This window comes from Diabrotica undecimpunctata, chromosome 6 (genome assembly GCF_040954645.1).
Source record: "Diabrotica undecimpunctata isolate CICGRU chromosome 6, icDiaUnde3, whole genome shotgun sequence".
NCBI lineage: Eukaryota > Metazoa > Arthropoda > Insecta > Coleoptera > Chrysomelidae > Diabrotica > Diabrotica undecimpunctata.
The window spans coordinates 82,160,431-82,232,519 of NC_092808.1; the positions used below are offsets into that span (position 1 = coordinate 82,160,431).

The following is a 72,089-nucleotide window of genomic DNA, read 5'->3' on the forward strand; positions in this document are numbered from 1 at the left end:
GCATATTGTTTAAGTGGTTTCTTGCAGTGGCGTAGCTAATGAATAAAACTATGCTAAATACTTATGCTAAGGAATATTCCTACATTCGGCCATCCTGCTAGGAATCCGACTCGGATTCTTACTGGTTCTCTACCCATGCCTTCATATATTCAGCGCACGTTGATGTACTCAGGGAGCCTTCATGATATCCTGACTTTTTCACATCATATCTATCATTGGGCTTAACATCTACTACCACATATGGTCCGAGATATTTCTTCCTGAGCTTGAGTCCACCACCAAACTGCGTTCTCTTAATTGCCACTAGGTCCCCTTTTCTATACATTCTCGGCTTCTTCCTTCGTAAGTCATACCTGCGCTTATTGTCCTCCTGGACTTTGATTAACTGACGTCTACTCTCGTTTCTTAACATGTCTCTACCTTCATCATATTGTTTGATCATTTCCTGCTCTATTATTTCTTTCATCCTTAGATCCTCTTTATTCTTCATCTTTGTCTCAAAAAGTACTTCGAATGGCGTAGCATCAATGCTTCTTTGATAAGTGGAATTAAAAAACTGTTGCAACTTATAAATAGGCTTATACCACTTCGTCGGTTCCTCTATACTCAATTTGGTTAATACTGGGATTAACGTTCTATTGACACGTTCTACTTGCCCATTGCCTCTTGGTACACCTGCCGTAATCTTAATGTGCTTAATTTCTTCACTTTGGCAATACTCTTCGAACTCGTTCGCTGTAAATGCGGTACCTCTATCGGATATTATTCGGAGGGGATTTCCGAAATCCTTCTGTTGCCTCTTCATACATTCTATGACTTCTTTTGCCGTCGTTGATTTTGTAGGATAAAACCATGCAAATTTAGAAAAATCGTCGATGATCACCAAAATGTGATTATAGTTCTTGTTGGTTGTAGCTAACGGTCCTAAATGATCAACATGAAATGTTTGTAAAGGTCCATCGATTTTTACTATCGGATGTAACCAACCCTTTTTTTTGCCTTCTTTTCTACTTCCAAGTATACACTTAATACAATTTCTTACACAATGCTCGACTTTTTCCTTGAGGTTAGGAATATAACATTCTCTTTGAATTAACTACTGTGTTTTTGTTACAGCAAAATGTTCTACGTCGTGTAACAGTTTAATTACTTCTGTTTGCATTCGTTTCGGAATGACTAACAATTCCTTACCTTCGTCATATTTAAATAAAATATTGTTTCTAATCAGAAAGTCCTCGTAAGCTTCTGTAGCAAGTATTTTCTTTATTGCTTGAATGTGGTTATCAGCTTCTTGGGCCTGCATTATTCTTTCTATAAAACCTGGTTCTTGTACTACTGATGTCTCATTTATTATCATAACTATAGGGTATCGACTGAGAGCGTCTACATGAGCCATCCTTGTTCCCTTTCTGTGTTCCAGTTCGTATGGATAATCTTCCAGTAACAGAGCCCACCTCGCAACTCTGGTAGTTAAATCTTTTTTATTCATGGTCTTAGTAAATGCGGAACAATCCGTTACTATTTTAAATTTGATTCCAAGTAGATAGATACGAAATTTTTTCACTGCTTCTATTATAGCCAAAACTTCTAATTCGTAACTTGTATACTTTTCCTCGGCTGGACTTGTTTTCTTGCTCATATAATAAACTGGGTGAAACTTATTATCTTCTCTTGATCTCTGCAGAAGACAAGCTCCATATCCATGACTGCTAGCGTCTGTGTGTAACTCGGTTTCTCTATCTGGGTGATAAATTTCTAACACCGCTGACTAGTTAACAGCTCTTTAAGTTTTGAAAATGCACTCCTTTCTTTTGATCCAAACTCAAAGGTTTGATTTTTTCTGAGTAGATCACTTAATGCTTTAGCTATCGTAGCATATGACGGTACAAATTTACGAAAGTATCCAGTCAGGCCTAAAAAAGACTGAATCTGCTTAAAGTTCGTTGGTTCCTTGAATTTCTTTATGGCCATTGATTTTTCATCCGATGGCTGAATTCTGCCGTCCTCAATAATATATCCTAAAAACGTTACTCTTTTCTGTAAAAATTGGCACTTTTTCTTCTTTATCTCTAAGCCGTAGTCCCTAGCTACTTTGAGTACTTTCGTACAACTCTTTCTTCTTCGGATGTACTTAAAACTATTATGTCATCCATATAGTAAATTGCTATGTTCTTGGATGTCAGCTCTCTAAATATGTGGCTAATAAATCTTTGAAACACTGCAGGACTATTACACAATCCGAATGGACACCTTAAAAATTCGTATTGTCCGTCTGGGGTGACGAATCCAGTGTATTTAATGCTATCTTCCTCTATTGGTACATGGAAGAATCCATTCTTGAGGTCTATTGTGCTAAAATATTCTGCACCTTGTAACCGATCCAATACATCTTCTATTAAATGTAAAGGAAACCTATCTTTTATTATATTTCGATTAAGTTTTCGGTAATCACCGCAAACTCTGATCTGTCCGTCTTTCTTTTTGACGAGTACAATTGGACTTGCAAAATCGGATGTACTAGGTCGAATTATTTTTTTCTCTATCCATTCCTCAATTTGCTTACCTACTTCTTGCTTTTCTGGTATTGATAGCCTTCTTGGGTTTTGGTGTATCGGTTCTTCGTTACTTAGAATTATTTTCATTTTTATATCTGTAGTCTTGGTCTGTCGCGGTTCATAATTTTCCACTAATTCTTTTATCTCCATCTTAATATCTGGGTCTTTTATATGTTCCAGTTGTAGATTATCATCGTGTGTTGCCTCGTCAACTGCAATCCTCATTATCATATTATCTACTTCTTTTTTGCATACAATAATTCCATCATCGGTTATGGTAACCTCTGCTTGGTTTAATATATTGTTTCCAAGAATAACTTCGACGTCTAATGCTCCTTTTGGGTTTACATGAAATAAAATATGGAAATCTTCGCCTTGAATTTCCACTATTATGTTAAAATAACCTAAAGTCTTAACCTTAATACCTCCTAATCCATTTAACTCTACTATATTCTTCATAAGAATGACGTCATCAAAGTGCTTTTCAAAAATATCTTGGCTCATTGCACTTATGTCACTTCCTGTATCAAACAATGCACGTAACGATATTTTTCCCAATTTTAAGGTCACTGAGTTTTTGTATACTACGTCAATGACATTTACCTGACCAGAAGTCGAAGGTCCATCTTCTTTAGCATTGCATCGAGAAGAAACGTGTCCAAATTAGTTGCATTTGAAGCATTTCGTTCCCTTGGCTTTATCAGGACAATCTCTCGATCTGTGCCCTCGATTTCCACAATTATAACATTGTTCTTCTTTCTTAATTCTGTTTCCCGACATTCTTCTGTCATCTCCTCTAGCTTCGTTGTTTCTATAATCTCGTCGTATTTCATTGTTTCTGCCATCTCGCCGTACTTCATTGTTTGTCCACTTCTTTCTATGCGTTTCAGTTGTAGAGGATTTGTGTGCCGTCTGTTTTTTAATGAGTTCATACAATTTAATTTTTTCCTTGAAGTCTCTGAAGTTGTTTGCGCCATAAAGTACAACTTTGTTAACAGGGTCGTCTTGAATGCCTTCTATTGTATATTGTATTATGACCTCGTCTTCTATGTTACCTCTGCTACCAATTTTCCTCATCGTCAGTACATACTCCTGTACACTTTCATAATTATTCTTCTTTCTACGCATCAGCATTTTATGTATTTCAGCACTACTTATTTTATTTTCGAATTCCGAAATAAGTCTTTTCTTCAATAGTTTCCAGCTATTAATTCCTTTTTCTGACTGAATATACAGTTTCGCAATTCCTTTTAGGGATCGTTTGGCAAAAATTAGCATTTGCAAATCATTCCATCCCATTAATTCAGAAATTTCTTCGAAGTCAGTAATCCATTTTCTCACCGGATAATCGTCTTTTCCGTCGAAGGTTATGCTGTCTTCTACGTCTTTAAAAGTCAAAGCAAAAGAATCATTTACTTTACCGGCCGTCATTCTACCTGATTTTGTTTTTTTCTTCGTCTTTAAAGCCATCATCCGCCTACTTTCAATTTCTTCTTCGTATTCATTATCGTCTTCATCGTCGAAACCGTCTTTATCGTCATAAACGTCTTTATCTTCGTCATAAGCTTCTTTATCGTCGCCCGCGTCGTTATCGTCATCGTCATCTTCGTCATTCTTGTCATCTACATTTAATTCATTCAAAAACGAACAAATACGTTCAATTACGTCGTCATTTGCACCCGAATTATCCAGATCCAATACGTTACAAAAAATTTAAAAATTTATAGATTATTTTTCTGAGTGTAGTCTAAATTAGTATTACTGTGAACGAGGTTGTGGTCGCTTTTAATTCGCAAATCTTATCTCTTTATATTACAACAATATAATAAGTACAATAATATCTCAGAATAAAGCAAAATATCCTACTAAAAGATTTTGATTTTAACAGTCAAATTAAAATATTATTATAGTCAAGTATGAACTATCATTATCAGAATATCTCAGAAGTCCTCACATGAACAGAGTAAAGTTAAATCAACAAATAATTACAAATACTTTTGTTTGTTTAAAAGATCTTTCCTTAATGTTCACAGTTCATGATAAAAACATAATCTTCGCACGATCTATTGAAGGAACAAAGTCACCTGATCATTTGTCATCATCCAGTGGTTCCAAACCAAACATCCATAAACCATAAATTAATCTTATCGTCGTCTGCAAACAGCCACTTGTCGTCTGCTTCGTCGTCAATAGTCTCGTCACTTCAGCCTCCTATTTACACTTGGCATATTATGTTACAAGTCGATCGGATAGCCAAGCGGGCTGGGCGGCTGGCTTCTCCTTCGCTTCACTGCGAGAGATGTCAGTTCAATCCCCAGCTCGGTGTACAGAAAACAAAAAGGCTAACGCAGCAGTTTAAAATTCTAAATGAATCTGCGGCTTAGTCTAGAATATGCTGGTATCTGATCGGCCTATGGTGGAGCAGTACGGCAAGAGATAAGGGCTTGCGGCTTGGTGATACTCCTCCATAGATCCCTACCGGAAGGGCGTGTGTCGCCTAAATACCGGGTATATATATATATATATATATATATATATATATATATATATATATATATATATATATATATATATTATGTTACAAAAGTCACGTCGTCGAGGATTCGAATTTGTTTGGCCAAAAACTGTGCACTGTCTTTTATAATCTTGCTTCCATAATTAGCGGCACAAATAAACGTTACTGTCTCTTTCGAAATAATCTCGGTTGAGCCGCCAAAATGTAGGTCTAATTAAGTTCTTTTATTATTTGAAGAGGTTAACGTTATAGTAAAAGTCCGCGATCTATGCGAGAAGTCTTTATTACATAAAATACATTGTAATGATGTTATTTACATGTACACAAAAATACGGATAATTGTCTGCGAATTAAAATATCGAACACCCCCGTCGTTAAATGGTTTCGTCTTTCGTCTTTTTCGGCGTGCACGATAATTTTAAGTCTATTCAGTTCGGGCGAATCCTCTTTAGCTCAGGAGGAATGTGTGATCTCGTTTACATATCTCCTGTCCCCTTCACCCCTGAATCGCGTCTCTCTTATAGCGACTTAAGCATATTGTTTAAGTGGTTTCTTGCAGTGGCGTAGCTAATGAATAAAACTATGCTAAATACTTATACTAAGAAATATTCCTACATTTGTGACTCTAAGTCAAAACGGAAGGTGGGAGAGCACGTACAGGCGGTGACTCAAAGAGCTGCGTTAAGATTCGCCGCGTAGGGGGGATCATGCCCAACATCGGAGAGGCGGAGGGCCCTTCATTCTGTTGTGCAATCGATCGTTCTCTACACTGCTCCTGTCTGTGATACTTTTCATCCGGCTCGAGGAAATAAGAATACAGCCGGGGCGATTTTCCCTGCCTGTCGTAAGAGGCGACTATTGGGAAGAAATGAAGAGGTGGAGAGCCGTCGTTTGAGGTTTCGGGCTTGTAGACACGCACGCAGGGCGCTTCGGCGTTACGGTCACCGATTTACACTTCTAGTATCCGAGACGAGCCTCTTGTGGGACCACTCTACTCTCATTCCACAGAATCGGGTGAGGTTGAACGTGCCTTGTCCCTGATACACCGTTTCACCATTAAGGGCGTGGGGTTACGGCACGTACTTACCTGGGAGACTTAAGAGTGGTAGAGGAGTGCTCCTCAGCGGCGACCTGTCAAACGTACGAGGTCGAGCCCCGACCTGCGTTCACCTTTCCGCCCCGGGGGGATAACGGATGGTGTGCGTACCGCAACACAGGTACTACGGGGAGGGTGGAGCCTCGTTTTACTTTACGTAATCACGCCATCCTCAAATGGTGTCGAAATCGTAGAGGCAGCGGTTCCGCTAACGGTCGTATACCGAAAGGCCAGGTAGACCCAGCCAATGTCTTTACATTGGAGGGTACACAAATTTCTCAATGTCTGGGGTACTGCAGTTTTAACAAAGACGTACAGAAAGCAGCTTAACCGAGCAGATTGGTAAAGTCTATTGAGGGTGACATGTGCATAGAGAACAGTCTCTGCCGAGACGCTGGGAGTTATCACCGAGTGTATTCCGATGCACGTGCTAGTGGAGGAAACAGGAAGAATACACAAGAGAAGAAATTAAGACATAGCAACAGAATGTTTAAAAAAGAAGAAAGGAAGAGGTCCATAATGGTGTGGCAAAAAGAATGGGACGAGATGAGAATCGTGGTGCAGTGAGAAGATGGATGGCATCGGCGTTTGTATTACTTCCTGACGCAGATGCTCACAGAAAATGGTTGCTTTAGGGCATACCCTTACAGATTTGGCAAGAACATTTGACAGAAAGGAACGAGAGGAAAGGCGACCCGAAGGAAGACAGTGTGTCCAGGAGCAAGCAAGAAGCAGAATAAAAAGAGGCGAGATGGAACATGAACAGGGAGGACCGGAAGGAGCGAAGGATTAAGTCGTAGTGAGAAAATGCGAGAATGCGTGAGAATTGTGCGTGAATGAGAAATTGGGTGAATGCCGTGCTGATATTGCGTCCCCTCAGACCATTGCGGCTGGTAATTTACGGTTAAAGAGGGTGTTTTTTAGCAGGTATGTCTCTGGCATTGACGGCGATGGTGTCCGAAGAACCTATGCGTGCGGTCTCGAATGACATCGTGGCTACACAGGAGGAATCCTGCATAACCGAGGTTGGAAGGCGGGTTCTGCCCACCTTCTAGGAGCGAGGTATGTTTTGAACGTTTGGACCTCCCCGCCCATAAACGACAAAAATAAAACAAAAAGATAAATAAGGCGCGTTTAATAATGAACTACTACAAAATTCTCTTTATGGTGCAGCAGCATCAAAAGGGGTATTCATTACCGTGTGCAACTGTATCAAAGCAATGCTGGAAAATAGGCTGATTCTAGTAGACCTGGAAGGGGAGAAGATTGCAACCCAAAAAGGTAAGGGGTACCCACAGGGACGAGGGTTTTTTTCCCCTGCTGTGGTCACCCCTGAAGGATGGCCTGATCTTCCTCCTTGACATACAGGATGTAGAAGTGCAAGCCTATGCGGATGATCTAGTAATTATGGTAAGGGAAAAATACGGAAATATTTTATTTAGCACTTTAACATTAAAGCACAAAACATTAAATATCCTTACCATGTGGTGTCATAAGGAAAAACTCTCTTAATTCTACTTTTAACAATGTAGGAGCCATTTTTATTACTGTTTTAGTTTTACTACTCTTTCGATCGCAAAAGAAATGTGGATGGAGGATAAATGCATTTAACTGGAAGAGTTAGAATACAAAGACGACATATTCATTATATTAAAAAAAGCCAAGAAATAGCTGGCCTCTGTCATAAGAAAACTTTTCAAACAATTGTACAAGAAAAAATTGACAAGAAAAATAATGACAAACGAAGAAAAAATTGAGACTACTTGGTATATGTACATAAGTGAATTATTTAATGATGTCGACCAAACGAATTACTAAACAGAGATTAGGTGAAGACAAATGACCAGAAATACTAAAGATAAAAGTTACTCATGCTATAAAGCTGTCAAAACAGAGGAAAGCTGTTGATCGTAATAACATTCCGGCAGATCTGTTAAATCTTAATAACTAAGAAATCGTTAAAATATTGGTTAAGTTTTTCAATCATGTGTGCTCAACTGGTAAAATCCTAGACGACTGGCTGAGGTTTGACTTCATAACTAGAAATAAGACAACGTCCGAAACACTATAGCATGTATAGACTTATAAGTTTTATAAGTCACACTTTAAAGATATTCTTACTTATCATCTTCAGTAGAATAAAGAATAAGTATTAAGATGATAAAGGTGAAACGTAGTTTGGATATAGAGATATAAAGATGTCTTTGCCATTTTTATTGGCTATGAAAAGACATTTGATATATTACATCATTAAGAAATAAATGAGTTAGCAGCCACGACGTCAAAATCATTGAAAAATTATGTCGGCGTCACACAGCAACCATTCGTATTAATGGGAACTCAACGGAAGTGTATAAAGGGAGACAGGCAGAGTTTTTTGCTGTCTTCACTATTATTTAATTTATATTCAGAATATTTAAACGTAGTTTACACAAGGTGGAATATGGTGTAAAAATTAATAGAAACCTGATGAGTAGATACCATCATATACGTTGATGACACAGTTATATTGAGCGATGACTTAAATGGATTGCAATGTCTTTTAAAGTCCATTAACACAGAGAGACGGATCTGAAAACTAAGTGTTCCAAAACAAAATACATGGTATTTAGTTGCTTAGTTGTTTATCAGCATCAAGAGAAGAAAGTTGGAATATTTTGGTCATGTGATGAGAGGGAAAAAGTACCGATTGCTCCAGTTAATTATACAAGGAAAGATTCATGGCAAACGAAGAGTGGGGAGACGACGTATATCTTGGCTGCGCAATTTAAGAGACTGGTTCCAGTGCACATCTAACCAATTATTTAGAGCAACAGCTTCAAAGATACGAATAGCAATGATGATTTCCAAACTCCGTAGAGGAGAGGGCACTTGAAGAAGAAGAAGAGTTGCTTAGCTCATCGAAGGTAACATTATTAGTCGAAATACACAACTACAAATAGATGGACAACCAATACAAAGTGTATCCAATTTTAAATATATAGGTTGTTATATTACCGAACAATTAGACCCAGATAAAGAGATAAAATTTAGAAGTGAGATAGCTCGTGCAACTTTTTTAAAAATGATGTCTTGTTGTACTTTGGATAGATCCATGTTATGACATCATCAATAACTTTTTTACGTGTTTACTTCTTCTCTGCTTGAAATCTTCTAGGGGAGGTGGTATTATAGAATAGGCATCAGTTTGTGAGTCGAGTGGTTAAACTGCGTAAAGAGAATGGAATACAGCGTTACTAGGTTAACTAGAAAATAGAAATTGTCCGGTAATAAGTTTGTTCTAAATTTGTTTTTGTTGTGGTTTTGATTGTTAGTAATTTTTGAATAGTGAGTTCAGGAGAATTAGTGGTTATGGTGTTAAGCAAGTTGCGGCTGCGTGTCATTTGTTCTTACTCACACACTTGAAAAAAAGACACACATTTAAAATTAAAATCTATTTTCTTGGGTCACTAGTCTTCTGATAGACAGATATAAACAGTTTATAATATGGATGATCGTATTGTTCATTATAATATTTAGAAATATGAACATTCTGCTATTCCAGATCCGAGAGGTAAATACAATACTAAATCCTTAATTCTCCTAATGTCATCAACAGCTTTGATGTAGTCGAATAGTTTTAAATTTTCTTTAGAGTTGATAATAATTGCTTGTTTTTTTTTTAGAAATTTAGATTTTGGTTTGGAATCTGCAGGGTAATTTGGTTATTAAGTATGTGATTTATTATATCATTGCTGCTCATGTAGCCTAGGACAATACTTTGCTTCATGTTAATATTTGAACTTTAGTCAATTAAAAGGCAGATATCGAGCACAGTTTATTTATTAAATCTTGCCCAAGTACTTTCGCTCCCAAAGCATCTTCTGGAGCATCTTAAATAAGCCAAAAAACGTTTTTTCAACTAAAGAAAATTAAACAAAAAGAGAAATCAAACGATTTCTACTTAGCGAAACCGAATTCAAATCTTAACCACTGTGTATTCTAAAATTTGCGAAACAAACAGCTGGATAAATTACTCGGCAAGGGAATCTAAAATTGCATTCCACAAGCCGTTTATCCTGGTCAAAATTCGTAGTGAATTCAGTTTCTGGTACTTCAAACGAAGTAAATAACAAAACAGAACGACGGTATTAGATTTTTGTTTTGATACAGTGCAGCGACAACCGCTGATACGTATTTCGACCTCCTTAGGTCTCGTCAGAACGGTATAGTCACTGCTCTATACTGCACAGAGCAGTGACTATACCGCTCTGACGAGACCTAAGGAGGTCGAAATACGTATCAGGGGTTGTCGCTACACTGTATCAAAACAAAAATCTAATACCGTCATTCTGTAAAGAAAATTAATTAACTTCGAAAAAACGTTGATAGATGATAAAAATTTTTTATGTAATATAACGTTTTAGACTTACTTCGTCAAATTTGGCCTATCCAACAATATATTAAGAATGTCATAAACATTAAAAATTATACATTAACACAAAACGACACAAGGACAAACAGTTTAAAATTTTAAAAACGGCGAAGCTACATATTGGGTGGCATCAGAAGAGAGAATGGCTCCTGGTCTTAAGGGAAATCTTAAAGTGACATGTGACATATGACTACTTGGATTGGCAGTCACAATCATGGTGATGTGATCTGCACATTTCAAAATGCTATGAAACTGAGCATTGACCAAAGGTCCAACTGACACTACTATAGGAAATCAACTAAATTGATAAATTGTATAATCCAGATCTCACACTCAAACCTGTCTGTAATAATTAGGGAGTTAGTTTTGATGCAAGAAATACACTAGACAATCTATTAGATAGTGGGTGGCTGACTACAATAAAAGGGTCTACCAAGCACTATCAATACAAAATTGAAAGCAGAGTGTATAAATGGGGTAAAATCCAAATAGTTCAGTTAAAACCACAGCCAATGGGAGAACCATAAAATTAAAATGTCAAAGCATTACTCAAGACCAACTGACCAACAGTGGGAGATGTTGAAATATATCTACAACTGTGGAGATGGCATATCTAAATAACGAAGAGATATGGAGAGTGTAATCAACGCCAACTATAGATCAATTGAACTTGAGCAAACTAGTTTAAACAGCCGAGCTGGATCCCCCACGAGGTGAAGCTGCAATAAAGTTTTTAAAAATAGGTTTAAATTTAGTACAATTTAAATTAATTTGAGTATAAAGACAGTGAGGGTTTTCATTCATCCTCCATCCTAACATCTCTTTTACACTATAACCATAATCTGACAATACGTTGAACTACTTGGAAATGACTATATCTCGTAATAAAGATTCCCTAAAGTACAATATTGACACAAAACCTACTCAAACAGATCATGTTACACATGAAACATTTAATCATCCAACTCAACATAAAATGGCTGCTTTTAACAGTTACATTCATAGGTTACTCAAATTTCCACTTTCTAATGATAACTTAAATTTAGAACTTAATACTCTCACGCAAATTGCTTTCAATAATGGTTATGATCCCAAAATTATCCATAAGCTTCTAAATAGAGCTAAACTTGGCTAAAAATGGCAGGAAAGCTTGCTTATTTATCACAATGCTTGCTTCAACCTAATGCTTCAAATACCATCAGATATTTCTCTTTTACTTATATTAGCAACATTTCTAATAAAATATCAAAACTTTTTACTTCTACAATTGAAAACATCAAAATTTCCTTCAAGTCACACAACACTTTAGGTTCCTTTTTAATCAACACCAAACACAGGATGAATACACTTGACAAAAGTGGTATTTATAAATTAAAATGTGATGATTGTGATGCCTTTATGTAGGTAGACCCATTCTAAAGTTATCTACTAGAATTTGACGAAGTAAGTCTAAAACGTTATATTACATAAAAAATGTTATCATCCATCAACGTTTTTTCGAAGTTAATTAATTTTCTTCAGTTGAAAAAACGTTTCTTAGCTTATTTAAGATGCCCCAGAAGATGCTCTAGGAGCGAAAGTACTTGGGCAAGATTTAATAAATAAACTGTGCTCGATATCTGCCTTTTAATTGACTAAAGTTCATTTATTCGAGCATTCATCACCTTATGTTATGTTAATATTTACACTGCACCTAGCGTGTTGACAACAAGCAACATCTTGTGATGTAATATTTAGGTGTTTCCTACTTACGCGGACCGCGGCATAGAATTGCACGAATTTGCCACTATTTTGGATTACGGATGAAAGCTTTGACTTAAACGTTCCGCTGTGCTGAGAAAGTTCTAAGAATTCTCCCAATATTTGAAGCACTTTCTTAGACAAGCAAAAAGCCGGTTTTAACTGAAAATGTATTTATTTTACATTCAATTATTAGTGCAAAAATAGAGGACAATTACAAATTATATTGGTTCTAATTTGTAGGGGTAAGTATTTACTAATAAAATAATAACAACACCCAAAATTTTCTTGATGAGAAAATGAAAACATATTACCTACCTTACAGTGAAATTAAGAATTATTAGATCATAATAGAATTATATCACTCATAATCACTGTCGTCGATATCTTCATTTGGATTATAAATGATGACTGGGTTAATTGCTTTAATGTGATTTTCACGCATTCAAAAGTCTTTTATTAATTTCACATTACCGCACACTTTTTTTGCAAGTTTCAAGAGTATTTATTGCTTCTTGCCATGTTTCCAAAACTTTTTGTCATTGTAACCGTTAAGACCAATATAGTTATCATAGCAAGTTTTACATATTCGCTAAATATGTTTAATCGAACTAAATTCACAATGGTACGAGAAACTGTAGTAATTCCAGCTAACAAGAATCCTGAAGAAATAAAATATTTTCATTCGTTAACCATTTTTTTATTTTTTGCACTATCCAGGAATTTGTTGGTTGCTTATTTAAAAATTCCAAATGATACGAGGTTACGAGGCATTATCTACAACTGTACGAGATGTTTTATGTAAACCTGGTAACCGTTTATCTTTCAACCATTTCACAGACATCTCCGTATTCATGCTATCGTGATAATCAACCGATCACTAAACCATGTTTTCTACCCTCATGTAACATAATATGCCTATTTTCCTCAGTGTCAGTCTGTTTTATGGATTTTATATTCTCATCCTGCCAAATTCGTTTTATTCCATCTTGATCAAAAACCCACGTTTCGTCTAAATAAACAAATAAAGCGTGTTCTTTTTTTTAATTATTTGAGTTTTTTAAATACTTAATTCTTTTCCGAACGAAAAAAGGCTTTTCTATTGTCTTCCATTGTAAATAATGTGTTAAAAACTCTTTAGACACACACTGGAAATTTCAAATGCATTTCTGTTTTTTAATTTTTTTAACACCGTCTTTACAGAAACATGTTCTTTCTTTTTACGCATTTTGTATATATTGTCACGAATTTCAAACGTATAACCCTTAGGAAGATCTTTAGTCTTACGATGAGGTCTAGGTTTATATTATGCGACCTCTACTTGAGAGGGGAATATCTTGTAAGGGGAACCAGAAGAAGAGATAGAATATTGAGTGTCCAATTGAATAAAAGCAATACCAACGTATCATATATGCTAAGCTCCCCGGTGGGGGGTAGGTGGGGGGTAATAGAAAAAGGAAGAATCTTAGAGGGTTTTTGATTTTGAGATGCTCGAGATTTCTGTAGAGAAAAAGTGTTTTATTAAAGGGGATTTAAATATACATATTGGTAGAAAAAGGGCGGGAATAGAGTATATAGAGGTTTGGCGATGGGAATTAGCAATGATGAAGAAAACAGTTTAATTGATTTTGCAGTGGCATAGGATTTTCCTATCATTAATACGTTCTTTATGAAGACCGAAGACCAGTATCATTCCTAGACTAGCGGGGGACGGGAAGGTCAGATAGATTTTGTGCTGTGTAAAAGATGTCAGCTAAAAGAGGTTACCAACTGTAAAGTCATAACGAGTATGTGTGGCTAATCAACACCGGCCAATTGGTAACTTATCTCTTGCTATTTTGACGACACAGGTCTCCTCATTCCGCTCATGTGGTCATTACATTCTCTTTTTCTATTTTTTGTCCATTCATTTATACACTACGTTTGATCGAAGTTCACCCATTAAATTCTTGTAGCGTCACTTATATTCTTGTGAATTCATTTAATGGAGTACTGCCAACTGCCGACATAGATATTGTCTTATAATTCTAATGGGTTATTTTTGTTTTAACAATATTCACAGCGTTAATGTGTATGCACGATGGTAAAAAAAACACATAGGTACCTAAACAATTACAAGCTGAAATCCACATTTAATAGACTAAGCGGTTTTTAATACTTTTATTAAATATAATTAATAAACATTCTAAAAAAATATATTATGTCTGTTTATGCTCATATTTGAGCGCTAAGGAGTGGATCACTTTTACTGGAAGGTATATATTTCTCTCCCTTTAATAAAAATTGTATCTCTTCCAACGTTTTACCTTTGGTTTCAGGAATATAATATAAAATAAATAAGGTAATAAGAAAACTTCCTACACTAAACACGTAAAATGGTACGTGCATTCCATAGGAATGTTCGAGCCAAATATATAATTGAACACTAATTACAGCTCCTATAACGTACATAGCGTCTGCAATAGTCATACCTATTGCCTTCATTTTAGCGGGAAATATTTCTGAGGTTATTACAATGGGTACTATGCCCAAACCTATCTTAAAGGTACACGCGTATACCATTACAGAAGCAATTGGTATCCAACTGACATCTTTAACATCGTGGTTTGTTAACTTCATGTGAAAGTAAATTGCAATTGCTAGCAAACAAAACGATGTAAGTATTGTTGATACTAATAATAAAGCTTTTCTTCCGTACTTGTCAACTTGTAGAGAAGCTATGTTAGCAGATATAAGCATTATCACAGAAAATAAAATTCCAGCATGAGCAGAATCCATATAAATTGAACCAGCTGCATTTAGAATATCATGCAAATTCATTAGTATTACGCTAATAGCAACAATATGCTGTCCTGCGTTTAAAACAGTCATTATAAGTATGGCCTTTCGATTACTTTTAACTAAAATTATATCCTGAAAACGACCTTTTTCTGTTTTTTGTCGATCAATGGCTTTGGTTATTTCTTTTAGTTCCAATTCGACATCTCTCCCTGGTCTAAAATACTGTAAAGACTGTCGAGCTTCCTCAGATTTATTTTTAAAAAGTAAATAATATGGACTCTCTGGCATCCACCAGAATATTAACAATTCAGCTAGTAATACTACTCCTGCCACAATTGGCGTCGTATAAAACGGCAAATATGGTCCAACACTGTAAACTATTACAAATCCAACTAGCATTTGAAGGTAGACAATTGATGCTAAAAAGCCCCTTATTTTACTTTCAGCAATTTCCGCAATATACATGGGCATACTAACAAACGACATATTTCCAATAATTCCAAAAATAAAACGAGTAACATATAAATAAATCATATGATTAGCCAAGGCTATAACTATCCAACCAATAAGAGATGATACTGCAGCTAATAATAGAGACTTTCGTCTTCCTATTTTGTCGACTAAATAAATGGTAGTTGGTAGACCGCAAAAGGAACCCAACATTAGTATAGTTTCTAACCATTCTACTTCTCCTTTTGTGGTTTTTATATGACTTTTATCGCTTATAAGGTATGGCAACATTGGAGCAGTCCATCCATATGTCATTCCATCAGATATTGCAAATAATGAACCTAAAAAGAAAAAAAGTATTATTGTTTTGTACATAATATACAGACTGTAGACTGCACAAAAAAGAAGAATACATGTGCTGCAGTTGACCATTACTTAAAACCTGGGCATCAATTTGACTACTCAAATGTCAGCGTTCCACATCAAGGGAATAATTATAAAAAAATATTGTTTCTAGAAATGTGTCATATTAATAGAGAAAAATATGCAGTAAATTACAAGGCAGACACGCCTTGAGCAATATCTACTGTAATATTCTTAGTATGTTAAAATAATTTTTCTGTTTACAATTATATTTTAAATCACCCTGTATATTTTCAATGTGTAATTTTATTTGTTTTAATTGTTTCTTGGTTGTTTTTGTTTGCTTTTTATATTTAATTACTAGTGACCTAGGTGCTTTTAACCCTAATATTTTTGGTACTGTTTTGAACATTATGTATAAGAACATCTTTAAATATTTTAAACTCTAAATCTGTAAGTAATTCATTGTTTATTCTCACCATATATTTATACAAATTTTAACCATATTTTAGTTGTCTCCTGATGAAGCTGACAAAAAATCAGCGAAATATAGAGAAATAAAAGAAAAAAGAGTTTTTTTCAAATAACAGACAGCATACCCGATACACCACTACAATAAATTGTTATTTAATTGCCTGTCAATAATCCTACCAGTTTTGCTATATATATATATATATATATATATATATATATATATATATATATATATATATATATACAGGAGCAATGCGACCCATTTGTGGCAATAATGTTAGAAGACTCTGAGGTTTCCAGAGCAACAACCAACACATCCACGGAGGAAGCTGAGCTACCTGAGGAAAGGAATGCCAAACGTTTAGAGCGTTTCAAACGCTCTACCAATACCATAAAGGTAAAAGATATGTAGTGAACCTTTCCCAAGTTAATATGCTCCTTTTCTAACTTGGCTGCACCGTACTGAAGACGACCAATAGTCAGAAATGCGTATATACGGTTGCCTTCCATCTTATATACATGTTTTATTATATATTTTCTATTTTGTTGCGAGCTATCCCGATATCTTTTACCTTTATTTTACTATTAACTCGCATTAACCTTTTTCTTGTTATATATATATATATATATATATATATATATTTATAGCTATATTTATATATATATATATATATATATATATATATATATATATATATATATATATATATATATATATATATATATATATGTGTGTGTTTACTTTTCAAGAGCTACAAGAAAAAGTACCCGATAAAGGGGAAACAAAAATAATTCATAAAATAAAAAACAACTCTCCAGATAAATCTAGATGGGTTAATTGAAACTGCTAACTTAACTAACTTCATTAACATTAAGTTATTAAATGTTAAAAACAATACTAAGAGCGAAACTTTTAAGACGAAAATGAATGTTTCACTGACTACATTTTACAAATTAATGGTCAGATAGATTTGAATTTTCTCCAAACAACTAAAAGAAGAAAAAATTGTACAAAACCCCTTATATGTCAACGAAAACCAGCCTAAATCAAAAAGTAGTAGAGTTTGATTTATTTTCGACTATATTGCCAAAATAATAATTTCAAAAAAATTTAAATAATAAAATTCGAAAAACATTTTTACGGTTTGCAGAAGCCGCAAAAGATGGATATAGAAAAAACAAAAAAGAAAGCAACTAATGTGAAGTACTTTGTGCTATAAATGTGCTTCTTCTTCTTAAAGTTCCATCTCCTATCGGAGGTTGGATATCATAACGGCTATGGTCACTTTGTTGGCTGCTGCTCTGAAAAGTTGTAGTGAACTACAGTTAAACCATTCTCTAAGGTTCCTCAGCCAGGAGATGCGTCTTCTTCCTATGCTTCTTCTTCCTTGGATCCTTCCTTGCATAATAATTTTTAGCAGCTCATATTTTTCTCCTCTGGTTATGTGACCCAAATACTCTAGTTTCCTTATTTTTATGCTGTTCATAATTTCTAACTCCTTATTTAGACGTCGTAGTACCTCAGCATTGGTAATCCTTTGAACCCACTGAATTTTTAATATCCTTCCATAACACCCCATTTCGAACGCTTCTATTTTTCTTATGTGTTGTTTCTTTAATGTCCAAGCTTCCATTCCGTATAGTAAGATAGAAAATATGTAACATCTTAGAGCCCTCAATCTGAGATGCAACTGAAGGTCTCTGTTGGTAAGCATTGTCTTCATTTTCACAAATGCTTGCCTTGCAGTTTCAATTCGGACTTTGATTTCTCTGCTTTGGTCATTTTTGTCATCAACCCAGGTTCCCAGATATTTGTATGTCTCTACTTTTTCTATTTGGGTTTGCTCTATCATTAATCTTTCATTTCCATGTTGCGTTTTTGAGACAATCATAAATTTAGTTTTTCTCTTATTTATTTTTAGTCCGTATCTAATGTAATAATCGTTAATTCTATTTACCAATTCTTGTAGCGATTCCAAGGTGTCTGCCATTATAACGGTGTCATCAGCGAATCTTGTTATTTACTATTCTACCGTTTACAGAGATTCCATCACCCAGATCCGCTATCGCTTCCTGGAATATGACTTCACTGTACACGTTAAACAGTAATGGTGACAGAACACAGCCTTCTCCTACTCCTCTCTTTATGGCTATATTTTCGGACTTTTTTTCTTCTATCTTTATATTGGCCTTTTGATTCCAATACAGATTGATAATGATTCGTAAGTCTCGTCTGTCTATATCTTTGTTTCTCAGTATTTCTATTAGTTTTTCATGTCGGACCCTGTCAAATGCCTTCTCGAAGTCGATGAAACAGGAATAAATATCTAGGTTCATATCTAAGCATCTTTGAGAGAGGACATTAAAAGCAAACAATGCCTCTCTCGTTCCCAGTCCTTTGCGGAACCCAAACTGAGTATCATTCACATCATCTTCTAGTTTTCTATATAATCTTCCATGAATCACCTTTAGAAATATTTTGAGGGTATGGCTTATTAGTAATATTGTCCTATAGTCTGAACAATCTTTGGCATATACTGTTTTTGGTATTGCTACAAAGGTGGACACCAACCATTCCTGTGGGATTTTTCCAGTTTTATATACTTCATTAAATAGGTCCAGAAGTACAGGTAGAGTTTCATCGTCTAGACATTTCAGTAGTTCCGCAGGTATTTCGTGTGGACCTACAGTTTTTCCGTTTTTTGCGTTTCGTATTGCTTGTTTGATTTCCTCTATTATGATCTCTGACCCCGTTTCGCTGTCGATTTCTTCCGGTTCTTGTCGATTATCCTCAAAGAGATCTGTTATGTATGTCTTCCATTTTTTTAATTTCTCTTTAATTTCTGTAATGATTTTTCCTCAAACAGATCTGTTATGTATGTCTTCCATTTTTTTAATTTCTCTTTAATTTCTGTAATGATTTTTTAATCTCTGTAGTTTCTTGTATTTTGCCTTACTCCTGCCTTTATGTTTCGTTCTTTCCTCCATTAGATCTAAGATTTCTGAAGTCATCCATCTCTGTTTTGTTCTTATTTTTGTCTGCAATAGCTATTCTCCTGCCTTTATTAAAGTTTCCTGTACCATATTCCATTTGTCATTAACGTCTTGTTTGATTTTCTTTAAGTTATCATTTATTTCTTGTTTTAAGCTCTGACGTATAGGTTCTTCTTTTATCTTTAAGACATCAAACCGTGGTATATTTGTTTGTTTTTGGATCTTCTTTAATTTTATCAGCATTACGCCTACTAATGGATTATGGTCTGAATTTATGTCAGCTCCGAGGTATGTTCTCAGAGACTTTATAGCGTTTTTATATCTAGATTTTATTAAAATGTAATCTATCTGGTTTCGAACAATGTTGTCGTCTGAATCCGCAGGTGATTTCCAAGTATAAAGTCTTCTTTTAGGTAATTTAAAATTTGTATTCATTATTACCATCTCCTCGCTTTGGCAGAATTCGACAAGTCTGTCCCCTCTTTCATTTCTTTCTCCCAAGCCAAATTCCCCCACACATCCGCCCACTTTTCCTTTTCCAACCTTGGCGTTGAAATCTCCCATCACCAACAATATATCATCTTTTTTTGTGGATCTTATGATTTCGTTTAATTGCATGTAGAATCTCTCTATCTCGGTCTCATCTTTGTCGGCAGTTGGTGCATATATTTGTACAATGTTTATCTTTTTAGAGAATGTCTGCAATTGAATCATCATCAATCTCTCTGAGTAGGGAGTAAAACCAACTACTGATTTATTTGTCGCTTTGACTACAAGAATGGCAACTCCATATCGATGTCTTAGATCATTGTTACCAACGTAATACATCATGCCGTTGTTTGTGGCTAGTTTTCCTGAATCGGGCCATTGAACATCACTGATACCGAATATATTTATCTTAAGGCGATCCATTTCAGCTATTAGGTTGTCCAGCTTACCTGGTTGATATAAACTCTTCACGTTCCATGTGGCCAGTCTTAGGGTTCGTCCTTTTTCTATTTTCTCTAAACCAATGTTTTTCTTGGTTTTCTTCTGATTATGAGGGTTTCGCTTGCTGACGACCTGAGAGGCCTCATATTCTTCAAGTGTACCTCTCCTGCCGGATCTTAGTTTCCGACTGCCATGATCAGTAAGGTGTCTTTGGGTTTTTGCAAACGTAATTATGATTTTCTAGGAATGTCATTGGAGACCTTTAATACAGTGGTTTTTCGTTCCCTTCCGTATCCTTATGCCGTTGACTACTTAATAGTTCCTTCGCCTTCGAAGCCGATTTCTCAACTCCAGGACAAAAGGTGCCCTACCACTTACCCTACTTATAAATGTGCTAATTAAAAAATAATGTAGTTATAAATTTTACTTTTGAATTTCTGATCTTTTATTTAAATGATAATATTGATGAATAATGATTGCTTATAAAAATCATTTATAAAAAGGTTCTTTTAAATTAATTACCTTCATTGCATAAAATATCAATGTTATCAAAATCCACGTCAATTTGTAATTTGTCAATCACATTCTCTGCCAAAGCACAAGATGGTTTCTTGATTGTACAATCACTGGGAAATAATACGATTAAACAAACCAGTCTTACCAATATAAACAACCTCATACTGAGTTCAATTGATGCTGTACACTACAGTGGTTTTCTCTAATTTATCTGTAGGATATTTGTTCTTCCAATATAGATATGCAATAGTTTTTTGTTGCTATTTTTACATTTAAAATAACCTTTAATATTTGTACTAACTTAGGCGTTAACGAGGATATATAGGGTAATAAGTAGTAATTTATGTTCTGATTATTAGAAGCAATGTTTGAGATCCAACAAAAAATTGTGTCAAATTATTCACATTAACCGTATTGGAAAAAAGCATACTATGTAGTATATGTGAAGGATAAGAGTTCCCAATCAAAATGTTTTTTAATAACTGAAGATCTTACTGTAGGTAGTTTAGATTAGATAGTCCATGACACGTTTTTCTAATCCTGTTATAAGGTTCATTTTCATCCTGTTAGGATGTTGTATCAAGGAATGGTAGAGAATCACCTACCTCTTTCTTAACTGTGAATTGTATATGTTGATTATGGCTGGTGGACAGTTTCCTGAATTCTGTCTCTGCGAAGTACCAAAATCAAACCATCCACATACCTCTTACTCAAAGGAATGACAGAAGTACAATTCTTAACACAATTATTAATCACATCATCCATGACATATCTACTCAGAAGGAGTAAAAACTAGAGCCCATAACACTACCAAAAATTTGTTTGTATAAAACATCATTAAACATAAAAATATTTGAATCAAACGCAACGTTGATAAGTGTTTTAAAATACAATAAGTCAATAGTAGTATGTTGTGAAATCTCATTACAATGCTTTTCCTCATTGCTTATGATTTAATCCAAAGGCAAATTTGTTAAAAGAGATGTTACATCAAAACTAACTAACATAGTCAGGTGGTAATTAAAAATTATTGATAAAAGAACTGAAGTCAAATGAATCTTTAATGTAAACATAGTTATTCAAGTTATAAGCATAACATATCAGGTAGTTCTTCTATCATTTTCACCAGTGGTGCTGCCGCTTTTCCAAAGTTTCTTTCTATGTCAATATCAGGAGTTACGGATTTTCCTTGATATATCTCGAAATCGATCAAATAGCCCATCACTGTATTTAGGTACCAGACTTTATAGCCAAATCGTATGGGTTTAGCTCTTAAAAATTGCTTGTAGCTATGTTTACCGTAGTATTTGACCTTACTTTCGTCAAAAGCCAGATCTTTTTATATATATATATATATATATATATATATATATATATATACATATATATATATATACATATATATGATATGAAATTACATATACCTCCCGCGGAAACATTCAAATCGAAAATCGATATTTAAAGGATTAGGTCAATAATGACAAATTCAAACCTACAGATTGTTGCATTTCTATTGCTCTAAAAGAAATATCTTATTATATTCTTGATCAAAAGTAACTTTAAAAATAATATAATAACCGACTACTGTAAAGTCATGATTTTACTGACGTGTATAACAACTGTACAGATATGTGTATATAATTAACATAATGAGACATTTGTAATAAGATGAGTTATGTAACAGATATATAATTATTTTGTATATCAGGACTAAGGAAGTAAAAAATTAAAATAATTAACAAAACAAACCAGTTTAGTTAAGAACTATTGTTAGACAAATTACAAAATAAAATTGCAGTTTAAAGAAACATTTTTATTAGATACTTTATATTTACGTTGTATTTTACTTAAAAAATAATCTCTTAATTTATTTGATTTTCTAGAGTAATTTATTCTAACAACTTTTAACCTAAAAATCTACTCTAATCTAAAAACCACAAAAGAATAATTTTCGAAAATTAACAAGTTATTTTTCGATTACAGGAAAAAAATTACAGCTATGTGCTTAATGAGTTACTTTATTATCAACGTCATGGTAATTATATAATATATTTATGCGTCACTAAATTTGAAAAACCTAGTATTAGCAGCTATTTATTTATTAAGAGCGAAAAGTGAATACTTTAATTATTGCTCGAAAGTAAGAGTTAGAGTTTAAAACAATGCGGAGCTTAGTAATAATTTAAGAGCACCAATGTTACGTAATGCTCGTAATACATACATTCCTTCTAGATATATTTTGCCACCTTCTTAAATTATACCAGAATATAAAACAAGTTCTGAAAATGGGTTACTAAGAAAAATCACCTTCAACCATAAACAGTGAATAAAACTACTAGCAAGTAGGTTCGTTTATTGATATACTTTGTGACTCGAAGGTACTGTTGCTTAGTCTTTGTCGATGATAAGCGGTCATTTAGGAAGGTAAGGAACACGCGAAACACCTAAACAAAAAACAAAAAATGAAAAAAAAAAACGAATGCTAGTTAATAAAAAACCAAGCGCCACTCTTTTTGGTGCCCGTTAGATATTTGAATCCAATAAAAAACAGAAAAGGAGTGCTAATTATACAAAAAAGCTAAGATCGATAAAAATGTAAAAAAGAAACGAGAGTGTGTACTATATTTAATAAATAGGCAGATTTATATATTCTCTACTACAACGAAAGAATAGTAATCTAGAAATAAAGAAAACCTATAGAACATAGAACTATAACTAGTTATAATAAAAAGACTACTCCTATTGGCTTGGGTTTCCTTTGGTAACCTGAGTTTATTAATAAAAAATAAAAAGGCCTTTGTCATTAAAAACCAAAAGTGTTCAACAAATGTATTGTTCCCTTCCATATACATGTGTTAAGCATGGACATTCACAAAATATAATATGGACAGAATAGTGAAAACACAAGATAGTGAAGACAGTCAGATAGGAACAGACAGACAGTCAAGTAGGAAGATGCGGATAAGAAATCTTAAAGGTACTACAATCCACAAAGCAAAACTGAAGTGTAAATTTTGCAACCACATTATTACACATAGAGACAGAAGGTGCATTCATTAAATAAAGACCATGGACATTTGCATGTTTCAAGATGGAAGCACATGGTTCGAGATTGAAAAAAATGGAGGTAAGGGGTGAATATAATAGAAATTTATTTAAAATGATTCACAGTTTTTAAAATTTTTGGAGTAGGTATACTTTATTTAAAATAACTACTTGACTAATATTAGTTTCGCAAGGTTTCGAGGATAAAATATTACACTGCGATAATTTGAACTTAATTTTTTGAGTTAATGTTATTTATATGCCACTTGTAATATGCCTGATATGAGCTCTCCAGCGAATTTAGCATGTGCATCACGCAACAAATGTTTCTTTATCAATTATTAAGTAACGTAAAACGATAAGGTGACCTTCACATATGACTAAAACCTGTATTTTAGACAAAATAGGAATACTAATTTTCTCGATTTATGTTTCCGATTCGCGTATCTTCAATACAAACGTCATTGACACAGGTTTAAAAATTTACAATTTATATAACAGTAAATTTAAATAAACACTACAATTTTTTATGTTAATCTCTGGTTTGAATACTTGAGTTTCAGAACATAGACTATATTGCCGAGTTTAATGATGAAGTTACTTATTATCAGTAAGTTTTTAATTCCGTTGTGGTGATATCTGTTATGATAGCTCTCTATAGCTAAACATTTGATATACTACGTTTATTGCAGTAGCTGCCAGAGTGTTGACTCCTAGCTTCCTTTAGGAAAACATGACTGGCAGGTAAGGGTATGTCATATTATCGACATACCGGCATTCTCGACTTACGATAATATTCGTAAGTAAGCACGCAATTGTTTATTTAAACCAAATTACATTCATTATATTGTTCTGAAGCTATTTTCTTGTGGCATTTTAAATTAATTACTATTTAAATGGGAATAAGCCACAATTAAAGGTAAAAATACGTTTATTGACGTTTCAATTTCCAATTCGGAAATTTTTGAAAGATTTTGAGAACGATTTCCGAAGTGGAAATTGAAACGTCAATAAACGTATTTTTACCTTTAATTGTGGCTTATTCCCATTTAAATAGTAATTACATTCATTATGTTTTCAGTACAGACTATATAATAACCAAGGCTATTTGAGGTCTGTATTTCTCAATGCGAGTTTTGGTTGATCCCAGGTATTTAATTTGCCCTACCCTACGCACAATTGGTAAAAGAAGAAGTACGATAGGAAACTATGAACACTAATACACACTATAAAAAGTAATATAAATAAGACCGTAATAAACGTTACTACAGAATTATATAGAGGTATAACTGCCAGAATAAAAAAAGGTAATATAATATCATACGAGTTCACGGCAACAGAAGGCTTAAGGCAAGGCTTATATATATATATATATATATATATATATATATATATATATATATATATATATATATATATATATACATATATATATATACATATATATATATATATATATATATATATATATATATATATATATATATATATATATATATATTCTTCTTCTTCTAGTTCCATGACCGTTATCGATCGCGTTGGATATCATGTTGGCTACCATATTCGCTATCGTGACTTTATTGACATCAGCTCTAAATAACGATGTAGTTGATTTTCCATACCATTGCCTTAGATTTTTCAGCCATGATGTTCTTCTTCTACCAGGACCACGATTACCTTGGATCTTTTCCCGAATGATCAGATGTAAAAGATCATATTTTTCAGGGTGTCTCATAATGTGACCGAAGTATTCCAGCTTGCGTTTTTTTATTATATTGACCACTTGTGTTGTTTGGTTCAGCCGTCTAAGGACCTCCTCATTTCTAACTCTGTCGACCCAGCTTATTTTCAGTAGTCGTCTGTATACCCAAATCTCAAAGGCTGTCAAGCATCTAAGGATAGCCTCAGTTAGAGTCCACGCTTCCACTCCATACAGCAGGACAGAAAAGATGTAGCAAGATGTCATTCGAACTCTAAGGTCAATGCTAAGATCGTGACTGCAAAGTACGTTTCTCATTTTCACAAAGGCAGCTCGGGCGTCATCCTGTATATAATTTTGTTTGCTAACTATCATATATTTAGTTTTCTTAACGTTGAGTTTTAATCCATACTGATCACAAGTCTGTTTTATTTTGTTCATTAGATTTTGAAAGTCTTCTCCGCAATTAGCAAGCACTAAGGTATTGTCGGCATATCTAATATTGTTGACGGTTACTCCATTCACAATAATACCTTCGGTTGTCTCCATTAAGGCTTCCTTAAATATTTCCTCCGAATATAAGTTAAAAAGTAAAGGCGACAATATACAGCCTTGTCTCACTCCTCTTTTTATATTTATTTCATCCGATAGTTCTTGTTCAACCTTTATTCTTGCCACTTGATGCCAGTATAGATTTGTAATTATTCGTAGATCTTTATCGTCCAATCCAGCTGTTTCCAATATTTCTAGCATTTTGTTATGTCGGACTTTGTCAAAAGCCTTTTCAAAATCGATTGCACAAATGTACACATTTTGATTTATATCTCTGCATCTCTGTACTAGCACCTGTATACTAAACAAGTCTTCTCTTGTACCCAAGCCACTCCTAAACCCAAATTGAGTAATTCTGTCCTCTAACAGCGTGTAAATTCTGCTGTGTATTACTCGCAGGAAGATCTTCAAAACGTGACTCATCAGACTTATTGTCCGATAATCACCGCATGTCTTTGGACGATGTTTCTTAGGTATTGTGACAAATGTCGACTTTAACCAATCAGTTGGTAATATCCCAGTGTCATAAATTCTGTTAAAGAGATTACACAGAGCTTTAATTCCATTTTCTCCCAAAAACTTTAGTATTTCAGCACTTACTTCATCGGGGCAAGTGCTTTTCCATTTTTTGCCGTTTGTATTGAACGTGTAACCTCACTTTCTGTTATAGATGGACCTGATATAGCAATGGGTGTATAGTGTTCTACTCTCTCATCTTCAAATAATTCAGAAATGTAGTTTTCCCATTCTTTTAACTGTTCATTTATGTCTAATATTCTGTGTCCGTTTCTGTCTTTTAAACTTTGGGATACTTGTTTCCGTTTGTTTCCAGCGACCTCTTTTAATTTCTTGTGCAGATGAAATGTATCGTGTTTCTTTTCATAATGTTCAATTTCATTACATTCTTTACTATGAAATTGTGTTTTCGCGTGTCCTATCTTCTGCCTGATTATTGCGTGGATCCTCTTGTATTCGTTTTTATCTTTATTTCTGACTTCTCTTCTTTGATCCATAAGTCTCAGTATTTCTTCTGTCATCCACCCTTGTTTTTTTTTTGCTTTTAGTGCATTCAATTTTGTTTCTTGAACAGTCTTTAAGATGTCTTTAATTCTCGTCCAGTTTTCCTCAGTATTTTCCTCTTTGCTTGATGTTTTCATTTTTTGTTCTAATATACTAGTTATTTCTTGTTTTACAGTATAATTTAACATCTTTTCTCGATCAATAGTAACTGTTTGCTTATTGGTCCTTGCAACTCTTTTTAATCTCAGTCTTATTTTTCCTACTAAAATATTGTGATCTGTTGGTACATCTGCGCCTGGATATCTTTTTACTGCTAATACTGAATTTCTGTATCTCTTATTTATACATATGAAGTCTATTTGGTTACGAGAAACTCGTTCAGGTGTATCTGCTGGTTATTTCCAGGTGTAAAGACGACGTTTTGGAAGTTTGAAAATTGTGTTTGTTATTACTAATTGCTTTTCTACGCAAAAAGATGCCAACATATCTCCTCTTTCATTTCGTATTCCCAGACCATATTTTCCTATGATATCTTCCTGTTCACTTAACCAATCTTTGCATTAAAATCTCCCATGATAATATTGAGATCGTTTTTCTTTGTAGGTGCTAATACTTTTTCTAAATCATGATAGAATTTTTCAATTTCTTCTTGTTCATAGTCTTGTGTGGGTGCATATACTTTTAATATGTTCACATTGATTGTTGTTGATTGTATTTGTATCATCAGTATCCTGTCTGAAAATAGGACGACGTTTTTTACAGCTTTATCTGTTTACTTCGACACAATTATTGCTACACCATTTTTGTGTTTTATGCTGTCTTCTCCTGAATAGTATACAATGTGATCATCTACAGTCACTTTTCCAGATCCTGGCCATCTCATTTAACTTATTCCAAGGATACTTATATTTAGTCGCTTCATTTCTTTAATGGTGTTGTGAATTTTTCCTGGTTCGTACATGCTTCTTACATTCCATGTACCTATTTTTCTTTCTTTAGAAAATGTGTTCATGTTTCTAGCTGATCGGGAGATTCTTAGCACCCCTGCTCCATTTAAGGAGCGCCCGTACTCGAGGCCGTTGTATTTATTAGCCATTTCCATGATTTTTCTTGGGAAAATTAGGCTCTAGGTGGTTTCCCGTTGCCTTCCTAAAGTGTGTAATAGAAGGAAATATAGTGACCCGTCTGCCCTCTTAAACCTAATAGCCATTCGGGGTCGGAAGAAACAAGACAGCCAAGAGAGGCTGATAGGAAAGATTAAAGACATTTCACTCAAGACAAGTTGAAAAAGAGTGAAATGTGAAGGCCCTTATGATGCGCCAGGTACGTTTCATAAGCGTATGAGTATTAATACACTTTGTGTTCCCGCTCATACCTCGGGGTATTGACTACAGACTGTATGGCTCGTCCAGCATGCCATAGCATGGAGGGACGGGTGCATGTCATTTTTACAATGTAGGCACCCCAACTCCACGGCCATGTATATATATATATATATATATATATATATATATATATATATTTATTTACGGTAACAATTGACTTCCCACATGTAAAGTTGTAGGTTCAATTGGCTTCCGCTGGTCAATTGGCATCCGGTATTCGGATGCCAATTGACCTCTTCAAAATAATATCAGAAACGCATAGTGGATGATATTATAAGGCTCTTTACGCGATATGAACCCGGAATCCAATTGGACCGTTTTTTGATTCGTAAATAAATCGTAGTTCGAGGCAAAAAATAAGCAGCGCCACCATCGATTTGTGTATATTGAGTTGAAGCGATATTCATGTCGTTACAGCTTAGCGGTTCAATTGGCATCTACAGGATGTGATACGATTTTGGAAGCCAGTTAGTCACTTAGATTGTCTTAGATTCCAGGTTTATAAAGGTTCGAGTAACATCTGGTCGATTCGCGTTTGAGTTTAATTCTTAGAATGGATATTTTTTGTTTAGTTTTTGGATTTACAATATATTATTGGTTTTATCTTACTTTCTTGTTATCTGCAGTCTTTTATTCTTTTTGAAAGGTTTTATAACCTTATTTCTCAGCGCCATGTGTATAATTTTTTGAAGCACATTGCTAAAACGTTGTGTATTAAAAAGCATTTAATGTTAGGGGTTGTAAATGCATTAAAAATGTTGTGAATTTTGAAAATGTGGTTTGGCGCTGTGTTAATAAGATTCTTTCGTTAAGATGCTTAGTTTTTATCTATCTCTGGTTATGCTTTGTCTTTTTTTCTGTGAAAATATTAACTAATATTATAAATGTGAGTGTAAGGTGTTTGTCGGCTTGTTTTTTTTTTCGCATTCCCTGTTTAACTTTTTAACCGATCATATTGATTATTTTTGCAATTTTGACAGGGACACAAATAAGCACAGATGATACATTTTATTAAAAAAAGTTGTATTTTCAAGGGATACTTCTCGGCAGAAGACGCCATCACAATCGAATCGAGGATAAAAGCTAGTATTTTATATGTAAATGAGAATGCAATCCACTCTTAACTGATCAACATTTAATATGTCATCACAGGTGTTCCGTGTGCAATGCTGCTAGGTCACCTATGTGATCAGTTAAGAGTGGATTGCATTCTCATTTACATTTGAGATTCAGAGGACCTTGTCCCCTTAAGCAGAACGGACAACTTTCCAATGGAGAAGCCAAGCGTCACTGATAATGTCTGGCGGACCGAAACAGCTGTTTGGCGTTTCACACTTGATGGGTTGTGTTGTTCTGCGACCATTGGATCAATAGTATAATTCAATGCCGGTAGGGGTATTAGCCCACGGAGTAGTTGTTTCTGTTGATCCAATCATAATTGGTTGGGTTTCGGTGACCTAAACCGATCAGCAAATGGCTCTTGTTGTTCTTAATATATTTAAATGCTGGTGTTATTCTTTTCTTTTGATCTGTCTGGCTATTTTAGTTAATATATTACCTGTATATGACGTGATCGAGCAATATATTGTATTGGGCTTTTTCTCTTGTGGTGGGAAGATTGATTTAAGGGCTTTCTTGAGTAGTTTTTGCTGTAACATTTTGTTTATTATGTGTTCGTTGTATCCAATATTTATTGCTATAAGTTTAATGATATTCAATTCTACTTCGAAGTTATTATTTGACATTGGTATTTCTGTCAATTTGTGGAACATACTATAGTAGGCTGCTAATTTATGTTGTGCAGGATGGGATGAAGTACTGTGTATGGTTGTGTCAGTATGTATAGGTTTATGAAATACAGGAGAACTCGTGTTTGTTTTCAATTCTTATAATTTTTAAGTCTAGAAAATTTATTGACTGGTTTTGTTTTATTTCTCTTGTAAATTTAATATTACTATGGGTTGAATTAACGTATGATAAGATTTGGCCAAATTCATGAAACATAAAATAATGCAATGTCAAAACATGTAGCATGTTATTAATTATTCATACTTTATATGGAGCTGCAGAGATTACCTTTAGATATTTATTTAAAACATCATGATTCTCAATCTTCTAAAGAGTTTGAGAAAGTCCTAACAGAAACCGAGAAAATTTTAGTTCACTCTTTAAAACGCATAGTAATAAGAGGTAAGAGAGGTAGAGGCGTACCTGTTCTGTTTGACAAATTGACCAAAAGTGGAGTTGACACTTTAATTAAATATAGGAATAATTTTTTTACCTCTTACAACGAATACCTATTTGGCATACCGAATACTATTAACTGCATCAGTGGATATCATGTTCTCAGAAAGCATGCTTCTAAGGTGTTGAATGATGCAAACAAAATCACTACCCTCACGTCAACTCGCCTCAGAAAACACTTAGCAACAATAATACAAATTTTAAAAATGGAAAAGGGTGAACTAGAACAACTAGCAAAATTTATGGGGCGTACCTCAAAAACTCATGATGAGTGGTATCGTCTCCCGTCAGACATTTACCAAACCGCAAAAGTTTCCAAAATATTATTTCTCGCTCAAAACACTAATATTGACCGATATAAAAATCGAAATTTAAATGAGATTGAAGTCGATAACGAGATATTGGAAGACGCAGAAGAAGCTGATAGTGACGAAGAAAATACTAATCAACCTATTCTTCAACAAAATGAAGTAAACATCCCGTCACAAAATAGAATACAGGAGAAAGGTAAACGTATTTTAGTTCCATGGACAAAAGAGGAAAAAGAACTTACGCAAAAATTCTTTGCACGTCATATTAAGAAGAAAATTCCGCCAAAAAAAATGGAAGTTTTAAATTTGGTAGAAAAGTATCCAAATGTTTTTAAAAACAGGAAATGGGACACAATAAAAGTATTTGTACAAAATAAATATAAATCACAATAATTCATTCAAGTGATTACGAGTTTCAATAAAATATTCTATTACAATCCTATAGTTTTAATGTATCCTTCATTACTTTCTTATTGAATTAAACCTAATTTTATTAACGTTTTAAAACGTCGTCATATTAATATTTTCTCTTGGATTTTGTAAATCCAATGAAATGTTGTAGATAGAATTTGAGGTTGGACAAACATTCATTTTTTCTTAGCTGTTCTAGTTTTAAAATAAAGTTTCTAACTAGTCTATGTTTCTAATGGTAATAGTGGGTTTTGTACAATTGCTAACGTATAGACTTTACCTATTTTACGTTTTTATCGAGGCTATTTTTGTTTAAATAAACCCGGTGTGGTCAATGTTGATTATTTCCATACGACATGTGAGTCCTAAAGTAACGGATAAATTCAATATTTTTGTAACTAAAAATATTTTGACGAAATCCTCGTACAGATCGATTTTTGTTTTTTGTTGTGCATTTTTTTAATATAATCTTTTTATACAGGGCGTGTCGTGTAAGAGTGGCCAATACCAACTTTCTTATTTTAAATACAACACCCTGTATATTATTATATCTTTTGATTTCTAAGAATATTCTAGATAAAATTTATGTTCAATCTTCTATTCCTATCTTTAACTGTTTTTGAGTAATCGAGGTTGGAAAAGTGACAATTGCTCACAAAATCTAAACAGTTCGATCTAGAGTAAAATGGTTTTTATATTAAGACAAAAGCTTTTTGTATTTACAAAAAGCTTTTGTCTTTATATTGATTCAGGGTATACAGCCAACTATTGGATTTGGTCCATTTTAATTAGTTTTTATATTACTATCTTAGTTTTTAATATGCTATCTAGTGGTATTAAATAAAAATAAAATACGAAAATTGTCGTGGTCGGCCCTAAATTTCAAAATTTGTCATTTTGAATATAATCCTATCATCTCTGGGTTTGATACCACTAGATAGCATATTAAAAAGTAAGATAATAATGTAAAAACCATTTTACTCTAGGTCGAACTGTTTAGATTTTGTGAGGAAAAATACACGAAATGTCACTTTTCCAACCTCGATTACTTAAAAACGGTTAAAGATAAGAATAGAAGATTAAATATAAATTTTACCTAATATTCTAAGAAATTCAAAAATATAATAATACACAGGGTGTTGTATCTAAAATAAGAAAGTTGGTATTGGCCACTGTTACACGACACGCCCTGTATAAAAAGATTCTATCGAAAAAAATGCACAACAAAAAATAAAAACCGACCTACATGAGGATTTCGTCAAAAGATTTTTAGTTACAAAAATATTGAATTTATCCGTTACCTTAGGACCTCACTGTATATAAATCACAATGGATCATTTTATGTACCATTATAGGTATGTGCCATGTATAGCCTTGATAAAGACTTAAAATAAAGTAAAAACATTGGCAAATTTTAAACATTAACTAGGTTTTAATTGTCCCTAACCCACTATTACCATTAGAAGCTATTAAGTGGACACTACTCCTAAAACTTTGTTTACGTTGTAAGCTATGTATCGCCATTTTAAAAAGAGAGACCAAGAAATTTTGTAAATTATATGTTTGCAACTGTGTTTCTTACAAAAACCTTTTGTATGTATATAACTTCTTTATTATTCACTTCTAATGAAGTTAAGAGATAAAATACTGATTCTGAATTTTGTTTAAAAGAAGTGTACCTTTAAACATTTGATTTTCAACTTCTTCAAAGTTACAGTAATTTCAACATCTTTTCAATTCTTGAGTACTTCAATTCCCAAGAGATTTCAGTAATTTTATTTTATTTTTTTCTACTTAGGGCAAACACAACCATGAGATATAATCGAGACTCCATATATTTCAAACTAGGTTGATTTTGATAAAATTGGTTTTTGTTAGGTACAGATAATAATTACCTATGTAGTGCCTTCATAACAGGTAATTCTTATTTTTATGTTACAGCCTTAAAATAAAACATACATTATGTCGAATAAATTTTGATATATTATTTATTAACAAACGGTTAAAGAAAAACAAATATGTGTTAAAATACGACTCTTTTTTAATTATTGCTTTTCATAGTATATGGACATAATATTTTATCTCTTTTTAATGTAAAAGAATCTGGTTCGTTTTGATTGTGCATCTATTATTATATAATACCACATCAAACCAGATTCAGTGACGTACGAGAAGTATGGGCAGAGGAAAGAAAAATACACACAGTTGTAAGAAGTCAGATACCAAAAAATAAAGGAGAAAGTTATGTGCACTTTGCGTTCGGCAATAATGTGCCTGTTGTCTTAAACATCTTCACTTGCAAAAATTTTCACAGTGAGTGTTATCAAATGGTCGTATACTCTTATAAGTACTTTTGTTTGCTTTCTAAGTATTTTTCATGGACTTTGAATTTGAAATCGAAGAGAAATACGAACAAGAACGAGAAAATACAGCCCATATAGCCCATAATGCGACGTAACAGCCCAAGACATGAAGTTACAATCATTGTAACATTTAATTTTAACATTTAATCCTACTATACCAGAATTTCTTTAGTAATACCAAATAATTCATTACAACAGAGCTCTTTTACTCAGGGAATAATCAGACTAGAAGTTGTTAAAAGACGATAAAACATTTTTAAATTACTGAGCTTAAAAAATGTAAAATAAAAATATTTAGCAAATTAAATCAAATTTGAAGCTGTCATAATTTTAAAAGAGAAATATTCAATCTCGAAAAAAGCAATAACTACCTGCCTACAATTTATGGATAAAGAGTAATATACTCTAACAAGTTAAATTTTTAAACATCCGTTTCGACAACAAAATATTACAATGACTGAACAGATGAATTGACTCAGGTAGAATTCCACCGAAACCTTTAGGTATTATTGTCGACTTGAGTCATAAACCAATGGATGCTAAAGGTCCAAAGCCAATCGATGCCAAAGAAACCGCAACAGCGATTGATGCCAATTGGTACCGCAACAGAATTCGCTGTATATTGTGGCCCGTGAATATTCACGGATGCCAAATGGGAATACTTTTCGTCCAGAAGTCAATTGGTACTACAAAGAAATATATATATATATATATATATATATATATATATATATATATATATATATATATATATATATATATATATATATAAATATTGGGGAAGTGGCTATCGAAACTTTTACTGCGTCATAATACTTAAGCAAAAAAGCGACTTAATTTCATTCAGTTCAATATTGTGAAAAAACTACGCATTCTAGATAAAAACGTTCAACAGACGACTTTCTTGAAAATATTTGCACAACAAAAAAGTGAATGCACATTAAACCCGAAAGTAAGCATATTTTTTAATTGTATATAATTATTAAAATAAATAATAAAAACATTTAAATCACATGTGAGTTTTTATGTAGTTACTATATTTGCGAAAGATGGGCACAATCGGTGAAGTAGTTTGTAAACAATATTTGTTTATCTCATTTGAGAGCAAAGGTCATTTTCAAATGGCTGTACAGGTGCTTTGTCAATACTTAAAATGTTTTTTTGTGTGATTCTCTTTATAAGGTCTCAAATTTGTTTAGGAAAAACCTACGCTTGACAGTTAGTTCTTTAACTGGCCATTGTCAATTAAGCAAACACCTCCACACACTGGGCCTAGTAGACACACCTCCTTACAGGAAGTGTGAACGAGAAGACGAAACTGTAGAGCGATGTCCGGAGTTACCTTCAATATGACAGTGAGCGTTCGGCGAGCCCTGGGCTACACCTGCATACATAAGAGACTTGTCCCCTGGTGACTTTCCTAGAAATTTTCACCTTGTGCTCTTTTTTTGTACATAGTCACATTCTCATTTATCACTTGTACAGTAATTGCTGAGGTTGTCGCATACGGGCTTATGACCTTAGTAGTGGTTTTCGTTTACGCTCTTATCAAGATTTTCATGTATTTTTTTTTCTTTCTAATTGTATCTGGGCCAGATACTTCAAAATAATAAATACTCTCTTTTACACGTCGTCATGAAAGGAAAAATAGAGGGAAAAAACGATTGGGAAGAAAGAAGAAAATCTTGACTGAGGAATATCAGAGAATGGACTAATCTCAATATTGAGTAGATATTTTACGTTGCAAAAGATAGGGAAGCGTTTAAAGAAGTGATTGCCAATCTTCGTCAGAAGACAGCACGATAAGAAGAAGAACTTCCTTCGAGACTTGGACTGAATATATAACTGTAGAGTCTATTAATTCTAAATGCATTTTCCTTCTGTATAAACTAGGCCCCCCTTTATTTGGCATTATTTTTGTTAAAGCGAGAGACTTGTCCAGATCTTTTGAGAACCCTCTCTATTAAATTAAAATTAAATCAGTCATCGAGTATAATTCGCCTCGCCTCTTTTTTTTTTGGATAATTTCAACCCCATGAACCCCTCTACAGTATTAACCACGTTTATTTGTAGAATGTTGCATGTATCTTTAACAGCCACTTTGTTGCTTTAATTTACTGATACTACGTTTTGCCTATCTGTACTTTTCCTTCCATACACAATTTCTACGTAGATCAGTAATGTTCAAATTAATCGTTACTAAACTATTTTGCATACAGTGCTGAAAATTTAATGTATAAATATATATCGTATGCTTAAGGTGGGGCGCGAAGTTTAATTAATTAGTAATTAACATTGATTGTATATGAGACGATAATACGAATAAGGCGGTATCAACGATTTAAAGGTTTTATACCGAAAAGTATATGAATAATAATGTGTAGATCGAATATAACACCAATATACACGGAATGAGACACATACATAATACAGTTTCAGATGATATATGGCTAATTAACTGTGATATGTATAAAAAGAGATATGTGGCTAAAATAATGTAAAAACAGAAAATGGTGTAACACATTAGTAGTAGATTTGAGTTTGAATATTGGATATTTGCTGTGTACATACTTAAGATACACTGCGTTGGTTCTTTCTAGCTGGCGGTTATTGCAATATCGTAGTCAGTCAAGGAAAAAGTGGTTTGCTAGAAATATTTACTTAAGATTAGATCATTTAGTTAATAAAATGGTACCCAACAAAGATATTCGACATTACCAGATAGTAAGTATTAATGTCGATTCTTTCGTTAAAGTTGTGTTGGAAAAAATATATTCACGAAATATTATAATATTCTCTGAGATTATTTTTATTGAGTTCACCTTTGGACATATCTATTTTAGATACCCTCTCGATTAATGAAAGTTAATTGTAAAGGTGAAGGTGTAATGAGGATTACCCATTATCATTAGAAGATAATTAATCTTTTTTATCTTTCTTATCTTTTTATCTTTAGAATCATTTTCTTCTTCCAAAGCTACTTATTTAAGATTTTACTCCATTTTCAACTATGAAAGGATGTATCTTTCTACACGGTAAATGTGTCATAGATAGTTTATTTTTACACTCTTTATTATATCTAGAAGTTTTCTATATCTTTGTAACTTTCGCAAAAATTTTCATCCGTTTGTGCGTTTTGTTTATGCAATATTGCGCTATTTTCGAAATACCCATTATTCCAAAGCTTTTAATACTCTAATACTATTTCCTTACAGACTCTCTGTTTGGATACATACAGTAATAAGTAATACACATATATATTATCATCAGCCCATAGTCGTCCACTGCTGAACATAGGTCTCCTCGAAAAACCTCCATTCAGATCTATCTTGCGCTGCTGCAATCTAGTTGGTACAAATCCTCTTTATGTCGTCAGTCCATCTTGTGGGTGGCCTTCCAGGGTTTCGTCTATCCGCTCTCGGTCTCCACTCCAAGACTTTTTTTGTTCCACCTATTATCCTTCATTCTAGCGACGTGTCCTGCCCACCTCCATTTAATTTTGGCTATGTGTTTTATAATTCCTTCTACATCACTTTTTCTACGGATTTCTTCGTTTCTTACCCTATCTCGTAACGTTATGCCTAACAATGATCTTTACATTCTACGTTGCGTTACTTGTAGTTTTCGTGTAGATGTCCTTGTTAGGGTAAGTGTCTCTGCGCCATATGTAAGGGCAGGCAGGACACACTGATTAAAAGATCTTCTTTTTAAGCTGATAGGTATATCACCTTTAAAAATATCATGCAGTCTTCCATATTCTGCCCATCCCAGTGTTACTCCTCTTAGCAGCCCAGCAGTTTGATTATCTCTGCTAATTTTTACCGTATGTCCAAGGTATATGTAGCTGTCAACAATTTCAATTTTGACGTCTTCTACCCTTAAAAGATGGCTCGGAACTAAATTAGTCATCATTTTTATCTTTTGGTAGTTAATATTTAGACCTACTTTACGTGCTGCATCGCTGAGTTCATTCAACATATCACTGGTCTTTAGCCTTTAAGTCATCTGAAATCAGAACAATATCATCTGCGAATCGTAGGTGACTAAGCATCTCACCATCAATATTTATTCCTTTACTTTCACATTCCAGTGACTCAAAGCATGTTCAAGTACAGTAATAAACAACTTAGGCGACATAGTATCTCCCTGTCGAATAACATTCCTGATATGTATCTTATTGGTACGACCGTGCAGATTTATAGTTGTTGTAGCATTTCTGTATATATTTTCTATAATATTTATGTATCTATGATCAATTCGACACTCTTCCAATGCCTTTAGAAGTGCGGGTAGTTTGATAGTATCAAACGCTTTATGGAAGTCTATAAATGTTAGAACTAGAGGTCTATTGTATTAAATTTATTTTTAAATCAAGACTTTTATGCACTGTAGGTGGTCATTTGTACCGTAGTTGGGGCGAAAACCAGCCTGTTCTCTTGGCTGATGTAGCTCAAATTTTGCTTCCAATCGATTGGTTATTATTCAGTGTGCAATTTGTATAAATGGTGGAGTAGAGAAATTGGCCTGTAATTCTCTAGGTTTATGTTGTCACCCTTTTTATACAGAAGAATTGTAATGGAGTTATTCCAAGCTATAGGAATTTTTTGACTATACAAGCAGATATTGAAGAGGTCTCGTATTTTTTTCAGAAGAGAAGTTCCGCCAAGTTTTATAGCTTCTGTAACTATTCATCATCTCCTGGCGCCTTGTTGTTTTTCATTTTTTTGAGTACATATTGTATCTCATCTTGAGTAATTTCTGGAATGTCCTCAGATCCCTGGTTTTGAACCTTTTGTCTACCATCTTCATTTACGTTATTGTTAATTTATTTTGTGTATAATATAGTGTAGAATTCTTCGACTATTTCAAGTATTTTCTGTCTGTCTGTTGATACTTCACCCTCTTTATTCCTAAGCTGGAAAATTTCTTTCCTACTTGTCGCTATTTTTCGTCTCATTATCTTCATGCTCCTGTTTTGCTCTATAGTCTGTACGATTTTTTCATGTTTAAATTTCCTAATATCCCTTCTCACAGCTTTCGATATGTCTTTATTGAGAGCCCGAATAGTTTGTGGGTCAATGTCTCTTTCACTTTGTAACTGTCTTCTCTCTGTTATTTTAAGTTGTGTTTCTAAAGTGATCTTTTGATCTCGTTTATTCTTTGGGCAAAAACGTGCTTGTGCCAGTTTAAGTGTATCAACTATTTATTTGTTCAACTTACCGACATCGTTTGGTATTATGCTGTGATCAAGAATGTTGTTAATGTAGTCTCCAAATGCTGTTTCGTCTTGTGGGCGTGTCCAGCGTGAGTTTTTTTTATTATATGACTTCTATCTAAGTAAGTAGATATCTTAATGGTAGCTCTAACCATCCTATGGTCAGAGTTTGTCGAGAATCTATTAAGAATGGTCACATCTTTAAATATGTATTTTTTATCTGTAATAAAGTAATCTATTTCGTTGCGGGTATTTCCGTCTGGGCTCCTCTATGTCCAACGTCTGTGTGGCTTCTTGTAGAAAAAGCTATTTATTTGATAAAAATTATTCTCTAGTAGAAATGACAAAAGCATTTCACCTCTCTCATTTCTACCCGGACTTCCGAAATTTCCCAGAGATATTTCCGATGCATCTAACTGTGTTCCCATTTTTGCGTTGAAATCACCACCTATGACAGTGTAATGAGCAATGTTCTCTCTTATGGCCCTGTGCACATCTTCGTAAAATTGTTCTACCTCTTCGTTAGGATGGGTTGATGTTGGTGTCTAGACTTATCGATACACTTTTTATTTAATTGTATATTTATATATATTACTCTGTCAGATATTACTTTTACTAAAACCACATTTTGGGAGAGTTTCTTGTATATTATAATGCCTACTCCTCCTACAGACATGTGTTCACTTCCCATATAATAAAACAGGTGAGCCGAGTTTAGTGTTTCGAGAGACTCTCCTCGTCTTCTTACTTCACAGAGTCCTAGTATGTCCCATTTAACATTTAACTCGTTTTTCAATTCTAGCAATCTGCCTTCCGACATCAAGGATCTAGTTGTCAGAACTTTGCCTCCCCCAGAATCCGTGGGACAGACTGATAGATCAGTGTATTTTTTTTTTTTTTTTTTTTTTTTTTTTTTTTTTTTTTTTTTTTTTTTTTTTATGGCTTCGGCAGTTTGCCATACAGCCAGTTACATGATTTTTTAATCTCATTAGGTACAGTAAAAAGTTTTTGAGTTATTTGCAATCGAATAGACTAAAATAGATAAATTTACAACATTTAACAAAAAGAAGAGAAAAAATATAAATAATACATACACATATATATCCATAAACATATACAATTAACATGGGTCACTCGTTTCACGTCCAGGGGACCATCAGGACATTATAATATATAACATACACAGGAGAACTAGGCCACGGTAAATAGGATTAAACATATAAAGGAGAGAAAACAAAGGTAAAAAGTAAAAATTTTTTTTTTAACTAAAGAAAAATATTACATTTGGTCAAAAAATCGATTATGCAATCGTAAATTAATCTATTTTGAGTCACTAGGGCAGATAAAACGTTAAACGGAGATTTACCGGTAATACGAACTATATTATTATATAATAAGGTGGATTCCAAATTATATTTGGCACAACCAAAAATTACATGATCTAGGTCACCTTCCACTCCACATTCCACACAGTTTTTACTCTCGATCACATGAATCCTTGCAAGATGAGCAGGAAAACAAGCATGTCCAAATTTAAGCCTAGATATGGTTGTTATATAACGCCTAGGGACATTATAAGTTCTGTGCCAATGTGCAACAGGGACAGTTGTGTGTAAAGAAGTGTATCTATTTGGGTTGGTAAAACAAAACTCAGACCATAGGTCACTCCATTTATATTTTAAAACTGCCTTGCGTGAAGCAACCAAATCAGAAATACTGGGTAGAAATTCTGTGGTATCCACTGAATAAATACTTAATTTGGCTAGTTGGTCCACATGTTCATTATGTTTAATTCCACTGTGTCCTTTGGCCCATATAAATATCACATTTTTTTTATTTTCCTTAAAGTGTTTAACTAATTTTTTAATTAATATTATGTAGGGATTGGAGTATGTGGTTGGAACAAAAGGTTGGTTAATGGCTGTGAGAACTGACATGGAATCTGAAACAATAATAACGGAGGAATCTCTGTTAGAAACAAAAAGTAGGGCTTGATATATGGCAATTGCTTCCGCACTAAATATGGAAATATTTGCTTTTAATTTGAATATTTTTTCTACCTTCTCCATGGGGATGTAAAATGCACATCCTGTACCGTCTTCTGATTTGGAGGCATCCGTGTAGATAGTACTGTAGTAATCCCAATTGGATAAGATGCTTGTTATAATGTTGTTATTTGCTCTTCCAGTGTTAACATAATTTGGTTTAATAAATTTAACGCTATAAAAAAGAGCTTCAAAATCATTTATATCTGTGTGTGATTTTAAATTAATAGCTTCATCAGCACAAACTGTGTTTTCTCTAAGAGCTTCACATAGGGTTGGAGAATTTTTCTTAATCCAATATTTATTCGTTAAATCATAATTGTTTAAATTTGTTAATTCGGTATAAAGGAAAGTGTTCTGGTGTTTAATTTTCAGTAAAAATTTTTCGGCCAAGAAATGTCTTCTAAGACAAATTGGAGGCTCACGTGCTTCAACATAAAGGGGCTCAATAGGAGTTGTCTTCATGGCCCCAATACAGATACGCAAACACTGGTTTATAAATATGTTTAATTTGTTTAGTAAGTTCTTGCTGGCAGATCCATATAACCAACATCCATAATCTATGATAGAGCGAATGTAAGTTCTATAAAAAAGTAAGGAAGTCTGAACATCTGTTCCCCACCAAGTTTTAGTTGTCATTTTCAGAAAGTTTAGGCCTTTTTCACATCTATTTAACATATATTCTATGTGAAATTTCCATGTGAGCTTGTGATCCAGTATAATGCCCAAATATTTAATTACCTTTTTAAAAGGAATTTCTCGCTGTTTTACTATAAATGTTTCGATATTGGGAATATTATGTCTACTGAAAATGGTCACTGCTGATTTTGTGGCCGACAGCTGAAGGTGATTTTCTTCCAACCATATTTCTACAACGTTGTAGGTATCCATTAAAAATCCAAAAGCTTCATCTCTCTTCTTTGTTTCACAGTAAATGCAGAAGTCATCTGCATATTGGATGATCTTAAAAGGATATTTTTCCAACTTTAATTTATGTAGGTCAGCTGTGTATAAATTGAAAAGAAAAGGACAGCTCCTTGTGGAATTCCTGTGAAAACATATCTTGGGCCTAATAAATGGTTGTTAAAATCCCTGACATAAACATGTCTTTCTGAATATAATCCGATAATAGCATACACTATTGCCTTAGGAATGTTAAAATCAATAATCATTTTTTTACTCAAAATATTTAAGTTTAAGGTGTCATATGCTTTCTCAATATCAATAAAAAATGTTGGAAGAAAGTTATTTCTAGAGAAATTATTTTGAATATTTGTAGGTTGTAAGTGCATCTAGCATACCCACTCCTCTTTTGTATGCAAATTGACAGGGCGTAAGCAGGTCTTTTTTATGTAGCCACCATTCCAGCCTATGTTTTATCATACGTTCGAAAGTTTTTTGCACACATGATAGCAGAGAAATTGGTCTATAAGAATGGGCCAAGTTAGGGTCTTTACCTTGTTTAGGAATCGGTGTGATTATAATTTTCCTAAAATCTTCAATGCACTCACCTGCAAGCATCTCATCAAAAATTTGTAGAAGAAAACTTTTTGCTATAATTGGTAGGTTCTCTACCATCGGATACTTTATTTGATCAAAACCCGGGGCAGTACTTTTTTTATTTCTTAAAGCATAATTTAGTTCATTAATGTGAAAATTATTTGCCAAAAAATGTTTTTTATCTAAGATCGTATGTTCGATATTTACAGTGAAAGGAACAGTATGGGGAGCTACATGATTAAAAAACTCATCTATTAAATCATCATTATGTGGCTTACCAATGTTTATTGTTTTACGATTCATTTTTTTTGCTTGTTTCCATATCATGCTAGTTTGAGTATTTTTGTTGAGATTGGAACACCATTCAATCCAACTTTTTTTAGCTTTTTCTTTTAATGTTCGTTTAGTAAGTGCCATGCATTTTTGGTATGCAAGAAAATTATCTTTTGTGGGGTTTTCTTTGTATACTTGCAGTACATGTTTCCTTTCAGAAATTATGTTGTCACATTCTGCATCCCACCAAGGTGAAAGTGTTCGATTTTTGCACTTAAACGGTCTGTATTCTTTTAAAGTTCTTTGTGCCTCATTATTTATACAATTGATTAAGAATGCATATTTTTCTTTGGTGGTTGGATATTCTGCATCAGTAAAGTTATAAAAGTAGTCTTCCACAAACTCTTTATATTGTTCCCAATTAGCTCCTTTTAGGTTCCATCTATATCGCTGAATTGTGATGTCCTGCGGAATTTTCTGCATTGCAAGAGTTATTTTTATCATAAAATGATTCGATCCAAGTGTGTCAGAGTAAACTGCCCAATCTATATCACTAGCTACGTCCGAGGAGCAAAAGGTAACATCTATCATAGAATCATTGCATCCTGGCCGGGTAATACACGTGGGTTCGCCAGTATTCATAACTACAAAATCACAATTATTGCTTGCTTCAATGAGTTGTTTACCAATAGAATCGTTTTTATGGGATCCCCAAGTAGCATGATGCGCGTTAAAATCCCCACTAATAATACATGGAGTTGAAAACTGCGAAAAAATATTTACACAATCAGTTGTGTTGGTTTTAATATCCGGTGACCTATAAACGGAAATTATACTTAAAGTTTTATTGTTGAATTTGATATTAATACCAAAAACAAGAAGATCGACATTAAAATTGGAAACTATGCTTAATTCTAGGTGTGAAATCGACTTTTTGACCAAAATGCAAATTCCTGAAAAACCATCTTGTCTATCTTTACGAATTACATTATAACCTACGAAACTATATACTTTTTTGGGTTTAAACCATGTTTCACTTATTATTGCTACATCAATATTATTATTTACAAGATAATGCATTAGACTATATTTATTCGAAACAGCAGAACGTGCATTCCACTGACAAATATTTAATGTCTTTGGTAATGGAGTGAAGGTTACTTTTTACATGTGTCCTCCAACACTTTATTTATTCCTGTTTGAATTAAATCATTATTCAAATTTTTGATATCTTCAATGGTATGAATACCTTTTAAAAATTCAACTATAAAATCTGCAATTGACTTTACAATGTTTTTGTTATTTAAATTTTGATAATTTGGTGGATTATTATTTCGAGGCAGTGGTTGATTAGGGCCAAACTGAAATGGAAACATCGGTTGTGGAGGAGGAGTGTCATTAGAAATTCGACGTTTTTTATTGCTATGGCCGGTAGGACTTAGTGTAGGATGGGTGGGCAAAACGTAATTGCTATTATTCTTAAAATTTGAGTGAAAAAGGGAGTTAGAATTTCCAGACTTAGATTCAATCGCTGGTAAAGGCGGAAAATTGGAGTTGGATAAAATAGAAAAACTATTGTTTACAGATATACCAGAATAAGACATTTCACAATATTCTTTTGCCTCAATAAAGGAAATATTTTGTTCAACCATAACATTCTTAATTTTACGTTGTTTTTCATAATGAGGACATTTTCTTGAAATAGAAACGTGGTCATTTGTTTTACAATATAAACAGCGAATTTCTGAATCGTGACAAACATGATTTTCAGCTTTTACATTACTACACTTAATACATAACTCTTCAATATTTTTACATTGCCTAGAAATGTGACCATAGCGTAGACATCTGAAGCACTGTGTAACTCTGCTAAAAAACCGCTCCACCGAAAAATATACACTATTTATTGAAATATAATTAGGTAAAGTGTTCCCTTCAAAAGTTACAATAATGGTTTTTTTTGGGGACATACTGTATATCACCATCCTTTTCTATTCTACGATGTGTACGTTTAACATCAACTACTGTTGAAGGAGATTTTATGTTATCTAAAATATATTTCGTATCGAATTGAGTATCAATATCTTTTATCAAACCCTTAATTTCTAATAAATGATTTGGTATAAACGCTACAAGATCATTTCATGATAAAAGAGGATTGTTTACTAAAGCATTGGCATCAGAACATGTTTTTAGACTAACTTTTATTCTATTTTTTCCAACAGATCTAATTTGGTTAATATTGTTAACATTTAGTTTTTTTGTGTAAGATATCTCCCACAAATAAGGGATGAAGACGGCCGGCATTTTCAATATTTTTTCGTTCGATAAAAACACAAATATTACTCAAATTATACTTATCTCCATTTCTTAGATTAAAAACTTTAGGTGTTTTATTTTGTTTATAAATATCCTTTTCTTTATCACTAATGACCTGACGACTGGTTTCAGCTGTTGTCTCAGAACTTAAAGTGGTATCCATGTCTTGTACGGGGACCGATAAATAATTTTCTGACTCCGCATCACTTTTAGAGTTATTTGCACTCATTGTCTGGTTAATAGTTACACCTAACGGCGTCTTTCTTTTTAAAGCTTCCCCCATTTAGGGGGGAGCTATTTACACTCCGTACACGTTAACCACCGTACCACTCCGTTGGCTACCTGAATGGGAATCTTGAATACTTATTAATTGTAATATAACTATTAAATACTGTTTAATATACACACAATTATTAAAAACTAATAGTACTTTTAATTATCAAGTTTAACTTTGACAGTTATTTGACGTATGTAGATCAGTGTAAGATTGTATATATATATATATATATATATATATATATATATATATATATATATATATATATATATATATATATATATATATATATATATATATATATGCTTTCTGTGGTTTTCCGGGTTGGCAAGGTCGCACTTGCCATTGTGAAGTCTGGTAGTAGCGCTTCTTGCTGGTGCTTGAAGTTAACTGATGAACAACATTGATTCATTGAAAGGTAAGTAAATTTTCTACACAACAGACTAATAAAATATAAGGTGTTTTATTTATTTATTAAGGTGTATTAAGGTAAGGTGTTTTATATTATTAATAAATCACACAGTTTTATATTTAAAAACACCCTGTATTTAGTTATAAGAAACCCTTATAAACGTAAAGCGAATTTTTTACGAAAAATAAAAAAATGTCATCAAATATAGGTGTTCCATGACAAAAAATATAACTTTGATATGCCACGCATTTTTGGATCACCCTGTATCAGTTAGATTATTTTTATATTGTAGTGGTAATAACCGTGTATAGTTCTATGAAGAAAAAAAGTTTGGATATTAAGTTGTTTTCTGTACATTGACCAAGATGTATAGGATGGGCCACCCTGTATATGTAGATATATATATATATATATATATATATATATATATATATATATATATATATATATATATATATATATATATATATTATATGTATATTAGCATAAGGATAAAATTGTTGAAACTGTTATTAATAAAAAACTCTAAGGAATTAGTATTATTTTAATATTGGTTATAACAATCCTTTCGTTAGAAATAAATTCTAAATGCTGATTAATGTTTATATTTTTAGCTCGAAATAGGTAAACAAAGCAGCTGCACTTTGATAATAATAATTGTGTATACTGAAAAACAAATAACTGTTTTTACAGTAAAAATAAATTCATGAAAAACATGTAATTATTATTTATAATTGTGCGCCTGAGTGACTACAAAATGGTATAACTCAGTTAAAATTCATCTAGATGATCCTATCTAGAAATAAAAGTTTTTACATAAGTAATACACATGTTTAAATCTAACAAAATGCTAATAAATAATCAAGTATTTCATTTTTTTGCGTTCTTTTTTTATTTAGTATAGACTATTTATTAAGTAAATATAAAGTTTTCGAGTTATCAATCATTTAAAACTGAAAAAAAACGTAAAATGATGTTTTCAGGCCCAAAAGTACACTCACTAGTCACTGCAGTAGGTGACTAGTGAGTGTACTTTTATATAATATATATATATATATATATATATATATATATATATATATATATATATATATATATATATATATATATATATATATATATATATAAGAAAAAGGTGAATGCGAGTTAGTTGTAAAATAAAGCTACAAGCTATCGTCATAGCTCGCAACAAAGAATAGACGACCAATAGTCAGAAATACGTATATACGGTTACCTTCCATCTTATACACATGTTTTATTATATTTTTCTTCTTTGTTGCGAGCTATGCCGATATCTTGTACCTTTATATATATATATATATATATATATATATATATATATATATAAATATATGGGTGGCTAATACGTGGGCTCATTGTTGTAGAAGAAATTCAAGAATTAATACAAACATGACCATAGTTTGAATCATTCAACAATTTACTGAAGACCAAACACCTAAAGAGAAATGTGATTGTGGCAATTCAAAAGATATTGGACACCATAGCTGGATATGATGGTATGGAATCTAGTGGACATAAAAATGTGAAAGAGGATTGTAGACATTAACCGACCGAACGCGCACAATTATCAAGATATGGTCATAATAAAAGCTCACAAAATGGCAGAATCGATGAAAAACAAAGAGGAGGTTAAGAAGAATGTTAAAGTATATGGGCAATTTCAGATAAAGTCCTTTGGAGATTTAAATAAATTATATGACGTAAGTCTAAGACAAGTATGTGAAAATACCTGTAATACATTATATTGTAGAGTATAAAAAATTTGTATTCATCGCTACCAGCGCGAGTGTGCCGAACATGTGGTGGTACCTTGTCTAAGTAAGTGCACTTGGTAATAATGTATGAGAAGCACGTCGGTACTAACTCTGTTTTATATGATGTTGCAAGCTGTTTTAGAGAAATTTCAATTTCAAATCAAGGCATAAGGAGGAAATTAATGAGTTGTCAGAGGGAAGGTAGAACAGACAAATGTGATCCAGGATAAAGCCAAACGAAGTCTTCAAAGGGAAAACTTAATAAATTTTATGGATGAATTAGATGACAAAAATTTTACCAAATTTATGAGAGCCATTCAAGAAACAATGCGAGGACCCTTAAGCTAGCGGGGACAAATGAGCGGAATCCAATTTAACCTACGTAATATTTTTTCACCAATTTTTCACCAATTTATTACCACCCTAATAATTTTTCACCACCAAACCAACCTTAAGGGGAGCGATTCTGCTGGCTTAAGGTTCAAGCTAGCAGAATTCGGAAAAAAACACTTTTGGCTTATGGAATATTTTTTCACCCATTTTTGACTAATTTATTACCACCCTAATAATTTTTCACCACCAAACTACCCTTAATGGGAGCGATTCTGCTGGCTTAAGGTTAAAGCTAGCTGAATTCAGAAAAAAATTTTTGCCGATAGTATATTTTTTTACCTATTTTTCACTGATTTATTACCACCCTAATATTTTTCACCAGCAAACCACCCTTAAGGGGCAGCGATTTTGCTAGTTTACGGTTAAAACTAGTAGAATTCCAAAAATAATATTTATGATATACCACAGTGCTCTGCTAGGTTTTAATGAATTTATTACCACACTAGTAATTTTTCAACCGTTAACTACTCCTTATGGAAAGTCAATAATTCTGTTAGATTAAAATTTAAGGAAAAAAATTCTTTTTTTTTCAAATTTATCCTCATCTACTTATAACTGAAATAAAAAAGTGGTCTGTTAAGTTTAGACTAAACTTTAATCACTATGATAATTTTTCACCCCTAAACCAATCTTATTTGGAAACGAAAAGATAAGAATGTTTTATTCTTTGCATCAATGGCAAAAATAAATAAACAGTTGCTAAAAGTAGTTCAGGCTGGGCTTCGAATGCAAATTGGAAATTTAGTAGGAAATGCAGAGATTAAACAATTATAATCATTGACAAGTTCTGACTGTGAGTATAGACCATTATCAGCAGGTAGCTCCACATCAAATATTATATTTGCTACCTATGATATAACTGCAATTGGACCATCCGCTACTTCAGTAGACGTGGAGCTTGGCCTAAAATACTTTATAAATACTTGTATGTAAATTTATCAAATAAATGTACATTTCTTCAAAATAAAAATATATGTAAGACTATGTGGTACTTTTGTGTTTGATGGATGGATTTGGAACACGGTTTGTGGGTATTGCACAAAGATCGTTTTTTATATATCCTAGGACGTAATCAAATAAGACCGGCATCAACCGAAAATATTATCTGAACTTATTTTCGTTAGTATGTAAATGGCGGTAAATCAAAATTTGGTATGCACCCTCTACAGTTCTATATTTAAAAAGGTCAGATTCACTTCTTCTATTATTCTTTTTCTCTGATTGCTCACCATCTAGCACTACTAGAAGAGCAACATCGAAGTCGTCCATGGTCGCTCGTTTTCAACGCAAAACAGTACAGACTTTCTAAGTTTACACATTTCATTTCCCCAATAAATAAACTTGATTTTTCCACCGCAATCTGACGTCATTCATCGCAATATTACGGTCGCAATTTGCCGGTACCGCTTTCGAGGAAACCAAAGCTTTACGGTATATCTAGTTGCCGACTGATCTGACTGTATCAGATTATAGGCAAATCTGTATTCGAAAGCTACTGAAGCGCTGTTGGCATTTACGAATTTTTTCATATACGGCGACTCGAATGGGTCTGAACCATTCGAATTTCGTCGTTAGTATACGATCCAAGCAATTGTTGTCATTTCAGTTGTCACTGGGCCCGTGTACGTCAGATAATATTTCAGCTGATAATTTTTAATCGTTGTTATAATATACAATATTTTTATTATTGAACTTTTTTCCATAGAAGGTTTAAATAATTTTTTAATAAAAGGAAATTTAGTTAATGCCCTTGCAGAGGCGGAAATATTAGCGAAACGGAGAGTCAGAGTTTACCCTCTTTTTCTTATCTTTCTAAAGGATTATTCGGATGCACAATTTTAAAAATTATACAGATTAACAAAGCCCCTCACAATGTAGTTGATAGGCTTGAACAGCTCTTTTTTTGTTCGGTCGACACCGAACCAACATATTTTATACCCTTTTTTTTTACTTCTTTCAGCTAATTTACGAGAAACGAATTGTTTTAGATGAAAAAGTCACCATAAAATAGGTATAAAGTAAAACTGTCAATTATTCTTCTTTTTTTTTTTGAGTTTTGGTTGTTCGAATTTGCAGTGTTGCCGGTGCAAATTCTTCTCGTATGCATAGAACATTTTGAAGGACGTTCAAAAATAAACATTCGGATTCGTATACGAAATTTTTCATTCGCATTAAGTCGTATACGAAAAAATTCGATTGATTTAAAAAATACGACCCCTGAACTCTGGGGTTTCTCACACCCCACGTGTCGTATGCCGGGTTAAATCGGGATGTACTGGATGTTCTTTCTTTTCACATTGAAAGTTGTTTCATTTCAAGGTCAATTCGTAATTTTGTTAAACATTCTCCAATGAACAGAATGATTCTAAATTGTGGTAAAATAGGCCTTGATTTGTTACTTTGTACTTAAAGATTGATTGTAAACAAAGTTTAAGGCGAATATTGTATTTTTTTCAATTTGTAATTTGCTATCTTTCTTTTCCTTAAATGTACTGTCCTATATTTACTTGTATATTTTTAGTTTAATATATCATTTTGTAATGTTTTATATATAATTATATGGTATCCGTTAATAAATAAATGTATTGTTTTTATATTAAATGTATATGTATATAATATGGTGGATTTGCTTTACCTTGTGAATGTATCTGGATAATGCGATTTTTGAAGAATCAGTTTTAACATTTAGATTTATTTTTTAAGTTAAGATAACTTTTAAAAATGGTAGTTTATATATGTGCTTTTGGTAAACTCTTGAGTAAACTAAGCTTTCTGTCCATTTTACAATCCCGCAATTCTGTCCATTCATTTTACAGTATTCCTTCTTTCTCTTATATACCACTTTCTATTTCTTTTTTATTACACTGGCTTTCCAGCCTTTTTTATACTGTTACACTAATTTCCCCCTATGCAATCTTACATAATAAAAGGTATTAATTTATTTGGTGCCTCTCAATTTGAGATTTAAAATGTATTTAAAATAATATATTTTTGTGTGATCTATTATATTGTGGATTAAACGTATCTCGTTTTACACATTACTGACAGGTGAAATTATTTTCTTCATTTTAAAAATTCCATTGACTAGTGTATTTATTTACTATTCTGATGTTTTGGCAACGCTGTCGGGTTCTAAGTCTAGAATGACTTAGAAAGAACATTTTAACATTATTTTGGGATTCAAACACCTACATATATTATTTTAGCTTGACATTTAAATAAGTGGCTGCATCTCTTAAATGAATGATTTTACAAAAAAATACTACAAGACAAACAAGTTGTAAAATAGGTAAAATGAAATGCTAACACGTGATATAAATTTTAATAAAAAAGTTTAAAACCGTTTTGGAGGAATATTAAAAAACTCGGTTTTATTTCGACTTACAAAATAAAACCTAATTTTTTAATATTCCTCCGGACGGTTTACTATTGTTCCAAAAAACACCGTTTTTTTTTCTAGGCGCACTTTTGCATATAGGTAAATTAGTTCAAATCGACTTATTTTCATCCATGAAAATTGTGGTATAATCTGTGATTTATCTTTTTGTAACCTCTTACAAAACAAATATGATAACTTTAATCTCCATAAGAAATTTAGAGAATTAGCTGGGGTAGCAAAACAAAAAACCTCAAGCATACTAATGGACAAACAAGGAAATATTTTAGTGGAGACAGAACAAAAATTAGGAAGATAGAAAGAATATATAGTGGAATTATTCCATGACCAGAGACAGGAAAATACATATGAAGATAATCAGAGTAAAGACGAAGGACCCGAAATAACAAAGTCAGAAATTATGATGAAATACCAAGTTAATTGCTAAAACTAGTCAATGAAAAAAATATAGATCTTTTCGTCCAACTACTAAACACAATCTATTCCACAGGAATCATTCCACGTGAAATGATGACACCAACATTTATTTGTCTACCAAAGAAAGTAAATGCCAAATAATGTAGTAATTATCGAACGATCAGTCTAATGTCACATACCTTAAAAACCCTGCTAAAAATCATCCATAATAGAATACATAGAATAATGTAGTAATTATCGAACGATCAGTCTAATGTCACATACCTTAAAAACCCTGCTAAAAATCATCCATAATAGAATACACGCTAAGCTGGAGATGGATATTAGTAATTCCCAGTTTGGATTTCGGAATGGAGTGGGCACAAAAGAGGAACTACTTTCTTTTAACGTGCTGACGCAAATATGTTTGGATGTTAATCGAGATCTTTATGTATGCTTTATAGACTACAACAAGGCATTCGATAAGGTAAAATATGACCGACTAATAGAAGTACTCAAAAACAAGAATCTGGATGTGAGGGATGTAACATTGATATCAAATTTATATTACAGCCAACGATCAAATGTGAAAATTGGAAGAGAAATGTCAGAAGAAGTGGAGATAAGGAGAGGGGTCAGACAAGGTTGCATACTGTCGCCGTTATTGTTTAATGCTTATTCTGAAGAAATCATACAAGAAGCTTTAGTAAACGAGACAGTCGGTATAAAAGTGAACGGAAGTTTAATTAACAACATTAGGTATGCCGACAATGTAGTCATAATAGCCGACAACTTGGAAGACTTAGAAATAATAATGAACAAAATATTAAGATATAGTGGAGAATACGGACTCTCTCTTAACATCAAAAAAACCAAATTTATGAAAATTAGCAAGAAAAACAATACAAACGGAAATATTAACGGTAGGCGGGCAGCAGATTGAGAGAGTAAAAAGATATACTTATTTGGGAACGACAATCACAGAAAATAACGATTATACTGCAGAAATAAGAGTCAGAATTTAAAAAGCACGTGCCAACTTCGTGAAAATGAAAAAGATTTTATGCAGCAAAGATCTGACATTGGCCCCAAGAATAAGGCTAATTAAATGATATGTATACAGTGTACTCTACTATGGAGCTGAATAATGGACATTAAACCGGAATACAATAAATCGACTTAACGCGCTTGAAATGTGGACATTTGGAAGATTGTTAAGGATTCCATGGGTGAGAAGAGTCACGAATACAGAAGTGTTAAGGATAATAGACAGAAAGAGAGAAATGGAAAATACAATAAAAGAAAGGAAATTGCAATATCTCGGACATGTGATGAGAGGCGAAAGATACAACATCTTGAGACTCATAATTCAAGGAAAAGTACAGGGTAGAAGAAGTGTAGGAAGAAGACGCGTTTCCTGGTTGAAGAACCTGAGAGAGTGGTTTGGTTGCAGCTCAAGGCAATTGTTCAGAGCAGCTGCCTCGAAGGTCAGAATAGTCATGATGATTGCCAACCTTCGTCGCGGAGATGGCACTTAAAGAAGAAGAAGAAGAAGTGATCTTAGACACAGCACAATAATATTTAAAATAATAATAAAAAAATTTGTTCTTCCTGGGCAAAAGAATGAAGATAAAAAACTAAAATTTAGAAAACTAAAATTATAAATTAAAAATGAAACTCAACATTTGGCCCTCCGTTGGTATAAGGACTCGTATACAAAAGTCTTCTTTATTGTTTTGATTTTAACAATATAAAATTCATTAATATTGGTTAAGTAAGTTTGAAAATTTATATCTAATCTATAATATTTTAAATAACTAGGAGTCAGAAGATCACGTCAGGGATTGATCTGAGAGTTTTTCGGATACTAGACTCGGAAATTAGCTGGAATGAAGTCATTCTTCGTTATATTTCATTAATTCTGATTTACACATATAAAATCATTTTTGAACAAGTATTCATATTGTTCTGAAGCTATTTTCTTGTGGCATTTTAAAATAATTACTATTTAAATGAGAATAAGCCACAATTAAAGGTTAAAGTACGTTTATTGACGTTTCAATTTCCAGTATTCATGTTCAAAGAGTTGTCGAAATATATTAATTTAAAAAAGAATAACATGCTTGCTTATAGTTGCGTAATTTTTCTGACTGCATATTTAAAAGTAATGAAAATTTAGCATCTAATCCGAATTTACGTGACAGCATTGATGTTATAGAATTAAAAGTGTAAATTATGAAGTTTCCTGGAAAATCTTTTAATAATATAGTCGTGTATTAGTCGTCGATACACATATAAAGTTTTGTAGATTTAATATTATTAACTTTAAATAAAAAAATAAAGTAACAAAGTAAAGAAATTATTTATTTAGGTAAACACGAAACATACAATAGGAGACACGCTCTATTTCCTAATTTTTTTTCGTGTAGCAAATTTTAAAATAAAAGATTTAATCTGTGATGTTTTAGCATTGAGACTAAATTCGTTTGCAAAAAACATTTTTTAAATTAAACAGATAATTCGTTAAGGCTGGGACCTACTTTCGAAACTTTACCTACCTACGCAGAGAGCAGTCAGAGGAAGTATTCGAGGAGTAAGAAATAAATGTACTTCGGGACTTTCAACGAACTTTACCGCTCGAGCTTACTTCTCTTACCAAGATAATTTCCGGTAATAATTTCCCCACAGGAAGTAGTTTTAAATTTTTACCCACGTGGGGCGGTCCTGTCACCTCTACTGTATGCAATGTACACCGTCGATGTACACCAGGAACACTAATAAGTCTTTATGCAGATGACACAACAATTTCGGCTAAACACTTAAATATTTATGTAGCTGTAAATAACTTACAGACAGTATTGGATAATATAGAAGAATGGAGTATCCAATAGAAACTAGCCATCAACTTAGAAAAACCGCAAGCAGTCATGTTTAAAAGAAAAGAGAAAACCCGGATGAGACCTGACAGTTTAAAATAATCCTATCGAATGTAAAAGAGCAAAATACCTAGGAGTCACAATATATTAAGGACTAACCTTCACGTAATATATGGACAACACCATTTAAAAAGCAACAGCCAGAACGGCAATAAAAGAACTGGTAGGTAGAAGAAGCAAATTAAGACTAAAAACGAAAATAAGACTGATTTACAGCATCATACTTCCAATAATAATATATGCATATCTCCCATAGGGATACATAACTAAATTAAACAAAAAGAGAATACAAGCTGCACATAATAACAGCCTCAGAAAAGCGCTAAATGTACCCCGATACTCTCTTCCTTTGTTGGGACTTTGAACTTTACTTTAGCTACGAGGAGAGTATGATCTGATCTACATATCGCCCTGTATATGATCTGACCAGTAGCGCACCCAGGGGGTGGTTTTGTGGGTTAAAACCCCCCAGAGCATTATTCCGACACTGTTACTCACGCATTTTAAGTACTTAAAATGGTGGAGGTAATATACAAAAAATTTGGGTGTCCATCCAAAACCCCCCCCCCCCCCCCACAGGAAAATTCTAGGTGTACCACTGGGATTGATGATCTCCAGCGAATATTAATGAGAGTGTCAATTTAATATATCGACCTATCTCCAGGACTTTTCCAAGTATAAAGTCGGCATAAATGGTATTTAAATTTCTAAATTTCGAGTATTCATAATAGCACAAAACAGTTATATAACACAACTGCACAGTTGCTCATTGTCAAATTTTTATTTTGGTTAAGTGATATTTGTGTGAGTTTGTTTAAGATTTGAGCATAATAACTGTTTTTACTCCATGGTAAACAAATATACTATGTTATTGTATATCAGACAATTAAAGCTAAAGAAATAACATTTCTATTATTATAATATTTTGTTTTGATCATGGTGAACCTACATACAAATAAAAACGAGAGACAGCATATAAACAATTTTGTTTTTTGTTTTAAATGACGTGCAATAATAAAAAAATATATACATTCCTGTAGGTGTTTTCACAATCGCCATAGTAGTCGACACGTCAGAGAGTTACCTTTTCCCAAAATTTCAATTTTGGAACTCCAAAAAAGATTTTAGCGCTTTTACACTTCTGCTTCCCCCGTAGGGGGGGGGGGGGCGAAAAAATTAAATTTAATTTTAAACAAAAATGTTAAACAGCGCTTTTTGTGTAGTAGAATGAACCGTATAAATTCGATACCTTTTGATCAGAGTAACTTATCGACAAAAATCAAAATATGTTTTAAATATAAAGAGTGCAACTTTCGTATGCAATTTTTGTATTTTGCCGGGGAGTATACTTTTTGATAGAAATATGATATCGTTAAGTGGCAAACAGACAGAAACATTAATTTTCTAGAAAAAATCTTTAAAAAGTGAATTGTTACAATTTGTAAAATGATTAGCCTACAGTATCTTATACAGCGGATGAACTCAAAAACACATGATATTGAAGTAGTGTGTTTTCCTCTTTACCACTGCCAACTAAACCATATTGAACTGATACGAGCACAAATTAAAAAATATATATTATAATATAATATGACATTTAAATTAAAAGATGTAGAAGTCTTGTTAGAAAGTTTCCTACTACATACGATCAAGGAAAATTGGCAAAAGGCGAAAAGAATAAGAAAACATGTGGAATTTGGTCAAAATCTTGGATGTTCATAATACACTGTCACCGATAATAATATCAGTAAAAAGTGACTTATCAAGTAAAGACAGTGATTCAGAGACTTTCATGTTTCCTGATTTTGGAGAGTAGGATCTTGAAGATCTTCCTACACTAAATAAATCCACTGAATTGTGAAAGTACAGCCAAAATCATCGCATAGGTTAGATTTTCAATATGGGTTATATGTCTGAATTGTTTTATTGTAAAATTTATGAAGTGTAAAAAATATTGCATATCTGTAAAATATTTGTAAATTATTTCATCTTTATATTTTCACTAGTTTATTATAAAACATTCTTTTATTAACATTTAAGATTAAAACTCAAATAAACTCGTGTTTTTACAATTAAAACACAGTTTTTCATTATAATAAGTAAATGTTTGTAATTTTAAGTTCTCTACCCGCTTTTACAATAAAAATCATTATGAGGTACATTTTCAACTAATATGTTATAAAACTTACAGCTATTTTTAATTTTTTTTTTACATTGTAATGTAAATGGTGTAATAAACCAATTTGTTTTCAGATTATCAAGGTCTACTGCTATATTTTCTTAAAACAGTTGGGATTTGGGAAGTTTTAAATTCACGTTTTAGTGGCAGATTCTATTAAAATAACTATTTTGTTTGAGCCGCCTGTGCTGTATGTAGTTTTCCTTAAAATGTTGATTTATTACTCCGTTTCGATTGCGAAAAGATTACAAATGTTACAACAGAATGTAAACATACGGGTCAGATTGAGAATTTTTTTACTTATTCTTACTAGTGTTCGTAGTAATTAATTTATAATGCAAAAAAAAATTATTTTTTATTTATACTTAAATGGTTCTAACAAAATTGAAATGAAATTAAATATACTCCTATCACAGTCCCAGTCGAAACGTCGACAGAAAATCATAAATACTTTTAACTGAAAGTGCCATTTTTGAAAAACATTTCATGCGCAAGTAGTAAGATCGTACATACGAGTAGTTTGAAATCTTTAGTTCTTTATTAATCTAAACTTTAGATTCAAATTGTTGATTAGAAAATTTCAAATTTAGAGGCAAATTAGTACAAAATGGAGTATTAATAATTATTACTATAGGTACAGCATTTTAAATTGATTTATAAAAAGTTATTTACAAAATATCTAAGGACATTAAATTATGATTTATTCATTAAATCCAGGTATGTAACATCTAAGAATATATTTTAGACTGAAATTTAATATTCTTATGTATAAGAAAAAAGCAGTAGGTACTATGTGAAACAAATATGTAGTAAATGAAAATGTCTATCATTTTTATAATCTAAACGATTGTATATATATATATATAATATATATATATATATATATATATATATATATATATATATATATATATATATATATATATATATATATATATATATATATGATGAGGAACTAAATATTGGTTCGAAAATATATTATTTATTTGATGTTTTGTTTTGATTTTAGGTAAAATTTTTTAAAAGGAAAACATTGCAAAATGAAAATTTTATATTTGTATCTGATTTTTGATTTATTCCATAAAAATAAAAAGTCAATGTAAAACAGTTCACACTTAAGTCAATTAAGTTTGCTTTTGTATGCAATAAACGTCACGAATAAAGTTATACACATACCAAAAACAAGAAAAACAAATTGATATTTACCGCTCACTGAAGCCAATAATTGTGTTAATGTTCCAGAAAAAATACTGCCCTCAATTTTCTTTGCCATAACAAGAAATTTTGTCTAGCTGCGACATTAATAAAGGATTGATTAAAACTAATTTGGAAACCCACTTGAACTTGATTGTGGCGCACGCATTTATATTTAAACAATAAGAAGCTACCGATACGAATAAAAACTACAAAACAATAATTCGACGGTACAAAATGTTCAACTGAACTGTTGAATATTTTTAAGTCTACTTTTTGTTGATAAATTCGCTTAATTGGCGTTTGTGCTTACGCGTTTAATTGCTGACGAGTAAACAATAAACTACGTGTGGTTTAAATACTAGTTTAATCTAATCGGTTTAATCATATTTTTTGCTTTCTAGCATACATTTTCATTTAGTCACCAAGTGAAGTCTTCCTATTATTATTAAGTACCTAGTCGTTATAATAATTATGATATAAAATATTATCTTTTCGGAAGCTTGTTTCTGATAAGAACCTATCAAGATTTAAAAAATTGATTATTTAAAAATGCTTCTAATCATGATATAATACATTGTATTAAATTGTTTTTTATTCATTTATTTAAAAACACTGAACTATTATAAAACACTCATGCGCCTTACGATAACATTAGAGTGCTTAAGAAATCATTTACTTTTTGTACTAAAAAAATTGGCAACAATTATTTATATCCCATTTTCTTTTCTATCTCTACTTTAAGTTTTATTTTATTTTGCCTTAATGGTTCGTTCTCTCCTTTCGTCTTCTGCAGTGCTTATGTCTATATTCTTTACTTTGCTAAACGTTTTCCATGTTTCATTGTATTAGCTTTGTGAGAAGATGGTTGTTCTGTTAACTGTTTTTTATACTATATATATATATATATATATATATATATATATATATATATATATATATATATATATATATATATATATATATATATATATATATATATATATATATATATATATATATATATATATATATGCCTACTCCCCTCACTCGAGACTCGAGACGTACCAGTATCGTGTTATATATTGCAAGAACTGTCTCTCGGCACTAAGGTCTCAATCTGCCTACCCCTCAGTGTCGAGTGACAACCGGTCTTACCCTGTGTGGCTGCTTTTATACTCGCTGTATGCGCGGGAACGGTATGCGCTGACGTGGTCTGAACTGGGGGGCGATGGTTTTTGCTTTTTCGCCCATCCGCTCCCTAAAATCGAGAATAATTCGTGAAGCTATCGAAAAACGGCCTAACAGCTTGAACACGCGCGATGACTCGAAACGATTGCCGGCAACATGGCGACCCCTGCTTCAGAGACCTCCCGCCCACACCGCTCAGGCAACGTCAGTTCAGACCACGTCAGCGCATACCGTTCCCGCGCATACAGCGAGTATAAAAGCAGCCACACAGGGTAAGACCGGTTGTCACTCGACACTGAGGAGTAGGCAGATTGAGACCTCAGTGCCGAGAGACAGTTCTTGCAATATAGAACACGATACTGGTACGTCTCGAGTGAGGGGAGTAGGCAGATTAAGACCCCGAACTCGAACCGAACCGTATCACTCTTGATAATGGTTCCAAAATGGGTGCCGAAACTTTGAGTAATAAATTCTCAACGCGGTTCTTCCCGAGAACTAAGTAATTTTCATATATATATATATATTCAAGGTTTGACCAATATATTGAATTTATTTATTTTCCTTCTGAACTCTATTTGAGGCGTTCCTGTTGGAGAATATGGTAAATACGCGAGGGGATTTTAAGTCCAACTATTTTAAGATTTTGGTTCTCAAATATATTTAGATCTCCATTTTCTATTTTTGCTGTTTAGTCCAAACATTTTCCTTAGAAGTTTTCCTTTTTAAACTTTTGTTATTAGCCCTATTTTATATCCGTAAAATCCTATGGTTGAATGATGGGTATGATGGGTTTATAGATGTCAAATCTTAAGTGTTATAGATATCTATTTACTAATTATATTTCTATGTTTCTTTGTGGAATTATATTCTCTACATGTGTACCTCTAAGTTCTTTCTTTTCCAAAAAATTAGATCCATTTTATCGTTTTTTTATTAATATTTTCATATTTTGCATTATTTAGCTTCTATACAAGTCACTGTTATTTTTATTTTGTATAATATATCTTCTTTAAATGAAAAATTAAGATAAAAGTATAATAAATATATCTAAAGATCTAGTGAAGACAAGTTTCCTCTTTTGCAACTGATATGTTCTTAAACTGAAACTTTTCGTTCTATATATACCCCTTAATTATAGGAATGAATATCTAGTATAAAGACTATTTTATTCTCTTTAAAGGCTTGGGTTTCGGATTTAAGCACGTAACTATTTTTAATTTCCTTAACGGTTGGTATTTCTCTATGTCTTAGAATCGCCTAATTACATCGATATTAATATATATATTTTCAAACTCTGATTATCTTTATTATATTAAAAAAAAATACTAGTAAATAGTATGGAGTGCATTACGAGCAGGCGAACAGTGGGACAAAATTCACCAGGCTATTTTATCTGTGACCAGAGAAAATTTAAAACAAACTGAAAAAAGAGACATGGATAACATATGAGATATTAGCCGTCATGGAGATGGAAAAATATTATAAAAATGAAGATACGAATAAATACAAAGCAATAAATAAGAAAATATAAAAAAGTAAGAGAAGCAAAAAATGCCTGGTTGAACGAACAGTGCGAGGAGACGAAGGTATATGAAATGAAATTCGAAAGCTGTAATGTACATAGAAAAGTGAAGGGAATAACCGGAATAAGAAAAAGCAGCATATCCGTATCATAAAAAAAATTAAGAAAAATTTTAAAACGAGAACATACACGCGTGATCAGAAATTTTACATTTGGAAGTAGATTATGCAATCAAAAAACTATAGGAAAAAACCGTATAGCCCGAACTACAGAGTTAATAAAGCTAATTGATGATGAATTAGTAGAGACATGTGACAGTTTCTTGTAAATAATTTCCAATCTCCGAAAATTTTGAATAACGCTGGGCCCATAACTAATGTTTGTATTTTGAGAACGATTTCCGAAGTGAAAATTGAAAAGTCAATAAACTAACTTTCACCTGTAATTTAAATAGTAATTACATGGACCCTCGTTTGCGGTGGCTTTTAAATAGTCGTGGGGTGCTAAGAATCCCCGCGAGAAGGAGCCACCGAAATGTGGCAAATAATTATATAGAGAACAAATCGTTTTTAAAGTTCGGGACATGGAATGTGAGGAGCTTGTTCTAACACGGAAAGACGCACAACACGATTTAGGAAATGAACAGACTGAACCTAGAAATATTAAGCCTAAGTGAAATGCGCTGGCCTAGTTCCAGTAAGACATTGGTAATGGATAAAACGATATATTACTCCGGAAATGAAATCCTAGATCATCTATATGGAGTTGGGATAATTATCTCCAGGAGAATCTAAACAGCCGTTGTAAATTTTGATCCCTTTTCGGATAAAATGCTGTTAGTATAAATACATAATTAGGCTGTAAACATTATTATAGTGCAAGTATATGCTTCAACTGCAGATAAATCAGAAGCTGAAATAGAACATTTTTATAAACAACTCAAACAACTACACTAGAAAGGAAGAGGTTTTAATAATAATGGGCGATTTAAATGCAAAGGTAGGAAAAGGCCGAGTGGATAATATAATAGGTGATTATGGTTTAGAAACAATAAATGCTAGATGTGACAGATTGGACAAGAAATCCTAGTGATTATAGAGGTCACCACAGGATAACAAACAAAATTGCATTAGAAATAAGATCGACTTTATACTAACCAATCTAAGATTTGAAAATTCCATTATAAGGGTTAAGACTTACCCTGGAGCAGATGTCCCATCAGACCATAACTTTTTTGTCTCAAAAATGAAACCTTGGAAAGTTCATATATGAATACACAGTTGCTCAAGATAAACAAAATACGTGCTGAGGCTTCAACTTGTATAAATCAGGAACTAAAAAGATTAACATCAGAAATGAAAATCACTGAAAATGTGAACATTATGTTTGGCAAAATCAAAGATTGTTTTAAAGAAATTCTACAAAATAAAAAAGGAAGTCGAAAACCTTGGATGACTCGAGAAATACTGGAATTTATGACACAATGAAGTAAATATAAAAACAAAAACCTAGATAAATACACAGAAAAATATAAACTTATAAGGAACAAAATAAAAGAGTATGGACTAAATATATTGAGGATCTTTTCATGGACATAAGAACGGAACCAACACAAATTGATAGTGAGGAAGCTCCAATAATATTAAAATTGGAAGTTCAACATGCTATAAATAACTTGAAATCTGGCAAATAAGTTCACATCGAGCTGATTTAACTTATAGATAAAGACAATTTAAGCTTAACAAGTATCCTCTCTAAGAACATATATACATCTGGTGAGATATCTAGAGAATCCGAATGAGATACCGACCTTTGTTCCGCTACAAAAGTCACAAATACTGTAATAACTTTAGATTAATAAGGTTAATGTCACAATTATTGAAAATGTTTTTAAAGTTTATACATGCAAGAATATTCAGAAAGTGTGAAGAGGATATGAGTTATATGCAGTTTGGCTTTCGTAATTGCTTCGGAACAGCATAAGCTCTGTATAGTTTTACAATTCTTGCTCAGAATGTCGACACCAATAAAATGATCGTTTCGTCTTATTTATAGACTATGAGAAAGCTTTTGGCAGAGTTAAATATAACATTCTCATGAAAGTAAAAAAAGACTCGACAAAAATGATATTAACAAAGTAGAATTATGAGACAAGGCCATGCACTTTCACCATTACTATTTAATGTCATTATCGCTGAAAGTGAGAGAGACCTGCAGACGCTACTAAAGATAATTTGAGATACTGGGAAACAGTTTGGTCTAACAATAAATATAAAGAAAACAAAAACCATTGTTATTACTAAAATGGGTTATGTTATAACAAGGATTCAGATAAAAAATGAAGATATTGAATAAGTAGATAAAATGAAGTATTTAGGAATCTGGATAACTGAGGATCTAAATCCGAAATTCCATTAAGAATAGAGTAATCCAGAGCAGCCTTTTTGATGTTATGCACATTTCTGAGTAACCAAAGACTTAATCTGCAAATCCGATATCAGAGGGTAAAATGTTATATTCACTCTATTCTTCTTTATGTATATAATATATAGAGAACTTTTGACCACCATTAAAAGACAGAAAGACAGCATATTTGGGGCACATACTTAGAAATGAGGAGTACGAATTGTTGCAGCTGATTATGAAGTGTAAACTCGAAGGAAAAAGGGATCCTCCTGATAGACGACAAATATCCTGGCTGAAAAACATTCTCGACTGGACCGAAATAACTCCAAAATGCTTTTAAGAAAAGCAGAAGATCGAGACGAATTTGCAATGGTTATAACCAACCTTGATTAGTGGAGTCGCAATTAAAAGAAGAAGAAGAATATATTCCACAGGCATAATACCTAAACAGTACAGATATAAATGTTTATTCCAACACTGAAAAAAAAATTCTGGAGAATGCAAATATTGTGTTGTCTGGCATATCATTTAATGTATATAGTAAGGAATTCCAAGAAGATAATTGAGCGGCCAGGGGCACAACTTACGCTACTTCTGATGATACAGTTAGATTTATAGATAATTTATATTATTTATAGAATATAATAGAAATTTTAAATGACACATGCAATATCTACGGAATAAAGATGAATTTAAAGAAAACAAAATTGATAAAAGGCGCTAAAATCCTACAAACCATAAGGATACAGTCTTAACCGTCAGTGATAAAAGAATAAAAAAGTAGGACAAATTAAGAATCTTGTCGCATGGTTCACGAAAAATATAAGCAAAAAATTAGATGGAGTATAAGGGTATAATTAAGAACAAGGCTATTAAGATGCTATCTACTCTCTAGATTATTGTATAGCGTTGAAACATGGATGTTGAAAAATTTGTTGAAGTGAATTAGAAGTGTCTGCATACCGCAGAACGTATACCATGAATAGACTGTATTACAAATGAAGAAGTATTTTTCAGAATAAATAAAGTACATGAAAAAATGCGAATAGTTGAAAAAAAGAAAACTGAAGTACTTAGGTCATATGAGGGAAATCTAATATCTAATGCTACGACTAATAGAAGAAATGATAAAATGCAACCGCAGTATTTAAAGAAGCAGAATTTCTTGGATTAGAAATTTAAGGTAGTGATTTAATATGGCTTCCACTCAATAATTTAGGACAGCTGTTAATAAAGGTAGAATGCCCATAATAATTTCCAACCTACGATACGAGAGGAAACTTTCAGAAGAAGACATTAAGCAATATTTAGTTGCAGATTCAGACATTTTTATTTCTGTCGTAATAATTATAAACATAATCGTAATTATGTCGTTAATGACCATTTAGAAATATATGCCGATGTTAAGTCTGACCGATCGATGAATTCTTTAACGATTTGTATAATTCCAACTAGATCGCTAGGTTTCATTTACATTGCAGTATTTTAGCAATTATATATTTTAGGAATATTGCACAAACATAATTAAAATTTTTTAAGTTTTGACTTTCAGGTGAGATTTCGTTTTTGAAATACAATGGATATGAAAAATTCTAATAGTTTAATTTTATTTGCTTCACCCATAATGATAATTCTGACCTAGTATATATAAATATGTATATTAACATTTTATATTGGAAAACATTATTTTAAGAAAATCCAATTATTGTGAATCATGAAAAAAAAACCAAAATAATATTCATGATATAGAACAATCGAAACGAAAAACCATGCTGAATAACGTGACAAATGAATGATGAATATTGGTTCTATATGTATAGACGTAAAATTAAACAGCTAGTTGCAGAACAATGTAATACGCAAAATAAAAACTACAAAATGATGTTTTAACAACAGGCACCTATATAAACGATTCAATACTTGTGATAATTTTTAATGGCAATGTTAAATTTTTTCACATACGAAAAATCATGTCATTTTTTCGCTGTATTACTAGCTACCATTCTACTACAATTTTATAATTATTTCTCATTCTTCAACCCTTCCTACTCACATTTTAACCCCACTCCATTAGAAATACAGACAGTTGTAAGATAGCAAACAAGAAAGACTCTCTCTTGCCTGTTACCTATCGCTTGGTATAGACGTACGGCTCTATTGCCTGTTGTCTATTGATGAGAACGGATGCTCTCTCTCCCCTGTTAACTGTCGTTTGGTGACGGGGGTGTTCTCTCTACTGTTGACTGCCACTAACTAATTATCTTTTCCTGCTTTTAGTTACGCGACAAATACCGCAAATACTGTTTTAAATCGTGTACAGACGCAAAATGTGCTCTATCTCGTGATCTTAGTATTAGTACTGCGAAACACGTGTTCAGAAACCGGTACCAGGACAGATTCAGCGTATGAAGAACAACCGCGAGTGTAAGCCTGTCAATACCGCGAGTGTGTGTAGCAAAAATATTGGTAAGACTTTGTATAAACTTAATTAAACTAAAGGCTCAGTCTGCATTGCCGCCTCCTAATATGGAGAACGTTAAAGTAACGTGCCCTACTCCGTTGTTTGCTGTCTCTCAGGTTCAAACTTTTGCTAACCAAACCACGCACTCAGTGGCTTCTCATACTTTAAAAAGTTTGCAAATATCGACAATATCTTGACCAGCGCCAATAACTTGGAAAGGATACACATACCTTATTCTCAACTACGCTCTCTTCTGAACATTCACGGTTTCCAACTCTATAAAATATATTCAAACTCTTGTGTTTTCAAATGGATGTAATATGATCTTCACTTCAGAAGTCAATCTTGACTTAGTAAGTAGATTCTCTAAGGTCCTAGGTATTAACAGGTCACCTTATCAAGACGATTTCTCTTTTAAGTTGCCTATTTGTGAAGAGGCGTCTCCCTTAACAAAAAGAAAATTATGTACCTATGTTTCTCGAATGTATAACTCCTTAGGAAAACTCTTTAGAGTACACTCTAAATCTTTCTTACAACGTATCTGGTCATTGCCCTTAGATTGGGACAGTGATATACATATACTGGATGACCTGTTGATCTCGGATTGGAAATCATTATTGGATACATTCCAATCAATATATAAAATTCCATTTCCCAGATGCCTGACGCTTCCACTGCTTGTATCGGATATGCTACTACGACAAAGTAGGATTAAGTGGAACGTCGCTACTGATCTTTTAAAGATAGTTGATGTGGTAGTAATCAAAGATGAAGAGACTTCCCTACTCCTCTGGCTTCTGACAAAGGTCATCGAGTTGCTCCCAGGCAAAGATTCTCTTGTTCGAACTGTTAGGGTATCCACACCTAATGGCGAATACCTTAGGCCAATAAAGAAAGTAGCTAGATTACCCTTTAACCAATAGTGGCGCTTTCAGCCAAATATGTATATAGTTTCTCTAGACTTTAGTTTCTCTAGATTTTGAATAGATCTTAGTTATCTTTGTTCATTACAACAGTATCCCCAATGTATACCTCGCCCGCCCCCAGTGTGTTCAATTTTTTCACATACGAAAAATCATGTCATTTTTTCGCTGTATTACTAGCTACCATTCTACCACAATTTTACAATTATTTCTCATTCTTCAACCCTTCCTACTCACATTTTAACCCCACTCCATTAGAAATACAGAGAGTTGTAAGATAGCAAACAAGAAAGACTCTGTCTTGTCTGTTACCTATCGCTTGGTATAGACGTACGGCGCTCTTGCCTGTTGTCTAGCGCTGAGAACGGACGCTCCTATGCGCTGTTGACTGTTTGGTGACAGGGTTGTTTTCTCTACTCTAATTCTCCCTCTCCCACTTTTAGTTACGCGAAAAATACCGCAAATACTGTTTTAAATCGTGTACAGACGCAAAATGTGCTCTATCTCGTGATCTCAGTGTTAGTACCGCGAAACACGGGTTCAGAAACCGGTACCCGTACAGATTCCGCGTATGAAAAACAACCGCGAGTGTAAGCCTGTCAATACCGCGAGTGTGTGAAGCAAAAATATTGGTAAGACTTTGTATAAACTTAATTTGCTATAATCTGTATAATCTTTTACCACATATCCTAATTTATTTGAACCAGCCCTATGTAATACAATCCTCATTAACTGAAATTATATTAATAATTTCACATATGTATACCCTTTTTGTACAGGCTGAATAAAAAGCAGGAACAAATCTGATCTCAAAATATATTTTATTCAAGATTTCATGTACCCAATAGTTTTTTGTAGCTCTTTATAAAAACCTTCGTTTATTCATCATCAAGGAGAAGGAGGATTCAGACCCGGCTAATCTTGCACCAGTCAAGTCCTCGTACTAACAGAATAAAAGGGCTACTTTCGTAGATTTGGCAGCAGCCTAGGACACAGTAAGGCACAAAACATTGCTCTGCAAATTATACGACACTCTCAATGACTACCATCTGGGTAAGGTCGTATATTCTTTACTGCAAAACAGACGTTATTTCGTTATGCTGGAGAGTAAAGTAAGTAGGTGGAGAGTTCAAAAAAATGTCCTTCCGCAGGGAAGTGTTTTAGCACCAATGCTCGTCAATATATACACAAACGACCAACCTACGCCGACCGAAACCAAGCACTTCCTCTATGCTGACGATGTTGCAATATGTGCTCAAGGAAATATTTTGAAGAAGTGGAAAAGAGACTCAAAACTGCCTTAAAAACAATGACAGCGTACTACCTGCAGAATTCCCTGAGACCCAATCCCTATAAAACCCAAGTCTGCGCTTTACACCTTCGCGCAAAGGAAGCCAGCGAAAACTCCAAATTGCCTGGAATGGTAATAAATTAGAACACAGAAACCAACCTATATATCTTGGAGTAACTCTGGACCGGTCCCTCACCTACAGACAACATTGCAAAAAAACGAGAGGGAAAGTAACAACTAGGAACAGCATATTCAGAAAGCTGACGGGAAGTAAATGGGGCGCACGTCCTGGCGTTTTACGAAGAACGGCACAGGCACTGTGTTTCTCAACTGCTGAATATGCGTGCCCCGTTTGGGGCAGATCTGCCCACACCAAACAAGTTGATACTGCGCTAAATGAGACATGCAGGATAGTAACGGGGTGCATGAAACCAACACCACTCTTAAATCTATATAAAGTAGCAGGTTTTGCAAACCCCTCAACACGCAGAGGCACATAGAGAAAATTAAACAGATCGCTGACGAGCAGTATATCCTATACAAAGCTCGAACACCACGAAAGCGACTAAAATCTAGGCAAAGCTTCCTTGGAACAGTGCAGGATGAACCACCTGAGTATTTTCCTCTTCCCCAAGTTCAATGGACCGGCCAGTCCTTAGACTTCAAAACGTGAAAAACTATGAATAGAATAAGAACGGGGGTCGCTCCAGTAAAATCAAACATGGCAAAATGGGGAAAAATCGACCAAGATGATGTGAACTCTGATTGTGGAGAAACACATCTTCTTACATGCAGAAACTGTCCTCATCGATGTACCCTCGAAGATTTGTGGCTCGTCAACAAAAATGGAATCGTCGTACCCCGATAGAGGGCCGAAATTTTATGAATGACATGTCCGGACACGATAAAGTAAAAGTAAGTACAAAAAGTAACTGCATATTTAGACTTCAATAGACAGAATTTCCAACTATTTTTGTAGTATTATATCAATTTTGAATATAATTTGTTTGTTAAAAAAATTATTTATTCCTTTTGATCTTTCGGTTATAAAATTTGTATATAAACAAATTAAATTAGTTTATATGTTAGTTTATATGTAAATTAAATTTACATATAAACTAACGTAAAACTGCGACTGAAAAAATATTTTAAAACACCAAACTTTTTTATTTTTACATTTGTCACATTATAACACTAAAATTATCAATTTTTTTTATTTTAAAAACTATTTAGTATGTTTATATGAGTAAACCTCAATTAATTGTAATAAAAATTACATTTTTAACTTCTCTTTGACCTTTAAATTTCTAATTCGGAAATCCTTTTCAAAAGAGAATATTTCAAAAATTGTGAGGCGCGTTTTTATAACTAAAAGTTGTTTAACGGAAATGCCCTTCAAACCATGCTTTAAGTTGAAAATTTTTGTGGGTGGTGTATTTACCATTAGGATAATATCAAATTCTGATTATTTTGTGTTTATGTAATTTGTTTGTGTATTATGCATTTATGTATTATATGTTTATGCATTAAATGTTTATGTATTGTGTGTTGTATATATATATATATATATATATATATATATATATATATATATATATATATATATCAAAGAAGAAGAAAATCAAATCAAAATCTCAATGTATAAAGACCAATATCTTAGTCTGAGTTAATCTCTATTAGATGATGTCAGATATTGTCAGCCTCTTACTTCTAATTCACGTTCCAAAATTTCCAATAAAGTTAATACTTACATTCCTTACTTAAAAAATAATAACATAATTAATAAATCCTAAGGTAAATCATTACATAATTATGATGGTTATGCACTGAGATTTTATTTTCTACCTAAAATACACAAGCCTGCCTACATTGAGAATGAGACCTATTATTGTGTCCTCAATTAACGGTTCTAAGAGCAATATTGCTGAGCGTTTGACAGACATTTTGTCTAAATCTGACAATTAAAATAATGATTTTAATACAGTTTTTTCTTTTCAATTTAGTGAATTCATTAATACATTTCAGTTACAACAATGGTACATTTTAGTAAGTTCTGATGTAGCTTCACTTTTCACTAACTTACCTCTGGTAAGTCTCATGTCTTCCTTAAATAACCATTGGAGTTCTATTCAACCTAACTCATCTGTTTCTTGTGATGTATTTGCAGAATTACGACAATAAGTCATTACTACTAATTTCTAAGTTTTTGATAATAAATTCTATTTATAAATATTTGGAACACCTATGAATTCCTCTATGTCACCTATCATCGTTAATTTTGTTCATGATGACTTTATTTCTGACCGATTAAGGTTGTTGGACTTTAAAATCCTTTTTATTACGCGGTATGTGAATAACATAATTCTAGAATTACCACTGCACAGGACATGGGTCATCCTGTCAGTGTTCATCGATTTTGATCCTTACTTACAATTCACTTTATGATTCATTTCATCATTCATTTCACAAATGACACTTGTCATTTATTTAAATATAAAGTCAACCCTATTTAGGCCCTTAGTTTTAGGTTGCACAGGTTAACACATGCGATTAATCGAAGGGAATCTCTTCTGTTACTAAGAATGTATATTTAGAGGTTGGATTAGACTTGGTCTGCAATTAAAAATTATGACAAGAAGTAGTTAAGTAGTAGACAAGAAGATAAGTACTAACATTTCGATTCGGAATGATATGAACAATACTTCTTATACAATACACAGAAGATAAAGTTAAATGTATACACTTTGCAATACTTTTGCCTTTGTTGTTATTTTAAGAGGCGCGATAAAACTGCACAACTATTCTCATTACGCTGCATTACCTTGCATTATGTTAAAAATAAAGCGTATAATTAGCGAAGGTCAATATTTTAAACAAAGCTGACATAAAGATACAACTACAGTATAACACCGAGCGTCGCAAAGATAAACAAAGAAAAGTAATTTTCTAATTATTCAAAGACAGTTTATAAATCAAGATAAAATAGTGTCTAAAACTAGATAAAACTTGCTGCTTATAGGGTGAAGGGGCGAGTAAAATCAATAAAAATAGTATATTGTTTTATTATTAGGAATAAAAATGATACTTTTTGTGACGAGGCTGTATGTTTGACAGCCGAGCGTAGCGAGTCCGACATTAAGCCGAGGTACAAAAAATCATTTTTACTCCGAATAGAACATTCTATTTTTTTTAAACTTAGTAATTTTTATGTGACTATGGTTACTTCTATTTATTTTCACTTTGACAAATAAAAAAATCACCGATTTTTGCGCTACTCGTTAAGTTTTGTGAACGTTTGTGGTTATTGTCGCCCAAGAGTATGATTATTATGTCTGATTCCGAGGATCTCACAACATCGTGTATTCTTCCAGATATTTTGTGTATTACAAAGACTATAACTATAGGATTGTTGTCTACCAAGTCCACTGCGATTTACGATGTTTTTGAGTTTTTCGACTTTTACACTTTTGTGCCTAGGCGTAAAAGTACTTCACTTAATAGTTATTTATGTACCAAGGGTATTAAATAGATGTTTATGCCCAGAGGGCGACGATGTTACAAAACCGAGGGCTTCTTACCTATCGTCCGTGTTATGTTGCTACGCTACGGAAATGCTGCCAAGCGTGTCAAACTTAAACCGTGAAAATGCAAGATAAAGTTACTACCATATAAGTCGAGAGATGCACACGACAAGGAATATGAAAAATTACAGCACTGGATGACAGAAAACCATGTAGAACACATTAGTGAAACTGTGCTACTTGTATACTTTGCCGATCTCGACAAAACATTTTCTCCGAGTTCACTGTGGTCCAAATATTCAATGATAAAGAAGACTTTAATCGTAAATAAAAATATTAACATTGCCAATTACATTGACCGAATATTTGAAGCAAGGCTCGAAAGGCTACCAGCCAAAAAAGTCTAGAGTCTTATCTAGAGAAAATGTTGTAAAATTTATTCAATAAGCACCGAACGAAATATTTTTAATGAACAAAATAGCATTGATATTTGGTATATTTGGTGGGTATCGACGACAAGGACTTGTGAATATGTTGGTTACTCACTAGGGTCTACTAGAAGATAGAAAATTAGTTTTCGTCGTAAACTCACCAGCGACAAAAACCGATAAATACCGTAGGCAGGC

The 72,089-nt window shown here is 32.9% G+C and overlaps 1 protein-coding gene across 1 annotated transcript; it reads right to left on the reverse strand.

Moving 5' to 3' along the window:
- Nucleotides 1–14,466: 14,466 nt before the first annotated feature.
- Nucleotides 14,467–58,501, reverse strand: LOC140443511 (facilitated trehalose transporter Tret1-like). Its single transcript, XM_072534822.1, has 2 exons — nt 58,182–58,501; nt 14,467–15,892 (listed from the first exon to the last, which is right to left on the reverse strand). Exons 1-2 carry the CDS (start codon nt 58,246–58,248, stop codon nt 14,535–14,537), a joined length of 1,425 nt encoding a protein of 474 aa, XP_072390923.1. The 5' UTR covers nt 58,249–58,501; the 3' UTR covers nt 14,467–14,534.
- Between the last annotated feature and the right edge of the window lie 13,588 nt (nt 58,502–72,089).

Coding starts and splice junctions, on each gene's coding strand:
- LOC140443511 (XM_072534822.1), bottom strand. CDS start 58,248: ATGGCAAAGAAAATTGAGGGCAGTATTTTTTCTGGAACATTAACACAA. Junction 15,893..58,181: donor ATTATTGGCTTCAGTGAGCG/GTAAATATCAAT, acceptor TTTTCTTTTTAG/GTTCATTATTTGCAATATCT.